Source organism: Rhamphochromis sp. 'chilingali' (genome assembly GCF_963969265.1).
Source record: "Rhamphochromis sp. 'chilingali' genome assembly, chromosome: 18".
Lineage (NCBI taxonomy): Eukaryota > Metazoa > Chordata > Actinopteri > Cichliformes > Cichlidae > Rhamphochromis > Rhamphochromis sp. 'chilingali'.
The window spans coordinates 15,952,018-16,024,106 of NC_137945.1; the positions used below are offsets into that span (position 1 = coordinate 15,952,018).

General features: G+C 41.7%; 3 protein-coding genes across 6 annotated transcripts; 1 reads left to right on the plus strand and 2 right to left on the minus strand.

Annotated features, from left to right (window-relative positions):
• Window positions 1-8,951: 8,951 nt before the first annotated feature.
• Window positions 8,952-15,122, minus strand: LOC308386128 (Golgi reassembly-stacking protein 1-like). Of its 4 annotated transcripts, none has more exons than XM_080865446.1 (9): window positions 14,908-15,122; window positions 14,286-14,366; window positions 13,320-13,523; window positions 12,470-12,556; window positions 12,227-12,357; window positions 12,013-12,127; window positions 11,518-11,629; window positions 11,304-11,426; window positions 8,952-9,936 (listed from the first exon to the last, which is right to left on the minus strand). In XM_080865446.1, exons 1-9 carry the CDS (start codon window positions 14,971-14,973, stop codon window positions 9,668-9,670), a joined length of 1,188 nt encoding a protein of 395 aa, XP_080721572.1. In that variant the 5' UTR covers window positions 14,974-15,122; the 3' UTR covers window positions 8,952-9,667. The 4 variants fall into 4 exon arrangements, with proteins under 4 accessions (XP_080721572.1, XP_080721575.1, XP_080721573.1 ...); XM_080865449.1 differs by having other exon boundaries at window positions 11,989-12,127; XM_080865447.1 differs by having other exon boundaries at window positions 8,952-9,900; window positions 11,983-12,127.
• Window positions 15,123-16,587: 1,465 nt separating this feature from the next.
• Window positions 16,588-18,188, plus strand: LOC308385369 (elastase-1-like; the record flags this gene model as incomplete). The annotated part of the gene is made up of 8 exons (XM_080864224.1): window positions 16,588-16,621; window positions 16,712-16,806; window positions 16,948-17,054; window positions 17,201-17,329; window positions 17,452-17,588; window positions 17,681-17,823; window positions 17,934-18,083; window positions 18,171-18,188. The coding sequence occupies 8 exons, from the start codon at window positions 16,588-16,590 to the stop codon at window positions 18,186-18,188; spliced, it is 813 nt and encodes a 270-aa protein (XP_080720350.1).
• A 4,152-nt stretch (window positions 18,189-22,340) lies between these two features.
• csrnp1b (cysteine-serine-rich nuclear protein 1b) lies at window positions 22,341-32,554 on the minus strand. Its single transcript, XM_080865402.1, has 5 exons — window positions 32,303-32,554; window positions 25,957-26,155; window positions 23,940-24,199; window positions 23,548-23,844; window positions 22,341-23,443 (listed from the first exon to the last, which is right to left on the minus strand). The coding sequence occupies exons 2-5, from the start codon at window positions 26,135-26,137 to the stop codon at window positions 22,451-22,453; spliced, it is 1,731 nt and encodes a 576-aa protein (XP_080721528.1). The 5' UTR covers window positions 26,138-26,155; window positions 32,303-32,554; the 3' UTR covers window positions 22,341-22,450.
• Between the last annotated feature and the right edge of the window lie 39,535 nt (window positions 32,555-72,089).

Sequence of the window (72,089 nt, forward strand, 5' to 3'; positions counted from 1 at the left end):
TGCTATGCTATAGAGAGGGCTTGTTACAGTGTTTTTGCACTGGGAAGCTCCACTTAATTCAAAATATTGAACTTATGCATGAACCATGCATTCTTTCTTTTATAAATTTTGAATAATTAAATCAGCTTGTCTGAGTTTCCTGGCTTTTAAAGACAGAAAGACTAATTAAGATGACAAAGAGTGATTAAGGTAATGCTAAGGTATTAATTAACCTTTTCACTATATATGATGGAGTCCTGTCTACTAAAGTGCACGCAGAGAACACAATGTACTAAGTAGATATTCACCTCTAAATCAATGTAACACTCCTGCCAGAGCTTTGTGTCTTCATCTTCATTTTTGTGAGACACATGCATCTCCAGGCAGGGCGAAAACACTAAAAAGACCACAGTCACATTGTCAAAGGACACTAGATAACCATTGTGCTAACTTGCCATCAGCACTTTCGAAACATCCCACCCACACATATGTGCACACAAGCAAACACAGATTCATGCGCATCCAGAAGCCACAAACATAAACGCAATGTTCCTTCCAGCTGATGGACTGGTGTTGACAGCCTGGGCTCCTGATGACTCACAACCAGATAAGTGATTGTCCAGCTGTTTTTGAGTCACCTGAGTGCACTGATCTCTATCTTCCACAGTAATTGCAGTCACAGGTGGAGGCAGCAACCTGAACCCACTGCCATTTCTGTTTGCATTTCACTGGGTAAATATAGCCTTTGGTGTATATGGGCCTCTTCCTGTCCCCCATGGACTCTGGAAAGCTGAATAATGCTATCTGCCAATGCAAAACCTACCCATTCATAGAGACTATTATTATGACAGATGGTTAATGTCATCAACTGATAGCTCTTCTAACAGCAGCTTAATGAGATGCATAACAAATGAAATTCATGGTTACATTAGTAACCCGAACAAACGTTTAATGGAAAAGCTCTTGAGAGAAGTCGGACCATTTAAACGCAGGAGGAAGATGGACGTAAAGCTTTCAGAGAGCGGGAGAAAAGCACATGCAGCATCGCCCTGCTCTGCAAAGTGATTACAAAAAAGGGAATCTCAAGGGGGTGCCGAGTGTTTGTGCAGCTCAGCTGCTATTGGGGAATGTGGCTCTGGCCTAACCTGATAACAGCACATTTTCACTTTAGTACACAGACACACACACACACACTCCCTCAAACGATTTTCCACTTTTTGCCATTGTTTTCAAATGCTCCTCTGCACGTCCCCTGTCAATTCTCACCCCCTCCCCGCTCTGTATGAATGTTATTACACCCTCTGTATCTGTGGACTCAGGTTTTGTGAAAATAATGTGGCACACAGAACCACAGCAAGCAAAACCCAGCATTACTGAACAACAGTTACTCCAAAAATAATCATAAAGCTTTGAAGGGATTTCTCAGATATTCTGCTGTTTGATCCTGTGCTACTGAACGAGCCAAGAGATCAGAGAACTCAAGACAGGTTTTTTTTTTTGGTTTTTTTATGTGTATTTATGACACATTCAACATAATGTATGTCTACCAGATTCCGAGCAATGTTCTTTTTTAACAGAATAAATGTGCTGAATGTTTCATATTTTATGTGCAAAGTGAATTATTTAAATTGGTTTATTTTCCAACATGAAAGATTTAGAATTGAAGAGGCAGATAGGCAGTTCTTCGCTTGCCCTCACTCAGCGTCACACCTCTGACAGAGCTACAGAATCATTTTTCCACATTTTTTAATCTGTATGCGTCACCATTCCCTCTAATCCCCCCACTCCCTGGCGTAGTAAGATGGTGCTTCTATTTTGCGACGAAAAGCTGACACACTTCATTCCTCTCTATCATACTGCCAGCTCTTCCCTGCAGGAACATACTTATTTTTCCCATACCCCATTTTATCAGGTAGATTGATGCTTTTATGTTTTTCACAAATGCTGCTGCTGTCATACTCAGGCTGTGGTGTTTTTACATGTGTGAACACACACATACATGCTGAGCAGGGCCAAAACGGATGTTTGCGTTAGAGGGTGATAAATCATGCTATTGAAGGTGTTATGTTTTACATAAATAGGAGATTTTAATATGTCTGTAGCTCTGCAGGCCACTTAGATAAAGGCTGTGTTGTGCCGTTGTGTCACACCCTTACCTAACAATACTATGATGATATATTATATTTTCTGAATGATAAAAACATTGTCCTATGTTTCTGACATTCCGGTTAATTCTCGGAAAATAGCTTTTCAGGCTATGCATGCATTTGTAAATGGTATGTTATACTGTGTGCATGTCCACGTTTATATACTGTGACTGAGGAGGCCAAAACTCTGCGTGCATTACCATGTGGGGTCATAGTTAACTATATAAATGAGCGTAACACTAAGAGACATCTCCCCATCGGGTCAAAACTAAGCCTGGGTGGTGGTGGGGATGTCACAGCAAATATGTCACAGGCACAGGAAAGCAGCAGGGAACGCGCTAAGGCGTGTTTCTTCATCTGATCATATTCAGAGTGAGAGGCTGAGCTAAACCTTTATCCCTCTGCCTCATCTGCTGCTCACCAGAACAAATGGGCTTCCTGATCAGTCAGACAAGAAAGGGAGAAAACCGGGAGCAAGAAAAGCTGCAGACTCTGAAATCTCTATTTTTATAAATATAAATGTTCTGGCATGATGAAAACAGATGCAGTAATTTTGAAGATGTGCCCCCAGAACGTTACATCATTACGACGTAATGAAAAATCAAAATTTGCATTTAAAAAAGAAATGGAATGAGCATCCGCTAGAGAACGACTTATGGCTTAACATCAAATTAGCTGGACTTTCAGTACGTTGAAAAACTAATTAATGCACCTGAGGGAGACATTTGGTAGTGATTTAAAAAGTCAAGCACTGAAAAATTGTCTTGTCTTTGATATTTACGCAGGACTAACAAAAACGGTGGCATCTCCTCTCCAGGTTCAGAGACGGGCACACTAGCAGATGGGTCTAGGCCTGGTATCAGCGGGGTCATCCTGGCGGAAGAACAACATGTGCTGTCTTGTGTGGCCAGCTCCTCACTCCTGCTGAGTGGCAATTAGAATGGAAATAAAGCAGGGCATCCTCACTTATCTTCCTAATGGCTGTGGCATCCTTTTTGCCTTATCTCTAGTTCTGCTGTCATCAGGAAAGCATTGGAAATTGTACAAGATTAAATATCTGTTTACTCCCAAAAGGACTGCTGCAGAATTTTATGGTGTCCAGAAGGTTTTTGATAAACACTCAGAAGGCCCCCAACTTTTCACTGGGCATCACTATGGAGTGGTATGATTGCATGTCATTTTATCATTCCCTCTCTAACCGAGAAGGGTTTTTTTAGTAGTGTTTTGTTTGTTAAAAAAGTTTTTTAAAAGAGGAGGTATAGCTGGTCATTTACAAATCGGAGAAGATCGGTTCGATCCCTGGCTGCTCCCAGCTCCATGCCAGTATTTTGCCCAAATATCCTTGGACCTAAGGATATTTCGGCAAGATCCTGAACACCAAGTTGCATTCATCATCATCACTGTGCATATTAGATGATTAAAAAAAAATGAAAGCAGTGCTTCAAGTGGAAAAGTCCTACATAGAAATAATCCATATAAGGCATGTAGGGAATGATATATGGAGAGGTTAAGTATCCTGTTACTTTAGACTTTGATAAAAAAAAAATTCATCTTTAAAATTATGCTTAAAAATTTACAATAGGAAATAAGAATGTTTCCTATACAGAACTTTAGACATATCTGCACATCATTAACAGACACAGCAGCGATTACTGGCTCATATTGAATATTGTATTACAAGTTGGTCCTATAAGAGCTTTGCTGCTATTGAGCCAATCGAGGTATGCTACAAAAGAGCATTGAAAATATTAGATAAGAAACCTTTTTCATATCACCATTGTCATATTTTCGATAAATACAAGTTTCTAAATTTTACTAATTTCAAATTATTTAAATCTGCCTGTCTAATATACAAAGTTATACATGGTCTGGCGCCTCCACCAATGAGTGATTTTGTTAAACAAAAGTCTAGCAGTGTTGCCGGGCCACTGTTAGAGGTGATTGTGAATTGGCATTTAGACAGACCACCTTTTCACAGAATGCTCTGTCATATCAGGGAGTGAGCTTCTGGAATAGTCTTCTACTGTCAATGAGGGAAAGTACAAGTCTCCCCATCTTTAAGAGTCACTTAAAAGGGTGGCTGAGGGGCACACAAACATGTGATCATATTTAATAATCATGCTTTATATTGAAGGTGAAAAAGAGTTAGTGTATTAAAAAAAGGGAAACAACTATTAGTATAATGGGTCAGTGCAATTTCAGGACAGTCAGGGCATGTGCAATACTAGGGTTTGTGCAATATAATTGATGTGTTTCTGTTATTGTCATCTATATTGTCTTGTGTGTCCACTCTTCTTGTCATTGTTTGCCTAGTTACTTAAAAATATACTGTGGTATAAAATTATTATGTAAAAAGCTTATTGTTATTCACAAATACATGCCTATTATCCATTTTGTGGTGTGAATTACAGTAACAGGTTATAACATGTATGTTTCTGAATAAGCTTTTTTTTGGGAAAACAAAACAAACTTTTTCAAAAAGTTTTTTTTTTTTTAATTAAGCATTTAAATGAACTGTACTAAACAATGAAAGGAATGCTACACACGTAGCATATCCATGTGTATAAATAATAATAATTATGTCGAGCATGTTAAAAACTGGTTTCAACAGGGAAAATTACACAAACCTGCATTTTTGCTTGTTTTTACTGCACTATCACCACCTCGAACTTCTAAAAACTACGTGTTACAATAACAAAGAAGAAAATGAATGAAAAATTAACATATACAGAGTTTTACAGTGAACTGTCTTGGAGGTTTGTGCTCTCGTAGTGCTTCTTGGCTATAATATTATAATCATTTCTAAGCTCATTTTTAAAATTTGCTTTCATTTTGCAGGAATGGTTAGCACTCTAATGCACTGAATGAAGATGGCGACCGTACTATTACACCTGCACTTTTGATTTGAGCTTCGTGCAGCCACACAGAGCTGTGAGCATGTCTGTGGAATTCAGCAGAAAAACAGTGAAACTGACAATTCTTTAAACAGCTATTTTATTTTTTTCTGACTAACAACTTCCTGTGTTCATGTGACCAATAACTGTCATTTCTCAGAAACAAGGTAGAAGTACGGGGCTGGTGGTAAAATTCCACAAAAGTTCTTAAAACCAAAAACATAGGGGATGTTATGAGTCATACATAAGGGATGTTAGGGTTTCTTATTGCTGACATGATTTTTCTCTCTAACACTCACTGTTTTCATTTTCACTAGCATTATATGCTGTAATATGCAACAATAAGTCAGTTGCTTTTGTCCTACTTTCCTTTGCTTGTGTTTCAGAGCAGCAAAGACTCATGTTGAGCTAAATCTAGTGCACATAAACTGGGAAAATATCACAAGTGAAATATTTTGACTTTTGGTGCAATATGGCAGCTTTTTTTAAATTTGCACACACATCTCTTTGTAATCACCCTGGTCTCATTCAAAAGGTGTGAAATGCTGCCGATTGTCAAAACCACCAGTGTCTCAAAATTATTCCACACGTGGTTTCCTGTGGCAATGGTGTTAGGACGAATTCTCACAGGTTTCTCACTCCCAGCTAAACCCCCCTCACATTTAAACCCCCTGGGTTAAAAAAAAACAAAAATAATCATCATCATTAAAAATAAATAAATCAATAAAATAATAAAAATAAAACTGTAAAAAGTATTTAAAAATAATATACAAAAATAAAATATATAATAAAAAAATACATTTTAAAAAGTATTTACAAAAATTGATATAAATAATTTTTAAAACTGGGTAAATGTTATTTTTCTATAGGCCAGATAATATTGTGTTCCTAAACCAATCTTGTAGTTTTCATTGCCCAGGCTTATCTAAATAGTGCCTACATCTAATTAGCGAGTGAAAGTGGAATACAAGTGAAAACAAACAGGGCACATATCACTGGTACCTGACCGAAAAACCTGTGACTTTCTCCAACAACCACCAACAAACAGTCTTTCTCCCTTTCCAATAAGAACGAGGGCTCCTCTACATCGCCTCATGTGCATCTCTGAGATACCAGTGGCAGCAGATAATGCCTTAGGATTCAGTTAAGTCCAATTCCCTTTTGTTTATACAGAGCCAAATCATAGCAACAGTCACCTGAAGTCACCCTACAATAACAGAGAGAAAAGGGATGGGAACATATCGTGGGACGATCAGCAGTTTTAAAGGGAAGAATTCAAGCTCACGTGCAGTTTAGCGTATATGGATGTCTTGTTTCCTTGAAGGAAAGAGCCACTGTGAATCAGTTTGAAGTTGTTACCCAGTGATGAAGCATTTCTGCCCTGAGGGGAGTGGTCTCTTCAATGGGTTGACTGAATGGTTCGATCAGAATGCAAATGGTGCGGCTAATATGGTACGGCTTTTGTAGCCCCGCAATTAAACACCTTTAAGAGAGTTTGGACCAATGTGATAGATGGCATTTTCCATCACCAGCATATAATGAGGGGATTGTGTAGAAGAAAGGTGTTTAACCCTTCTAGTAAAATTCCAGGGATTTGAAAAATCAATTCCAAAGTGCATTAAAGGAGATTTGGTGTGACATGACACCTAACTGGGGCAGTATACTGGATTTTCTTCTGCATGTAGTTATTGTACCTTGATTTAACCAAACTACTTTCCACTTCTCCCCAAAAAGTATTGCCTCTTAGTCAGTTTTCTACAGTACACATCAAAGACTGGTATATACACAGTGCAGACTAAAGAAATATAACCCACTTGTTTATAGAAGATTGCTTTCAGTCCAAAGGGCTAAAGTATGTGTGGAACAACAATTTACAAGCAAATCTACGGTAATGTTTACTGGAAGCAATTCTAATCTCCTGCTCAATTAGAAGCATAAAGCCAGTTGATAATGACGGCAAGAGGTGGAAACAACTTCCTAATGAATTCAAACCCCTCAGAGTGACAGTCCCCTTGCATGAATGAATGTAATTACAGCCTGTACATTGGTGGTCTGACACACAGGCACTTTCCAGGATTATTCCCAGGCTCTGAGAGAACACACTGTGAAGAACACCGCGTGATGCATGTATGCAAATACACCTCGCAGCACTTCCAAATATAGTCTCCATCCCGACAAAATATTTGTGATTAGGGTGGGAAGGTGCTGAAAGCAGAAAATAGAAGTTGACGAGCGTGTTCGTGGTGTGGATTTGTGACCACACGTGAACAGAAAAGCAGCAGTTTTTAGTATTTAATCTTTATTTTTTACATTAAGAAGTCACTATAACACTTTATTTTATATCCCTTGAACATCCACACATCCAAATCTGACCTACTTCATGTGACAGCGCCGCACATTAACCGAGCCACAGGAACAGCATTATGTGGAGACGTGTGACTAACGTGCATGCACCAATTGTATGTTCACTCTCTTCCCCCTTGTATTTATACCTTTTTCATCCTTTCCTTCCATCCATCCTTCCCTGTAGTTATTCTGTTTCACAATTTGTCATGCTGCAACGATAGGCTGAGGCAACGGGCACTATGCTGGTGCCTGTGAGCCGAGCCTCTTAGGGGTTGAGATAAAGTTAAGCTGACGTGTGGGTTCAGCTGCGTCACAGCGTCCTTTGAAACAGTCTCAGAGAGAAAAAAAAAAAAAAAAAAGGAAAAAAGGAAGGCAAGGCATGTTCCTCCAGAGGTGGCACCTCCTTACACTCCTCCTGGCATGCAGCTGCTAGCTTTTGCCTTGGGCTGCTTCATCTAACCTCACATAGAAGAGAAGAAATAGCATATCTCCCCCTCCTGAGTGAGACTTACAATGGACACCCGCAAACACCATCCAACCCTGCACTTAAAACGTGCTGATTTGACAAGCCTGACATTTCTGGGAGATGTCCACATTGCTGCTATTAAATCTCCAACAGCGAGTGGACCCAAAGCCACCAAGTTAATTCCTATTTATATAAGAAATACAACAGATTCACAGGTGTGCCAGAGGAAAGCTTCCTTAGGAACGCCATTCCAGCTCTCATTCTGGGGAGAAAAAAAAAAAAAAGACAAATCCATCTCCTTCTCGTCTTTCTTCCCCCCACGCACAGTCTTTTCTTTCCCTTCATGCCCATCCCCCTCTTCAGCGGAGGATTGGAGTGCCCTGGTAAATAATTGAGGCATATTCCCTGTCTGCTACTGTAGCTTCCCCCTAATGCTTATTTATTTACATTTTTTCTTTTGGCATACTTCCAAAGAATATTTGGTTGTCCTGATCTAGCAATAAAAAGTGATGAAAATAAATTGTGCTTTGTTTTCTGATCAATAGCTTCTGGAGCCCACGTATGATCACACACAGATTGCTGGATATAGGATCAGTTTAAAGAAATGTAAATAATGGACTACATAACCATTCAAGTTCCCATCAGTAAATTTCTATTGTTTAATATCTGAAACCTCAAACTATTTCTTTTCCAGCTAAATAGGTTCCTGAAACTGACCAAGTATTTGTTCATGGCAAGACTGGATTATCCAAAGTCAATAGGAAGAGGAAAGCAGCCGGATCAAACAACAAATATAAATAATTCCTGCATAATTTTAAGAATGAGATGTGATTTATTAAAATAAAAGTTCAGAAACATCTTATGACTCATTGAATATATGAAAATGTGCAATCTGATTGGACAGAATTTTAGGAGCTGCAAGGGGAGATAAACTGGCGCCAGCTCAGTGGAGAAGTATCGTGAGGTGTTTGCTGACATCTGCTGCCTCAAAATATGAACTCCGCTGGGTGGACATGACTCATATTAGACACAGGAAATATGTCTAATGACATTTTGATTTAACAACAGCATGGACCTACCCGCCCAAAAAAAGAAAGAACAGAAACCAAAACAGACTCATGGAGGTTCATCTTGAACATATATTTATAAATAGCTGTATATTTTTAATTCTTCCATACAAATCAGAGACATGATCTAACTAAAATCGATTAAAAGAGAAGAAACAGAAAACAATCAGAGAGCTGCGTCACACACGGCCCACTCATTCACATTAGACAGAAGATTTTGACCAAGATTAAAGGCAAAAAGGCTTAAATAGGAAACGCCTGCGATTAAATCCTTCTGTATGAGTAACCACGAGAAAGTAAAAACAAACTTTAATTAAAACCTCTTTTTTAAAAAAGGGAAAAGAAGTCCAGGTGTGACACTTAAGTCAAACATCATTAATCTACAGTGTGTGTACTGTGTTACAGTGGTTATTGTAAGAGCAACAAGGTAAGGGTAATTATTATTTTTTTACCTTGGGCTTTTAATGTGCACACCAGGATGGTTTTAAGCAGCATGACATCTTAACTAAGGCTTCATCTTGTTTGATGTTGAAACATACAGTACTCCTAAACTACAGAATACATTCATGTGTATTAACTGTATGCATTCCTAGAATTTCAAGTCAACATAAATGTGCAATTTAGCATGCAGCAGTGGCACTGGTATGCAAATGCAATTCTTTTACAAAAACAAACAAAAAAAACAGCCCCAGTGATAACAGCTTACAATCATTAACGGCAGCTTTTCTGTAACATGGTGTGCTCTTGAATATTCTTTATGAAAGTCAGCTAACTGCCTGGCCCAGCAGGCTCAAACATCTCTTCGCTCACAACCTCAACTGAGCTTAAGGGCTCAGAGTTAGCATCTGGTACCTTGGGGATTGTTGTGATACTCGGATTTTCGGTGGTAATTTTGAGGCCAGCCATGTCTTCAGCAGTCTCTCTGATAGGAGAAGTGCTGGCAGTCAGGTCTATACCGAGCTTCTGCTCAGGTTCCTGGATGTCTGGTTCTCCTTGCTTCTCTGGAAATGAAGGTCTTTGGTCAAAAGATGAATAATCTAATAATAAAAAAAAAGAAAGAATAATACAATATTGTTAAGGTTATGGATGGTGAAACCATGGGAAATTGCTCAACTTCCTTGGTCTGTAAGGAGATATTTAACAATAATTAAGATCAAATCTCCTGAGCATCCTTTTATGACTTTTGTACTTCAATAGATTACATAACCAAAGCTCAGACTGCTGCATTTCAGACCGTGACCACTGATGGAAAGGACTGACCTGCACCTACTGTTTAAAATGCTAACTGAGTTCTTGATAACTGATATCACATGGCACATGGAAATCAGTGCATGTAGACCCATAGACATGGTCAATATGCTCAAGTTCAAGCTCTGCATCAGAATGAAGAAGAAAGGTGATTTAAATGACTCTCTGTAAAAGGGAAAATACCCAGTGAGCATCACTTCTCTGGCTGAAAATGCCTTGTTGATGCCAGATGAGAATATTTAAAGTGCTTCATGGTGACAGGAAGGCAACAGCAACTCAAATAACAACTTGTTACAACCATCGTATGCAGAAGAGCATCTGTGAACGTACAACGTGTCAAACTTCGAAGGCCACTCTTGTCAGCTAAGAATGGGAAACTGAACCTACAATTCACACAGGCTCATCAAAACTGTACAATAGAGGTTTTGAAAAATATTGTCTGGTCTGATGAGTTTCCACTTCTGCTGTGACATTCGGCTGGTTGGGTCAGAATCTGGGGCAAACAACATGAAAGCTTGGATCCATTTTGCCTTGTTCATGCTGCTGGTGGTGGTGGTGTTGTGACGGTGGGGGAAATTTCTTGGCACGCTTTGGGCTCGTTAGTATCAGTACAGTACCCCGCCTTCTGATGGCTGCTTCTGAGACAATAACGCGCCATTCCAGTCATCTTAAACTCCCTTCTTGAACATGACAATAAGTTTATTTTACTGAAATGGCCTCCCCAGTCACCAGATCTTAGTCGAAGGGACTTCACAACTCTGCAACAACTGTGTGACGCTGTCATCTCAATATGGACCAAAACCTCTGACAAATGTTTCCATCTCCTTGTTGAATCTCTGCCATGAAGAATTAAAAATGTTCTCAAGGTAAAATGGGGTCCAATCCATTACCTAATGAAGTGTTCAGTATAGACCACTTTACCTGCTGTAAAACGTATATCTGTGAAAAAACACTTAACACATTTGGCTGGAGTAGTTTTATTCTGCAGTAAAATAGACTAATACAAAACCACTGCATTAAATGACTCCTTAACTGAGAGGCGTATCAACAATAGCTGGTTTTAATCGTGCTTATTTTTCTTCTCAATCGGGATGCCATCATAAACACGTAATTGCTCTATTTAGCCACACAATTTAATCACGTATGAAGTACTCACCCAAGCTACTCTGATCACCTGAGTCATCTCCATAATTAGCAAACATGGAGCTGCTGCCTTCCTCGTTAGTGGAAACAGTGGCTGATAAATCTGAAGTCGGTGCATCGAGTATGGTGAAAGCATCTGAAATAAGTACAAAGCAAATGCCCATTATTCCGTGTGAAAATGCATAATGTGTCAAATGGATGACAATGTCCTGAAGTGATCCTGTTACCTCGGTCTGGTGGCTGCTGAGTGGGTGAGATTAAAGACTGATCTTGCATGCTTTTCTCATTTTGATTCAATGCTGCTTCGGTAGATGGGCTACATTCATCGGTAGAAGGCACCTAAGGAGAGAAAACTGGAGGTCACAAATACCTCTAGCAAGTTACAGTTAAAGGAGCAGTTTGTGGGATACAGTGGCATCTAGTGGTGAGGTTGCAGATTACAACAAAGTCAATACACCTGGCCTCACCTTCCGCTTCTAAAAATGTAAGTGAATACTAGGTCGTCACCCCCGACTGAAAAAAAACTGAGCTAGTGTAGAAGGTGGATCCCTCCTGTAGTAGATATGTAGGTCTCATTTTAAGCCATAAAAAAGATTATTCTTTTTGTACTTCTCAACATGATCCCTTGCTACCAATAGATGCCATTACATCCTGCACAGCTTAATAAATAAGCAAGAATAAGATACAACAACCTTCACCTCAGTGTGCTCAGTTGCAGCTACCTCTTCACTGCTGCCAGTGAGCACTGGTTGAAGAACATTTTTATTCTGGGCGTTAGGCTGAACTGGACGAGTTGGAATTCTGTGCAAGTATCCATAGCCGATCCCACAGCCTAAGCTAAAAAATAGGGAAAAAAACCCACGGGTGTTGACATGGCAATATTTATCTACATGCTTTGATTTAAATAAAGATAAAAAAAAAAAAATCAATGCCAACCTTCCCTCGCCTCCCCACGCTCCGTTAGGAGTCACCACTACCTCTCGGCACTGATCCGTCTTAGTGTTGTACACCAAAAGCTTCAAAGGTTTCCCCTCGTTGGCTTCAATCAAAGAAAAGAAATCCTCGGACTGCAGACGTTTCACACAAAAATAACGTTTTTGTTATTTCTTTTAATAATGTCTGCTAGTTAAAACAATTATTTCTTATTTGGAATAAAAGTCAAAAGACAAGAAATCTTACATCTTGTAACACTTGGTCAGCTCCAACTATGAAGTCATTGTATGCATCCAGGCCTGCGAGAGCGGCGGGAGAATTTGGTTCCACTTCCTAAAAGTTTTTTTAAAAATTCTAAAATCTACCAAAATTATTAACATTTGCGATTTTAAGGCCTTTGAACACAGAATGCAATGATTTTTCAGACTCACTTATTCTTAAGGCAACTGTTCAATTCAAATTTGCAGGATTTATTTTTTTTATAGTTCAGATCAAGCTCGATTTTTCATATTTTTCCACATAGGAATAAACAGATCTGACCAATCAGACCACTACATTTGGCAACAAGTGTGCTCATTGCTCAGCGTATGCACCAGTACTGAATGTGCAATGATATGGAAATAGTAAAAATAATACTATTTTACCTCAGACAGACAGCCAGACACTGCTCCGGCTAAATCAGCTCTCTAAAATTATTTCTGTACGTCCTCAGATGTGGTTGCAATTTTGCCAAAAAGAGAAAGCAGTCGAGATACAGCTTCAACTCCTGGATCAAACCAAGAAATTTTCCCTGCTGCTGTCCTCGCCTGAGAATTGGATGAACCCGGATTCTCACTTTCTTCTTTTTCTTGTTTAGAAACATCAGAATCATCTCATCATTTCTTTCAACTTCATTTTTTCACACAAAGCAAGACTTTTGTTGTGTTTATCTGTTATACGGCAGGTTTGGATCCAAAACAGGCTTTTTTTTTTAGAAAAAATGGCTAAAATCAGAATTTTAGCCATTTTTCCGCATACATTCGGTGTGCAAAGGCCTTTAACCTACAGTAACCAGCAAAGGGTGAAACCTGAGCGAAGACAGGTAGATTTAACTTACCAAGACATGCCACACATTCTCATTGGCTCCTTCAAAGCTGCAGAAGCGGACACTAGCCCCCAGCAAACCCTGACCGCCCCACATGTTACTGGGTGTCACCTCCAGCTCCCTCACACGCTGGGTTTTGGAGTTATACACTTCAAGTTTGACTGCTTTTTCCACATTTGCCTTCAGAAGATCCTTCAGCAGGTCGTTTTCCTTATTCTGGAGAAACAAAAGGAAAAGTATTTAGTATTTAGTATTTATTTATTTATTGTCATTGTCAAGAACAATGAAATTGCGTTTGGGGCTTCCATACAACCCAAAAAAAAGAAGAAAATAATAAATACCCCTTAAAACCCAAGTGTACATATTTAACCCAGTGTGACTCCAATGCAATAAGACAATCCTTAGCAATAATGTTCGTAGAAATTCAGAAAAAGGGCTACTCCAGCTGCAACTGTGCAGATGCGTTTTCTTTCATGAAAAAGAACATGAAATGTAATTACTGCCACTCTTCCAAATGAGGTTATTAATAAAGCACTGAAAAACACTGGATTATCTCATAAAGGCAGTACCTCAAAATTATGGAAATCGGTGTTTGCCTGCTGTGTCCTACCTGCCGAGTACTTTGCTTTATATACAGAAAAATGGGTCTTGAAGATGGTTTCAAAACAGACTACAACTTGCTTTTGTCCTATTAAGTTGATTGAGATCTATAAATATGTTATTCAGCTTCATAACGCCTTTTAAAATAAGTTTAGAATTTAAAAATGTTTTAGTTTTTAGCATACTTTCAAATACAATTGAATATATGCCACATTCACAGCTACGTTGCAGGGCTTTTTTGGCATTTTCATTTTGTCCTCAACTCGTCATTTTCAATTACAATTCATACCTGAAATGTCATAAAGATAGAAGAAGTCAATATTTGACACCTAGTTACTCATTTTAACCAGGAGTGTAGTGACACAGGAGTCTACTCACAAGTCGGGCATTTCCTATAGAGAGAATGAAGTCAAAGAAAGGCTCCAGACCAGCCTTCAGAGCAGGAGAGTCCTCTTGAACCTGAGAATAAAAGAAAATTACTTAAATAATTAAAAATATTAATAATAATTTAAAACACAGAACAGAAAACTTGACATTTGGTTTGACTGACAAACAGCACAGTGATATTATCGCCCCCCGTGTGTCAACCTAAGATATTGCAGTGTCCAAAATTTGGGACTTCTCAATGAGACGAGGTACCCGCTTTCTCGCGCGGTTAATATGTTATATGCAACTTTGAAACGTGCCATAACTAAAGAAAGTTTCTATAGTGACTGTTAAACTATTCCATTTCCCAACAAAGGCACGCGGGTTGGAAGTGTGCCAAATGCCACCTCATCTTCAACATCATCATGGGCGGACACCATTCAAGCTGAGCTCACGAGTAACTACAGTTACACGATAACCTGTCAATTACAGTCAGGCTCTGCGTAGATAGATAAAGCAGCAATTATGGTTCAAAGCACAGTTAACAAGTCACTAAGCAAAAAATGTATGAAAAGTGAGCTATAGGGACTAACAAACCGCGTGACGTGTAACCTTGCACTACTTTCTAACGTACCCCGTGGACATGATATCCACAATTAGCTCCTCCGTCCGACAGTAACGAGCTCTGCGGTAGCCCCATTGCCTTCAGCAGTTACGTTTTACTAGTTCTGACTAAATGTCACTAAAGCAGACTTATTTCAGGAGTCATTACTGGTACATACACTCCGCATACAAGCTAGCTAGCCAGCAGCTGAGATAGGTTGACAGCAGGCGCTGGAGAGCCAGACAAAGCTTATAAATAATGATGACAGAAAAATCGAGTTTCTTCTTCCCGATTTTCATATCAGCAGCAAACAAGCTGAGTTCGATTAGCCGTCCTTTACAGGGTGTTCTACGCGGTTGCTTAGCAAAACATAACGCCATGCTCATTCATAAAAAAATGCCACTTCCTGTTAAGTATTTAGATATTTTAGGCAATAAAAAAAAAAAACAATAAATTACCGAATATATAAATAAATAAATATTACATAGATTTGACAGTTTGTTGCCTTACTGCGCATGTCTGTGGGAAAAGTAATTAAAGATGACAACATTTATGAAAACGAAATACTATTCTTATTCATATTCCTCTCGCCCCTCGTCTGTCCTTCAAGTTCGGGTCCTGGGAGCTTCAATACACACACACACACACACACGTGTGTGTGTGTGTGTGTGTGTGTGTGTGAGAGAGAGAGAGAGAGAGAGAGAGAGAGAGAGAGAGAGAGAGAGAGTATTTTATTTAAGTCTAAAACAAAGAAAAAAACATTTTTACAGTGAACCTCATGAACGATGCAATTAACTTTGTATGGCATCTTTCCTTTGAAGATGGAGAAGCCATTTATATATTTATTCTATCTTTAAATAAAAACATCGTGATGGTCAACATTGTTATCTCACAGCAAGAAGGTCATGTGAGGTTGCATGCTTGTGGGCACTCTGGCTTCATAGTCCAAATACATGTGTGAATGTGTTAGATCCATAGATGTGAATGTGACTGTTAATGGACGTCTGTATCTCTGTGATAGACTGACCCATTTAGGGTGTACTGTGCCTTTTGCTCCATAACAAGTGGGATAGGCTCTAATTCCCCTATGACCGAGAATTAGATAAGCAGAAGAAAAAGAACTCATGTATACACTTTTGTATACGGTAGTTATACTGTACATTTTTTATTATAATGAATACACGTGTGTATTTTTATTGAATTATGATTTAACTTTTCATTGAATATTCTGCTTTTGTCTGTTTTGTGTTGAGTGTACAGTGTACAGACAGAAGGCAGCGGAACATTTTCTTCTTTACCTTGGCCGTCGATCATTTCAGACTTTTATCTGCTGTAATATTTGTCTTGAATGCACACCTTTCACAGATGGTTTGGTCGACTCTGCCATCACTAGACAGCACCTGTTCTTTTCCCACCATGATAAAATAAATAAATAAATAAATAAATTAATAAAGTTCTCTTGTCCTTAAAGTTTTCTGAGTTGAATGAAATGCAAATGTACATAAGTCTGTATTTGTAAGAGTTTCACACAGTGGTGGATTGCCACACAAAGTCTCACACTTCTCAAACTTTCAGCTTTTCATAGCAGTACATTTAATGTGAATTGATCCACATGGACTATTGATACTGGCTGGTAACTTAACATCTGCCCGGTTTCCCAATCTCAAATGGGTATAAAAGCAAACTGCAGCTTGTCATCAGTGCTCCAACATGATGCGGCTTGTGCTTCTTCTGTCCTGTATTGGTAAGCCCACCTGACTTAAATAATTTTCTGTGCCTATATTTTCTGAACGTTAAAACTATATTACCACATCTGTCCATGTGTGTGCTGAAGGGCTGATTTGTGCCAAAGAACCTCTCAACTACAAAGTTGACAATGAGAGGGTGATAGGCGGCAATAATGCTCAACCAAACACATGGAAATGGCAGGTAAATCCTCTGAACACTAATGATATTTTTATTTTTCTATCTTTTGATGCAAATAGGTTTTGTACTGTAGTTTTAAAATACTAGATTTAGAAAAAAAACTCCATCTCCACCATATTTTCATATATCTTTAATATTTCACAGGTTTCTGTGCAGTATGATCAATTCTATGATGGCTCATTCTACCACATGTGCGGAGGATCTGTTGTTGATAGCTTCCACATCATGACTGCAGCTCACTGCATCCTCAGGTTTGGGCTCTGACCATGATTATTCTTAATGACACCATTTCCTTTGTGCATTTTGTAATATTTTAAAGTCGATCTTGGTGTCTCCTGGGCTGAACAAAAGAGTGTAAGTAAGCACTGTACTTATGTTTTTTCCATGTCCTTCTCAGCCCAGATGCTAGTCAGTACCGTGTAGTGGTGGGTGAGTATGACCTGTATAAGTTAGAAGGCAGTGAGCAGTTCATCCATGTGGAAAAAATTACAGTCCACCCTGGCTGGAATGGTGATCTTCGTTATGGGTAAGTGGCAGCATGTCAGATCACCTCTCTCAATTAAGCCTCATTTAAATATGAAATGTTAACCTCAGCAAACAAGCAACTATTAAAATTATACAACTCTATCTTTGGTTATTTTTTCTTAGAAATGACATTGCTCTCTTGAGACTCGCTGGTCCCATCTATGACAGTAGTTACGTGGCTATAGCTAATCTCCCCTACCCGGACCAGACACTGCCTCATGGCTTCACCTGTTACATCACCGGCTGGGGATTAGTAGACTGTGAGTACACCTGGGTGCTAAATGTACACATATACACACCCTATATGTGGATGTAATAAAAAGGTTCCTGCATTCTTTCTCCACTGAATCAGATGGAGGTAGCCCTGCCATCCTACAGGTGGCTCCCATCAATGTGGTGGAGCACTCGGTCTGCTCCCAGCCCGAGTGGTGGGGCAGCATTGCTCTAGAAACCATGGTGTGTGCCGGAGGGGATGGGATCATAGCAGGCTGCCAGGTAGAGGAGGTTTCGCCTCATGCTGCAACTATCATATTGTTAACAACAATACTGTGTTAAGACATTCTCACAGTCATTGCACGCTATGTTCTTATTGTTATCTGTCCCAGGGCGACTCTGGAGGTCCTCTGAACTGCTTTACTGATGGAGCCTGGAGAGTCCACGGTGTTGTCAGTTACGGCCCATCTGGTATGTGCAACCAAGTGTTCAAACCCACGGTCTTCACCAGAGTCTCTTCCTTTGAAGACTGGATGTTTTCAGTGAGTCTCTTGATGCCTCTGTGCTTTTGTTTGGCGACTATAATCTTATAAAGCGTGACTCATTATTTTATCTATTTGTTTTTTCAGGTTATGGGTCTTGCTTAAATGGCACCGCATTCCTTACAATTCTCAAATGCAACCTGCAAAATAAAATTGATGTGCATCTCATTCATGTTCTGCGCAGCAGATATTTGCCTGTAGTTCTTGAATTTGCCAAAGGGTGGCAAAACCACCTCATGTTCTGACCAAACAACGTCCTGCTTTTCTCTCAGAATCAGATCCTTTTAATGGCATTCCGGTACTTTCCCACAATTTCAGAAACACATTTTCTACTGAATGCATTTGCTGTTGGTGTACTCCTTTTGCGACCAGTCCATACATGTGCCACAGTTTTTGTTTGAATACCAACACAGCGGCTACGGTTGTGACCTCCTGACCTCCCGAACCACAGTTTTAGTTGATGGAAAATTTCTAAGGATGTTTCAAACTGAGAACCTCTTTTTAAAAAAAACAGGCTTAAGTAGCAGTGAATTACAAGGACAACTGGAATATTCTTGCATGGTGTACCTGAACACCCTGTCCCAACAAGCAGAAAACCTTTTTTTCCCTCTCTTTTTAATTGTGGCCAAATGCTATATGTAGTCATAGGCTCAACATTTCCTTCTTGTCTGGAATTTCTGGCCATATGTTTGTGGTAGTAGTCAGGAGACTTCTGCATGACATCATATAAAGTGTTTTTCTCCTCACCATGGAGACCAAAAACCACAGATACATTCCAGTGGTTTACATTAGAACCTAACAGGAATGTTGTTTCAATAGATTTAAGGAGAAATGTCAATTTTCTTTAATACAGTAGAAGAAAATGGTCTTAATGGTTTCCCAAATAGAAGCTAAACTAATATAAAAAAAAAGTTTAGTAAGCAATTAGATCCCTCTGAATTTTTCATTCAGTTCAAGTTTATTCATTTGGCAACATAACAAGGCCTCAAGGTTCTTTTTACTCTAACGTAAAGACCCGAAAACCCCAATTGTCATATGATTCTCTATGAACAAGCACTACATGACGCCAGGAAGGAAAAACTCCCTTTTAAGAGGACAAAAATCTCCAGCACAACCAGGCTCAGGGAAGAGCAGCTGTATTGGGAAAGAGGAAGACAGGAAAAAACACAAACTATGGGAGAGAGATGACACAATGTAAAGGCATGCAGCCGTGGCATATAAGCACCTGTGGGAAGTCCCCCAGCAGTTTGAGCTTGCTTCAGCATAACCAAGGGATACTTCAGGATCACAGTCCTTTCAGATTTAGCTTTAAGTCTAATCTTAAAAGTAAAGATGGCGTCTGTCCCCTGAACTTTCGCACAGAAGCATTTTACTAAACGTTACGGTCGTCCCAGGGTTTACACATTTGTGTAAAACACCAAATACGTCCTGTTTGACAGATCTAGTAACAAATTGTCAATTGTAATGTAATCGTTGTTCTTTTCTAATGAACTAGATTAACTTGGATCCTGTGTTTTTATTGTAATGAGTGGTAAAAACTGCAGTATGGAGAGCACAATTAGTTTTTTTCCTTTGCTAGAGGTTTCACCACCACTGGTGTAAAGTAGCAGTGTACTGTAGATTACCTGAGCTACACATAATTTGAAAGTACATTAGTGTGCTTATTTTACTTTTGCTACTTTTAGCTTCACATGTTTAATGCAAAACCTGACCCCAGGAAGGGTTTGTGTCTCTGGCTGGAATTGAACCAGAAACCCTTTGCTTGGCAAACAGATGTGCAAACCGCTACACTTCTTGCAATTATTTGCTGGTCTAGAAAGGGTTAAACCAATTATAACACATATTTTTGGCTTATTCGCTAAAATATATTATTAATATATCAAGTATACCCCCTCCCACCAAAGAAAGCTAGAAATAATACCCCTAGGAGTTTTTGTCCATGCTTTTTCCCCCAACAATGCAAAAAGTTTACTTTTCAGCATTTTACAAAGACAAAAAACAGTCAAAGATTTAGAAAACATTTTTTTTATTATTATTATTATTATTTGGAGGGACAGGCTGTCAAAATGGCGTAGATGAAAGACACTGTTTCTGAACAGCAGGTTAATGTGTGAGTATGTAAAAAAAAAAAAAAAAAAAAAAAAAAAATTAAAGCAGCTTTGTTTGCTCTGCAGGACCATTCAAGCAGAAATATGTACAACACAAAAGGCAAAAAAAGTAAGACAATTTCTTTGAAAACAATATAAATTGTACTGTAATACATTACATTGAACACTCACTGTTGCCATTTCTTCATGAGATTTGATGTTTTATACAAGAGAATCAAATGCCTGCTTGCAAAAAAAAAAAAAAAATGAGTGCCCTCTTCATGGCATAAGAACATATATTGGATGGACTTCAAAGTAATCAAAAAAGGCAAAAAAGCGAATAATACAGTTCCAAAATGTGCACTCGGCACTTTTTCAAAGTATACAATTAATCAGAACAAGTTTTAACAAACAGGACCTGCATGCATAATTTCTAAAGGGTCCAGAAAGGCTGTTGAAACAGCTGTAGAAAGGGTGAGATATGTACATTGACTCTCTAGTGTCCCTCGGCTCTTCACACAGGTGACAGCACAATCACCTTTGAAAGGTCTCGTTCAATAATTAATGAGGCAACTCTTCAATTTTCAGGGTTTGCGCGTGCGATAAAAATTGTATAATATATGCAGTTTTTATGCACAAAAACCCTTTACATGTGTAAGTCATAACATATCGTAAGCCAAGTCACAGACTTCCAAAGAAATTCAGAGTACAATCAAATTGATCTTCGCAATTTACTTAGTTTTAGTGGCATGTCTCTAAGATATTGAACCATAAGGCTGCCTATGAAAAATACTTCAGAATGCTGGAGAGCAATAACCTTCATAAGTATACATTTCTCTATAATTCATATATTACAAAGGTCGACCCAGATTGAAAATTACTCGCTTTTGCTTAATAAAATATTCAATTTGTCAGTGATTAGAATTCTTTTGTCATTCTACATAAATTAGTTAGAAAATATTAGTGTAATTTTCTATGTTTACATTATAGGCAGCAATACAACAGAACCATAATTTAGTTTCAGTGATTAGGGAGATTCCACAGTTTTCAGTCCCAAAGCTTAAATGGAAGCGCTGTGCACACTCTATTAGCATGCATGGCTCCCCCCGATAAGCAGGCACATCCAGTAAACTTTACAACACCCCATTTTATTGCCAGGCGTCTTAAATTAAATAACTAGTGAAATAATGACATAATAAGTTATCCAAAAAAAAGAAAAAAAAAAGAAAATAGTTAAACTGTAAAAGAGAATAGATATTAAATACTTGCTGATGGACTTGTGATCCCATTTCCCATAACAATGCCTAAATGTGATATGGACAAGGAAAACAAAACAAAAAAAAAACAAAAAAAAACAGGAAGGAAGATTGCACTTTCAGGTGAAATATCAAACCACAGTGCTGCTTGAGTGAAAGTAGGCTTCATCAGAAATAAATAAAAGGAATTCATAAAAGGAAATAATTTAAAACAAAAGTAAAAAGACAATACAGCTACAGCTTTTAAATGGCATGAGCATTATATCTAGTTACCCTGCTCATAAATATGAAACTCCGTCATGTTAGCGTTTAACTGTTGAATCGATCCCGTTCGACCAAAACAATGCCTATTCATACATAACTATTTTTTTTCACAGATAAAGTGCTGATCAAGGAGATTTTAGAGGGATTTTATTTGTACCATAAAAGACCCTTGGGAGAGATCTTGAGGAGAAAGAGTCCACTAGCTTTAGGATTTAACACGAGGAGGACCCCTTCTACTCAAGTCGTCCGGGTGTTAGCCTAAAATCTAGGGCGCGAACAGGTTACCATTTGACTCTGGTTTTCATATGAAGGCCATCACAGCAAAGGTACATTGCCTCCAAAAGCTAGAAAAAAATCCCTGAGGTGCACATTCAGCTGTGTTGAGATTCCCAACCTGGCCCCAGAGGGTTCATTCCCATTTAGCGTATGGTTGGTGATCTTGGTTTGGTTAAACAAGCTTTCTTAGGAATTGAGAGCCACCACATCTTTTTTATTATTATTTTTAATATGCCTGATCAAATTGATATACGTTTAGTATCTCTTTCAACACTAGCTGCCGTCTCACACAGCAATCATTCCAAACTGCTTTGCTTACAATTTTGAAGGCAAGTCTGGAATTTTGAACGTTTATTAGGCGAGAGGGGAAAAAAAAAAAAAAATCAAACGCAATCACAGCTTCCTCCAACACTTTGACATCTTATGTGCATTTTCAAACCTGCGTTTTTCTTGCACTGTCCACAAATTTTTCGCCTTGCGTGGGTCAAACTTTCACAGACTCCATCACAGACAATTTCATGGCTTCCTCCAACAGCTGATTGTCTGTAAAAGTGGCGGGGGGTTCTGGGACGGACTCTGAAAGGCCAATCAGCGACTCCAGGAGGCAGGTCCCTGGGTCACTGGCTGCAGGGAAACTGGGATAACTAGGCAACTGAAACTGAAAAAAGTTGTCCATGTGCTCGTACTCCTTGAGGGAGTTGTAGAGGGAGGTGGGCCCCAAACAGGGGAAGCCATCGAAAAACTCCAGGTCTGACTCAGACGAGAGGCTCAGCTCCATGTCGTAGCTAGCTGAGCGATCGACTGTGGGAGAGGGCGTGTGTGGAACACTACAGCTATGGAAGAGAGCGTTTCCCTGGTTGGCATTCTCATCCAAAAGTTCTGAAATGGCTGTTGCTCGATTGTCTGTTTGATCGTCCGAAGAGTCCAGCAGTGCAGCGTCTATATTGTCATTCTCATCTGCAAAGTCCACCATACTAAAGCTACTAAACGCCTCCGTAGATGGCTGCTGTTGCTCTTGCTGCTGCTCTGGGCAACAAGTGTCTTTGTCGCTCTTATCGCCGCTGTCCTTGCTACTTCTCGAACAGTTTTCTGTGTCACTGAAACACAGTATGCGGCTCAGGCCTTTCTCATCAACATCCAGCTGGGCGCTGGGCTCACACGGACCTTCGCCTGCCTCCGAGTCCTCACTCTGAGAGTCCGACAAGTCTGTCATATCGCTGCTGCAGCTGTTCTCCCCAGCTGCTGTCATCTCTGAGCTGAAGGGGAAGGAGGGCACTGCTGGTAAGGGGGTGGCACCGGTTGTGTTCTCCTCATCCTCTTCTGTGCTGGACTGCTCCTCCAGCCTCTTCTCCAGCTCCAGCTTCATTATAGTGTGGATATAATGCGTCTGTACCCTGGTGGAGTTGAACTCAATGCGGCCCTCCATGTTTCCGCATCCATCCTTGGTACATCCGCATGGAAAAGAGGAGTGGTCCATCTGCAAGAAGTAAAGAAAAGTTCTTAAATCATGCAACAGAAACTCCTAAGTTGCTGTGTCTTGCCCGGGTGCTCTTGATAGCATGAAATTGTTGGGGCTCTTACCTGACATTTGATGCCAGCCAGGCTGCAGCTGCAAGTCTCAGGTTCGCAGAACCCCTGACAGTCGCAACCACAGTTCTCCCTGGAGAGCCTCAGCTCGTGCAGCTGCCTCTTTTCCTCCTTGTCGATCTTCTTCACACCAGCCGCTTTGAGCAGCGCATAGCGGTGCTTGGACGTGTAAGGCTGGAGAAAAGAGCCCTCGTCGACGTTGGCTCCACTGATGTCAATATCCTGCTCTGGGATGTCATCCACTGTAAGTTTTTCGGCCTCCTCGCTCTCCTGGGTTCCATTTTTTGTCAGCTGAACACAACAAAAGGAACAAAGTTTATTTGTCATGTTGAACAGGCACAGTTTCATAGATCCCTTAACCACTGCATTTCTTTTATGGTGCACACCTTCAGTTTGAGAGCTTCCAGTTTCTCTTCCCTGAGTCTGTTGAGGAGTTTTTCCCGACGCAGGAGCCGCTGCTCCACGGCAAACTCTGCGAGCGAATATGTGCGGAGTGCACTGTGGCGTTGCATCATGCCCAGAGTGCATCCTCCTCGGCTGGGAACACTGGTGAAGCCCTGGCACCGAGGGAAGAAGAACACCGTCACCTGGTCAAACGTCACATTGCCCCGCCGCGCTCGTTTGGATTTCTTAAGGATGGACGTTGCTATGGATGGAAAAAAAAAAAAAAAAGAGGCAGGATTAGAATACATGATGCACAAGTAAGAGAGGATGCTCTAAAGAGGGGGGATTCTTACTTTCGTGCCACTAGATGGCATAATTCCCCAGCACTTGTACTTGAGAGGTGTATAAATGCTGCTGAACAGACTGTAAAAGGACACCCCTCTGATTCATTGCTCCCGCCTTATCATGTACCCAATTAAAAGACACTGCTAACAGGACTCTAACACGCTTACATCCTGTAAAGTGAAACCTACACTAACCCAAGAATCCATTTAGCTTTGTAACTTGCCCTACTGTGCGACAAAAAAAACAAAAAAACAAAACACCCAACCCAGGAATTTCCCTTTGTTGGCCAGGAAAGTGGAGGAAACAGAGCCGCCAGGATCACAAAAGTGGGGAGTAAATGCTTGAGGCTTCCAGATGGGGGTGAAGGGTGGAAGTGTAGCCCTAAGGGCAAGAATAAAACCTGCCCACCCGGGTCTCGCTGCTAGCTGACAATCCCCACAAATGGCCCAGTAACTGAAACGGGTCAAAGGTTCTCTCGCTGTTAAAAAGTGCTCACGATCTTTCTATACCCAGACAAATACAATAAAACCATATGGGAGCCAAAGTAGAACCATATGTGGGAAAAAAGCCCAATTATTCAAGTTTTATTATATATTCCACTTCCTCCACCCAGGAATATTCAACAAAACTTTAGAGACTCTTTTAGAGACAAGCAACTTTTTCCCTTCTGCCTGAGTCACCAGAACTTTTCGAATCTACAAGCCACATGTGTCGGACATTACAATTATTATTTGGTGGGGAGATCCTTGTAGACTTCTAGTTCGCCCTGAACTGGCCTTAAAAGACACAGAAAGCTGGTGTGATACCTGAAGCTTGGAAAAGTAACCTTTTACCTTAATAGAGGTAAGCGGCACACAATAGTTCTACTATGTGGTCTGATCTGCTGCTTGGGGTAATACACATAAAAATAAACTACCAAGGTACAGCTTCACATCCATCATCTTCTCTGCTGTGTCTAGCAGTCACTTCACAATTTCTGTGTAAACACTGGATTATAATGATCCAGCCAATCTGCTCCTTCAGATGTGTCTGCACGCCTTTTTTTCTTGATTGTCCTACCCCCCCCCCCCCCCCCCTTTTTTTTTTTTGTATCCCTTCACCCACTCACTTTCAGCACCTGTGCTGGGTGCACGCCCGGGCTTCAGACAAGGCTCTGTGTGTTCCCAGCCTTGGCAACCTGCCATGCTTCTCTTCCTGGCTGCCTGCCCCACCATCCTGGAAACCTCACAACTGTTTGCCCTTCTCCCGTACACTGCAATCCCTTTCCAAGCCGGTCCGTCCCCTAAAGCTCAGCAGACGCACCCAGGTCGAGACACAAAACGGCCCAAGGCCGCGCGACCCACATCATGCAAGAAAAGGTGAGGCTGTGCCTGCATGCGGGGCTTTGAGAAGAAGGTGGCGACACAGCCAAGGTGAGCAGCCAGTGCATAATGTGATTAGCCATTTTGCAGCTTTAGGGCATGAAATCAAAAGAGGTATTCATTGCAGAAGTCTGAAATCATTTCTGTGAAGTGTTTCATGGCCTTCCAGCTGCCTAAATTCCTTAACCTCTCCCCCATTTATCTAAGTTTGTTATCAGAGTCTCAGCGGATGTTAAAGGCAAGAGAATGCATTATAAAAACATGTGCCATCAGCTCTTTCTGTGATTTATTATCGCTGGAGAGAGATACTCACTGTTGAAATTTGTTGCCGGGGAGCTGGGGTTGCTGGGGGTGGAATCCAGGGTGTCCGAGAAGCAGCTCTCCGCCTCCGAGTCCCAGCCTGAGCAGGCAGAGGAAAGGGAAGAGGGCGACGGTGAGGAGTAGCATGGGTCCTCATCCACCTCCTCAAACTTCCTCTTGAGAAGCCCACTCATGGCGTTAGCGCAAAAGATCTGCAGCAAGGAGGAGAGAAAGAGACGAATTAGCAAATTACTAACAGTTATTTTAACAAATCATCACCGGATCTTTATTTTATTAACCCAATAAATTATCAACTGTACATTGTCAGGCTTTTATTTAAACAAAATCAATGGTACAAGTGAGTCATGTATGCATACCAGTCTCCTGCTACTCTCAGTTGAGAACAATGGCACAGGAAGCAATCAATCAGTTCCATTTGCCTAAGTCAACAATTAGCGAACCCTTCACCCTCTTCTAAATCTCATCGGCTCAGCAAACGCATAAATTAAGAGAGACGACCAAACAGAGGTGACCTGACATTTTATTTTCTAATCAGTCACTTTAAGCAGCCCTTGCAATCAAATATGCAGTCCGAAGGAAAGCAAGGGCAATTTGCCACTGGTCATAAGTAACGTGTCCACATAGAAGTCATTGAATACATGCGCAGCTACGCATAGGCAGAATGTTTTGTTGTCCACATATCCAGAGCTGAGTAAAAGATAGAAAAGTAAAAAAATAATGCTTTCAGTGGGAGGGAGTGCTGTCTGCCCTCTAATCTTTAAAAATATTGCCTAATATCACCTTTCCAAGTATAAGATTTGTCGATGTGTTTAATGTTTTTTTTTGTCGGGCAGCAACACTTTCAAAGCTCGACTAAATCCCCGTCTTTTTCCAGGCAAAATTTCAAAAAGAGCAACCGCTGACATGACAAATGAGCAGATTTGATGAAAAGCAAGGTTGCTGCTTTTGTGTTTTATGGTTAAGGGATACAAATGTGTCTCGTGACCTTAGCAAACACCAAACAATCTAATCTTCCCAACTTTTGAGAAGTTGGGAAGATTAGCAGGCGATGCTTGCTGCTAGACGGCACAGTTTATCATCACTGCGAGGACGAGCCCCTGCTATCTTAACCAGGGAGGGAGGGAGAGGGTGGAGGGAGGGAGGAAGGAAGTGAAGGGAGAGGTAGGACACAACCGTGCCGTGCTCCAGCACAGACACTCCCTCAGATGATGATGTGGAATGGGAAAAGGAGGCTTTACCTCGTTTCACCGTCAAACTGCTTACAAATCTTTCAACATTGCAGCTGAATCACTTTGATTTTCGTCATTTTTTTAAAACATACTCTTACTAAACACAGTACTGCACACACGTAAAACACCCAAACATCCTTCCAACAGCTTAAAATGTGACCATTGCTCTTTAGCACACAGCCAATTTGTCAGAAATGCTCCAGTGACTTTATAGGAACTTTGAATCCATCTGCGATCTGCATGTCTTGCTTGTCTCATCGGGATGTCATTACTCAAAGAACAGAAGAAAAAGAAGAAGATCTGGAAGCTGGTGTACAAGGAAAAGAGCCATTTTCTGCATGCAACAGAGAGCAGTTATGAAAAAAAAAATCCTTATGACAAGGACAAAGGCAAAGTCAAGGGCAAGAGGCTGACACCTTCGTATAGGCAGTGGGTGCATCTTTGCAGATGTACAGGGAGGGGGTTATTGTTATTGCTGCGGTCAGATATTGTTGTCCCCAGTGCACGCTTGATGAATGAATCACCTTGCAATAGGTCAAGCCAACTCACACTGTCGCTGCAACAAACAAAAAAGCTCCCTTCCACACTGTAGCCTTCACATTACACAGACAATAAGAGTGGAGGAAAAAAAAAAGGAGGGGGGCACTGAATCCCCCCCATCCTATCCTTCAGCTTACTCGTGCAAAAAAAATAATCTCAAAATGCCTTGTACACGTATAACTAATATTATGACATGATGATGGGATTTGTCTTGAAACCATTTAGAAACACCTGGGTGCCGCATCTGTTGCTTTGTGTGTTCCCTTATCAGACAACATGTGTGTTCTGAAAAACACCACAAAGCTCACGTCTCTGTGCACGCAGAGCACGCGAGGGTTCACCTTACAATTCTGCCACCATTCCCAGCTCCAGTTCCCAGAAAAAAAAAACCCCACAAAAAAAAAAAACAAAGCTGTGAAGCATCCTCCAGGGAGTGCATAGCGCCAGCTAAGCAAAGTCTTTTTAATTAAAAGCTGCAGTGAGGCAGAAGGGGGAGGGGGGGGGGGGGGGGGTGCAGGAGAGGGAGAGAGAGAGAGAAAGAGAGAGAGGTGGTGGTGGTGGTGGTGGGGGGGGGGGGGGGGGGGGCAGTGGTGTCAGAACTGGGTCATTGTCTCTTGACTGCAGTCTACCTGACACATTGATTTGTTAATCCTGTTCAACGGGCAGAAACAATGGCGAGAGGTTAATCCTGGCAAGGGGACGGCTTGTAGTCAATCTGGAGCTTCTCAGCCTGCTCAGCCGCTGCACCCACTGAACAAGGCCAAGAGAGCACAGACAGCGGATGGAACAAGGGACCCGGGGTGAAAAAAAAAAAAAAGAAAAGAAGAAAGGAAAAAAAAAAAAAAGAAAAGACATTGCGTAGTGACTCATTTGCAAAAGGGTGGGACAAAGATAAAAAGAGAGGAATTCGGCGCTGGCTCGTCAAGAAAGCGGTGCCTGTGGATGTCTGCTCTAAATGGAGAATGGATGTGATCGGACAGCCGAGCCAGAGAAGGAGCGCAGCATGTTTTCAGCGTGCGCTAAATTATGCATCACTGTCATTCCATCAACCGCACACAGGCAGGCAGATAAAGGACGCATCCACCGAGGTGCTCCCCAGCCAGTTGTCACAGACTTGGAAAGATAAATCTCTGGCGAGGAGATTTGTCACCAGAAGCACTACACAGCTCAAGTCAGATGCATAACTATGTCAGTTGAATAAGATTATCTTGATACATCCAGCTACGGGGCTGTTTGTACGACTTTAGAATTTCAATTCATTTTGATTTTAAATCTGCAGACAGCCCCTCAAACCCTTTTATAAAAGAGTATTCAATTATTTGAGAAGGATGTAAAAGAGTTTGAATTACTTTTAAAAGGCAAAATGCCACGGTAAATCTTATCAAACTAACTTATCGGAAAGCTTTAGTTTAATCAGAATCACAAAAAAAGAACCAAATCATAAAAGCTTTCTTATACACATCTTTGGTTTTGCACAGATATCAACTTTCACCCTGTTTGAACTGCTCCCGTCTGCCCCTCAGCCATCAGGACAAGTCACAGTTGACTTTGCCCCCTCGCACCGCCTGTCCAGCCCTTTTGCAGCTGATAACCGTGTGGGTGGGAGCGACAAGTTGCACTAATCTTAGCCAGCCGGGAGCATTTACATGGCACACTGACAGCCTTGTGCAGTGTCTGAATGACTGACTGAGTGCTCATAAAATGTGATAATGATAAGCTTGGGAGCCTTCCCGTGTGTGTAGAACCGTGGCTGGGCAGGACAGCCCCTGCAGGCTTTCAAGGTACTGCACCTCTCACTTCCAGTTCTGACACCGAGAGGACGGGAGATAATTGATCAAAGCCGTCAAGGTGACGGATGGGCTGGATTCCAGCTCCTGCACAGCTGGGGGAAACACTGGCTCATTTCTTATGAAGTCAGCTGTTAGTCAGAAGCGCTCCACCTGCTGGAACAATGCAGGGAGCGCTCCCGCTTTCTCCTCTATAAGCCTGTTGTTCTCACCGAAGCCGCAAAGCTTGCTGTGACTGTGCCACAGAAACATTCTGTTCCTCTGCCTTGACCCGTGCACAGCGCGATTCCAAAAAGGAGAGGTAGTGGGAAGAAGGAGGGAGGACTGTACAAAACAAATAAATAATGTCATGTTTCCAAGCCACAGGAATTCCATTCTGGCAGCACTGCTCCCGCAGTAATAGTGGAAGAAGAACACAGGCTCTATCTAACCCAGATGTGTTTTCTACTGCTAACCACTGGAAAGTCCTACTCCCACTAGACACTTGAGCCAGCCACCTTTCCTAGCCACACCTGACAGGGTATTAGCTTGCACGTGGACTTCACACGCCCCAGGCTGCCATTAATCTGTTATGCAGAGCAAACCTAAATGTCCAGGTGATGCTTGCAGAGGACTATTTACCCACTGTTTGGGTTGCTTTACTCCTGCTTTAAAGGGAAGGCTAAAACTGTTTTTTCCACTCTTTACCTCGAATGGCATTCACTGTGCAGACAAAATGACATGCAGCTTTGATTTTTCTGTAACACGCTTGCAAATAACAGAAACTGTGCCAAGTGCACAGCAGCAAACTTTGAGAAAACCTCTTTAGAATAGCAGTCCACAAGCAGAAAACACACAGCTTTTGGGTGTGTGTTTGGGTGGAGGGAGGGGGAGTGGCTTCGGGTTCAGGGGTCATGCTCCAGTCTGGGACACTTGCTGTATGGAATGCTGAGAGAGGACAAAGCAGATGGGAGCTCTCGGCTGCTGTGTTGGAGGCTGTCAGCAGGCTCCGTGTTACCCCCTCCACCCACCCACACACACACACACACACACAACTCCACCCTCGTCTCCAGGCACAAAAGCGTGGGGCCATCCTGCGTGACCAAAATGAAGCAGGCACAGAGAACCTTGTCTGAACCCAGCATGCGGCTGCTGCCTCTCCCAGCTGGGGAGACAGATACTAAAAGTGTGCATGAGCTTCCTGAGGTTGTGAAACATGCACTGCAGTGCACAGGAAGTGGCCATCCAGATTATCTGTGCTGTGTCTGACAGCTGCAGGCACCACAAGGCAAACTGAATGCAGGATCACACGATGGAGATGAGGCAGTTAGGATGTGGGGATGTTATTCGCTGTGCTGCGAATTCCTTCAAATCATTTGAGAGGATTTGGGAGTGCATTGGCAGTTTTAATAAGGAGGCAGCAAACAGGTCAATTGTTATTTTAAAGAGGGACGTGGGTGCAAAATGTGTGCTATAAATGGAAAATGATGTTAAATAAGCAGAGACAATGACTTATTTAACACATCTGAAACCTCCTTGGACATTAAATGCACAGCACCGAGTGCTGTATTCCTTCTCAGTAAACAAAGGATCATTCAGCTCTCTGTAGCCTAATTCCAAAAAACATGATTCCAAAAATGATCCGGGTGAGGTCGCGCTAGAGACGATTAAATCGACTCAGGCGCTTTATCGAAAACAGACACTGTCCAGAGATTAAATAAATAAATAAAAGCCCCAGAGGGCAGTGTTATACCTGGAAAAAATAATAACATTAATAAATCAAGACCTTTGGATGAGAATAACAATAAAAATAAACCACATTGACATCATTTTCTCTTTATAGTACTTAAATGAATTAGAAACTTCAGTCATTTACGCATTTTAAAAGAAAGAAGAGAAAGGTCCACATGCCGTGATGGAAAACTGATCAAACAATGAAGGAGCTCCGCATTCCTTGTCCACACCTGGCTCAAAGACTGAACTGTTACCTGCATGTGGCAAATCGCTAAAATCCCCCCCAAAATTAAAAACCTATAATTATATCGGGTCGAATAGGCACGTCGTACGAGTCCAGCCGGCTCTCTCCCCCAGCTGACCCGATCATGCCTCATGATTAATGCTAATTCTAATGACAGCAGCCCTGTCAGCTGTGTGCTCAGATGTAGTGCCTTCAGGAGTCGCTCTAGTTACAAGAGGCGCACCAGCGCCGCCGAGGTGAACAAGAACAACTCCGCACGGGCTGAATACACAAAGCCGACCTCATCAACAGTTCAGATCACCTAAATGAATCCGCAGCCGAAAACCCACAGCGGTGGGAAGCACGGCTTTCCCGGCGTGAGCCGTGAAGTTTGTAAAACGCTGATTAATCAGCGATCGATCTAAAAACAAATAAATCAATCAATCACCAAGTGAATGAAGCGGGTCGTGGAATCTCGCGTTTAAAAAGAAAATCAGTTAAATGACTTTAATTCTTTCCAGTTACCGTGAATACCAGCACCCGTGTGCTGCCACCAGAAAACAATTCATTAAAACTCAACTTTAACTAGCGGGGGCCACCACAGCCGCGTCCATTTCCAATAAAGCGTCAGGCAAAGTGTTCAAAAAGAAATCAAGCGAATAAAACCCTACCAGAGATGACACGCATAGACACAAACCGCACAGGGCATTTAAACGACTCCTGACACACGAGAATAAACAGTCAAACTATCTGGCTTCCCCCCTGCTTCCCTCCGCTGAGGTTGAACGCGTAAATTACGGTGTTCAATAACCCAGCAGCGAAACTCCCGATTCTGTTTGTACTCACCACCAGTTCAAGTATCCGATCACCATCAGTCACCGAATAGTCACGCTGGGTAAAACAGCCGACGGGTGTTAACGGTGGAAGTAATCCAAATGGCACGAATAAACGTAGCGCTTATCCCCCGCGTACACACAGCCTTTTTTTTATTCTCTCCTATTGTCTGTGCCTCTCTGCCGCACGGGGTCCGTACCAGCTGAAGCGCTTCCCTTGTCTGTAGCAGACTGCCGAGAAGCGCAGGCTTTTTCGTCAGTGGAAAACTCCCTCCTGGCGTCTAGTCTGACGCAGGCGGTGACACAAGGAGGCTGCCCACGCCGCTTCCTGCCCGTCCTTCTGTGTTTGGTTTGAGCCCTTACTACCTGCGTGAGAAAACTCAATTGGTCACTAATAATAATAATAATGATAATGATAATAATAATAATAGCCTGGGAGTAGTAGTAATAGATTGATGAAATAAACACAATAAAATACGTTTTTCTTCTTCTTTTTATCACCCTTTTTAAATACATACTCACTATTATACACTCTAAAGGCAGTTATAGGAATCCCCAGGTTCCTCTCTATATTAGCAGCTGATGAGCAGTCACAAACTGTGTGATCACCAGGCAGATAAAAGTCCTGCTATTGTAACGTGGGTGGTGCCTAAATGTTGTATACGCTGTGGCTTATTTCCAGTTAAAGGAAAACACTGAGTAAGCTGCATGAAATTCTGACTCAGTTTCTTTTTACATGGAACGCAAAAGTGAAGTAGGCTTTAGAGGAAACGCCACCTCTTATCATAACCAAGCAATCACAACTACTGTCCTGGAATGATTTCTCTTCTTTCTTTCTTTTTTCTTTTCTTTTTTAAATTACATGGTGAAAACAGTTTAGTTAACTAAGTTGGTTAACAAAGTAACTTGAGTGGCTTGATGTTTATTTAGGGCAATGAGATGAGTTTGAAAGCCCCAGAAACTGCATGCCCATCTTGTGTAATGGATGTACACACCTATTTCTTTGAAAAGAAATAGGTGTTTTTATTATTACATTTTCATGGCTGTAGTTTCCTCATAATTTCCATATTGTTTTCCTTTCTTCTTCCCTCAAGTCTTTTTCAGTGCAATAGTTTCCTCTAAACTTCATTTGTACTTTCCTTCCTTCTTTCATTTGTTTACTTTTTAGGACCATAGTTTTCTCTGAATTTTGTTTTCTTTCTCTCAGTTAAATAAAACAAACTCTATAACAGCAGAAAGGCCCCACTTAAATACATTTAACTTCATTTGCTGACCTTGTCTTTTGTCCCCAGGGATCAAGACTGTATCATCAACTCTTTTACATCATCTCTTTTAGTTGTTGGATTACAACACAACTCTATGTGTCGTAATCACTGATGGGATTCATTTGCAACCCTTTTCTCATGAAGTAGCAGCGTCACGAACCCTCCCCACCCCAGTTGATAAAGTCCTCTCAGGTATTTGTGAGTCTAGCTGCCCACGGCGAGCGCGCTGTGGTGGTTTGCTTTCATTCCTAGCTGGACCTGAATCCTGAGACAAAGTGTTCTGCCAATGTCAATACAGGTGCTCGACTCAGATATTTGGGGAGAGGTCTCCGAAAGCTGTGTACATAGACCTATGCAAATTGTGTCCTCCTTAAAGAAGACCCCTTTCTCACTACCTACTGTGCCCAAGGGCCTCCCTTAGAGCCCCACCCTGAAAGCCAAAAACAGGCACTTCAAGCCGAATGGCAGCAGAAACAGTCCCTCCGCAGCTCTCGCTGAAAACACAGAGTTTCTCTATTCAAATTAGAATAAGTGGTGCTAAAATAACACCCAACAAATGCAAACACGTAGATTTACTTGACGTCGTTTGCTTTGGAGGCAGCAGTTTCACCGGAGCCGTAAATTAGCGCTGGATCAGGACTGAATGGCTTTGTGATAATAAACATGGTAAAAACCACGGATAACTGCTCATCACGAAGCTTGTTTGTAAAAACAAACAAAAAAAGGCATGCGCAGTTACAATAAAAGTGAATAAATATCAGAAAGAAATATCAGGCACCTTTAACTTACATCTTTCTAAAGCACAAGGTTAAGTAACTGAGGATGTAAATAAACATTTAATAGTGCCATCTGTGCAGAGAGTCTCTGTTGTTATCGCTGATTGGATTGCATGCTTTATAGTAATGATTGTTTTTTGTTTTCACACGTCAAAGGTGTATAATCGAGTAAGGTGAGTGTGTCTGTGTGCGTGTGTGGCACAGCGACGCTCCAGTAGAGAGCCTGGGAGTCAGTATGTCCAGACATGCTCCACCCAATTAGTTTCCCTGTCGCCCTGCAGCTCTTTAAGACACAACAATGAACTGTCCACAGACCAGAGGGAGAAACTGATAGTCACATGAGCAGAAGCAGCAGTCACCATTACCGAGGAATTCTGCTTTCTTTCTTTATAAAATAGCTAATAATTACCAACATTCACAATTAGCCCTCTGTTTGACAAGGCTCGGAGAGCTTGGAGACATGCTTGCTCAGCCACTTCTATGGTTTGGTTTAGCCTAATTATAGTAGCAGTTCTGGCAAACTTCAGATAACTGACACAGGTTCAACAATGTTGTTCCGACAGACAAGCATTATGCAACAGGCAAATCTGGGTCACATAAAAAGTTTTAGTGTGCAACTGTTGGGTCCTTCTGCTCTTTGATCAAGTGTCCTTCACAAAGTTCTCCTGAGGTAAACTGAATTTTTTAATGTCCCCCTTTGAAGTCCCCTGTCAGGCTCATCAATTCCCTTTTCGATAAACAAGAAAAAGTTCCAAGGAACAGTGCGACTCACACATGTTTACTCTCTCTTTTAAGAAAAAGAGTTGTGTGTGTGTGTGTGTGTAGGCTGGGGGGATGGTAGCGGTAGTGCCAAAGCCACTGTGAATCAGGCCTGAATACATTAAGGCCACTCTCTTTAAAAGTGTGCCAAAGAGTTCATGGTGGAAGACGCCCCTCCAAGAACACAATAATGGGCTTCAATGCTTTCCATCTGCAGAGGGAGAAAGGACTGTGACTGCACGTGCTGTGTGGAGTGGGCTCAACAATGTATCAATTTATGACCATCAGAGGCATCATAAAACTAGCTGTTAGATGAAGGGCAAGTTCATGGGAGCCAAATGCCAAACTCATCAATGAGTACTCAAACCAAAAACCAACACCAGAGACAGTGAGAGATTTGCACAGCTTGTCCTGAAAGCCTGGAAACAAGCATGAATTCGCAACTACGTGGAAGTTGAGAAGTGCTCCCCGGAGGAGCGAAAGAGCAGATGAGATGAGTCTGACGGTGCTGCTGTGGTGGTCAGACCGGGCAGACGGGCACAATGGGGCTCGGGGAGGGTGGGGTTGGAGGGGGTGAGCTGATTGATGGCTCCAGCTGTCCCAGAGGAGAGGAATACAAGCAGACAGCTGGTCACCTGTAGCCCCAGACATGAGTGTGATAGAGGCACATGGCATTGTGTTTCACTGCAGAGGGCAACCAGTGCAAGAGTTCAGGGCGCCGTTCATCACAGCTATGAAAACAAGCGGCAGGGCTACAGGGGATGAGACTTAAGTAGTGAAAGGAACTCTCGAGGAAGCAGACTTTGCCAACAAAAGCCTGCAAGAGGCAAACTTATTGGATTTCAAGCAGAAGGCGCAATTTGCCACCTAAGTGTTTAGTTAATAAGATTACTTTAAAAACCTGAGCAGAAAGCACACCTCATCATCTTCTAGGGACAATACAGCCCTCTAAATCATCCAGTTTTGTACACTTGGACATGACTGCATTAAGAATAATTGTTGAGGTTACATGAGAGACAGCAAAACGAAGTGGAGAGATGAGCTCACTCTGGCAAAGGGATTAATCCAGAAGCAGGAAGAAGAAGAAGGGGAAGAAAACCACCCTCCCCCTCTCAAAGCCAGTCAGCCAATCAGCAAGTAGAAGAGCTGGTTTACTTGGAGACCAAAGAATCTGTGTAGTGATATGACATCATCAGCTGCCCATTAAAGGAGTGGTCACTATTTCTTTCTTCCTTTTCCCTCCACCTTTAATGACGATGAGTGTGGAGATGCAATAAAGACAACTCCAAGTGTGTGTTGGCTTTTTTTGCTTCTTTTTTTTTAACCCACTGATGTTAATTGTTTACATAAAATGAGTTTGCGTAGTATTATATTTCTTTTATACCTTGCAGGGCCATGTGAACTGAATAGTAACGCAATATTCATGAGATTCAGTTGTTCAGCTCTGAGACAGACACAATTCATTAATTCAGCAACTTGCCTCTCCCGTCTTCCTTTGTCACCACTGCACTGTGACAAGAAATGTTCGCCGTTCAATGCCTCCATTCATTCCCCAACAAACAAGCACTATGTTTGGAATTCCCTCAGTGCATACAGTATACGCGTGTGCTCTTATGCTGTTTGTGTACTATGTGTCTTTAGCTTTAGGGCAAGAAACAAAAACCTGCCAGTTTGTGTTTTGTTTACTTGGCAACGTCACAGCGCTGTCTGACTAATGCACCCTGGATTGTCTCTCCCTGATGTTCGGTCTATGTTTTATTCATCTGTGTGATGTGCTATAGACTCCCTCCTGACATAATAATATTGATTGCCTAATAGGCTATCAGAAGAATGGCTGCACTGAGCTGATTAAATCAGCCACTTCAAGAGTCGAGAGTGCCTTTATTATTTGTAGATACCTGATTAGGAAAAACAACAGGGAAGCGCCAAATGGTGATTATCCTTAGCTGTTATTCTGTAGCTTAATTTTCTTAATCATTTGACTAATTGTTTAGGCTTCCCATCCATCCATCCATCCATCCATCCATCCATCCGTTTTCTGCTATGGGGAAACTAAATTTAGGTTAGTGTGTTTTGAAAATGTCCTGTTGTTTAAAAAGAATGCCCTGAATGTTTGAGCTCTAGTAATGAATATTTACGCACAACACAGATAAACTTTACGTAGCAAGAAGAGCCGCAGCAGAGGCAGTAATCATGCAGGTGTAAACAGTTTTTTAAAGTGACGAAGCAAAAATTAAAACAGGTTCACGTTTTTTTTAAAAATGGATTTCAAGTACATGCATTCATGTTTGGAGCTTTCCAGTATGATAAGCTTAAACATGCTGTTGTGATTAGTCGTGTGAATGGCTGTGGGATTTTTTAAAGTAATTTGTTTTGGTTGGAGAAAGTGTTAATACACAAAAAGAAAATCGGGAAAATGAGGCATGGGAAACAGGTGCTGAAAGAGTTAAGAATGACTGACACTGGTAGAAATGAAGGGTCTCCTGCTTTGAACAAGAGTCCATTTAAATCACATCACTCAGCAGTAGTCAGAGGTCAACATTCACACACCTGTGCCGAACCACACTTCCACACGGGGCTCCCTCAATTGGCCACTTCATCACAAAGACGTCGTGATCATTGCAGACCTCTGAGCTGCCGTTGCGCTCCCCTCGATTGCTGTGAAAACTACTCAGACAGCGGTGTTGTCGGGACACATGTCTCCCAGAATTTACAGCTCTGGATGATTCTCCTCCTCCTCTGCTTCACCCAGAAATCAATACATGGCAACTTGTGCTTTATGGCTTACACGCAACAGCTCCAGAAGATGTAGTGTGGGAGTGCACGCACAGATATTAGCTCAACTGAGTGCCCAGACAACAAAACCGAAACCCCTCATCAGCTTATTTTCCTTTGACTGCAGTACTTCCTCATTGAAATGTTTACATGCAGCACACGTGCTTTCAAAGAAAAAGACAGAGGCTTCTAAAGCACAGGAAGCGCTCGGCTGCCAGTGACTCGTCTGATACTGATGCAGAGCTGATAGCAATTGTTAGAATTTGCGGTTGTGGTTTCCGAGATTAACGTAAAATCATTTTAAAATTCCACTCTTTGGAATTTTTTTTATTTATCATTATGATTGTTCTTACACTCTACTTCTGCTATTTTACAGCAGTTGCATGCTTTATAGAAACCGTTTGGCTTTGAATGAGTTAAAAATTTGCTGTTTCTCAATAACAGAAGGTTACACACGGGCAGAACGCAATGGAAGTCTCTCGTCACGTCAAACTCTCGCTCATACAAGGAAATCACACTCTGCTGTGTTTCCCATCACAAACGGAACACTTCCTCTATTTTTTTTCTTCAGTTCTCATTGTCTGCGTAGCAATGTCAGAGTGCACTGTTTTTTATGAAGTCATCAGTGCCAGGAAGTAAAAAAAAAAACGAGCGAGCCCACTGAAAAAAAAACACAAAAAAAAGGCTGAGTGTGTTGTGTGTGTGTTTTGAGCAGTGCAGCTCGCTTGCTTTCGTTGTGAGAGTTACTTAACTAGATCCCATCCTTGGTTGTCGTCAAACAAAAATCACCACACAACTCCTAACGAGTGGCAGTTTTTTCACTCGAGGCGACGGAGCACAATGTGGTGCTGGTAATGGGGGAACGGCAGGGGAGGAGCAGGTGGGGGGGGGGGGTACTCGGGGTGGGGGGTATGTGCAAGTCGCTGAAGCTTGGAGAATCAGCATCACAGCGCGTTGTTGTTACCAGGGCTACAGTGACATGCAGGCCAACTGCAGGTGCCAGGCCGACAACAGTGAGGCCCAATTAGAGACCCTGGGAGAGGAGAGATAATGAAATCCAGCCGCACACTGACGTGGGTTAACTAAATAAGTCCAGAGTCATTTAGTGTTAACAAAAAGATGACTAGGTGGATCTCGGGGCAGGAAAATTGGTTACAGACCCCTTGATGGTCATTCAGATTTATTGACTGCCAAATTAAGGAGCCTGCTGGACTTGGTGGAGTCTTGTATATGAATTTTAGATTAAATTTAGGACTTGTATGTGATTAATTTTAGACACACACACACACACACACACACACACACACATACACAGAAACAAACAAGTAAAGCTTCTTGTCAATCTGTGAATTTCTGCTTTCCCCTTTCCCACTCTGACACTTACGCACAGACACACACAACCTCCGGGCTAGCCGGCACTGAATGGTTTCAGAATGTGAGAAAGGGACAAGTAGCAGTGTTTACCAAGCACTACTGTCCACACATCCGCTCCCACAATGGCCCCATTGAGGGTGGGCCCAGGTTAAAGCCTATTTAAAAGACTTGTTTAACACTGAGAAGAGGGGCCACATACTCAAAACCACAGGGAAGGGGAGGTTGGATAGAGGGAGAGGGATTCACAGCAGGCTCCTCACCCTCCACCTCAGCGTCGTCTTCAAAAGCCAATGTTTCACTTTATCTCTTTCTCTCTCCCCCTCACTGCCCCCCCTCCCCCCTTTTAAAAATGTTTGTCTTTTAAAAATGTTTTCCACATCATGCGTATATGCACGTGTGAGAACTCATGTTAACGTGCACACAGGGTGAGCTAAACCCAGGACGGGGTCCAGCGGAAAGGAGGAAGAGGTAGGAAAGGCGGGAGTGGGTGGTTAAAGTGGTTAGTTTTAGGGAGGAGGGGGAAGAAAAAAGGAGGATGGATGGGCAGAAGGAAGGAAAGAGAGAGTAAAGGACAACGAGGGAAAAAAAATTTCCCCTCCACCCTCCCTCCTTCCTCCTTCCCGCCTTTCTCTTCTCTCATGTGAAGGACAAGCCTGGCGGGGCTGCGGTCTGGCCTAGCGATTGTGTACGGCGCCTTGCGGTGCCTCACACAGGAACCCCATTAATCACTGGAGCAGGTCTCTCACTCCTGGACACAAAGACCCCACACGCCGACTCCACTGCATACACTTGCACATGAAAACATGCAAACACAATGAATGCTTGCATATCTGTCTTGTGCATGTGAGGAAAAAGAATATAGAGAAAGCAAGAAGGAAAGAGTGAGAGAGAGAGAAAGCGAATCCTAGGAGTATTCACAGAAGTACATGTAATTATTTCTAAAATGTTTGGCAGAGCTCAGCAGAGAAAACTGAGAAAGGAATGCCAAATAGTTTGGAGTCACACCAAGAGAGCAGTCTTGAATTGGTTTAGCATTTAGTCATGGAGTGAATTTGTTCCTACAACGCTGCACAGTCCTGATATTTAAGACATTAAAGCTCCCCTGATCTTGTGATGCCGACAATTCTCATTTCATATTATTCCTTAAAAAAACAACACGATCAGATTTAATTAAGCAAGAAATCTTGCAAAGATGACTCCAGAGATATTAAGAGCCCATCGCAAAGTCGTAAAGGAAGTACGTATATTTTATTTCCCCGCAAGTCAAACAGGCTTTTCCAGGTCATTTGGTGGAGAAATCCCTGCAGCAATTCTATTTCCATCAGCTGCCTTGAGCTCGAGTCCATGTGTGTACAGTCGGTCTATAGTAGGAACTGAGAAGAGGACACTGCTGAGGTCATCCCCTATATTAACACCACAGGCTCCTCTTACCACAAACATGCACTGCAGAGGCAAATATAAATATAGCCACAATAACAAGTTGCTTATCTTCACATGCAGCTTTAAAAAAAAAAAAGTCAACTATGATATTTGTTGAGGTAGTTGCACTTGTTTCAGAAATGTGCATGTGAAAAAAGTAAAATTTTCCCTTAAGAAAAGCAAAAAACAAATTCCCTCATACTTGCAGAATCTTTTTTAGCAATACATTACCTTCTTTTCAATTTTAACAAACTGTAGTCTCTTCAAAGTACACACAGCTTCATTCTCCACCACGTTTATTATCTGAGCAGATGCACAAAACAAAAGTCTTTTTTTCGCCACTAAAGTAAACATAAAAGTAAAAACAGGAAACTGGAATGATTGATAGCACAATCTGCAGGTGGCAGGGAGGGAGGAGCAGTAAAAAAATGTGGAGTTGTCTGGCATACGAAAAGACAATCATCTGTGTGTGGATATGTGTGTGTGCTGCTTTTCCACCTTGCCTCGCAGACAGCCCCCCTCTCGTACTTAATCCCAGCCCAGCCGCTGTAATTTACTGCCCCATTGGTAACTAGCCATCGACAGTGAGGAGATGAGGAAGAGAGAAGGAAAGGCAGGAGCCAGAGGCAGGCTGAGGGTCAATGGCTATATCGAGCACATAAACCTCCGTGTAATGAGCAATATTTGTGTACCAGGAGGAAGGTCGTCAGGGTGAAATGGAGAGGGAGTTGCACATCACATGCAGACGCAGGACTCCATTTATCAAGAGCTACCGAGCTCCTGTGTAATGTGTTTTTGTTTGCGCGAGCGACCACACGAAAACTGTAATTTTTATTGTTGCTGTTGTTGTTTTAGTATGTATTGGTTACTGTTTTCTTGCATGGGAAAAGCTTCAGTCGATCTAAGATCTCGATGAGACTAATCAAGATAAGGCGAGATGAAACGGAAAACAAAACGGGCATTTTTTGCCCTCTAAGCGCAGGCGTTAATGGTCAACGGTGGCAGAGTAAATCATCATCCCAATTATGTCGTTACATAATCAATGGGCACGTCGTTATGAAGTGGATTAATCTTAATCTGAAGCCCTGCGTGTGCTGAGGTTTATAATGCAAATCGAGGTCGGCACGTTGGACCTAACTGCCCATCGATTTTGTAAACACTCGTGTCTGTAGCTCTAGATTGAAAAACACACAACAAAGTGAATCCAATCAGCAGCGAGCAGCTGACCTCAGCTTGTGTAAACACATTTTGTGTTTTTTTATTTATTTTTTTTGTAGAAGGAGCCCGGGGTCTTTGTTGATGGAGGATTAAGGCACCAGATCTCATGATGTGTTTGAGAGTCGATGTTTATTGCGGCTACTTTAATCATTTCAGCCCCAACATGACATCACACACTACCAGCGTTCTCTGCATACGTATCGCCTTCGGGCCCCCCACTTAAGCCCCTCTCCAACTAACAGGAGCACAGGAAGGGGAGGGGGAGTAACAGCGTGTGTTTCGTGATGATTAAAGACTGAGCGAAGATCCCACCAGTGACTAGGCATCCTACCCCAGGTACTGTTAATCATCTAAACAATATGATGCTCCCACCTCTCACACAATGGATCCATAAGCACAGGCAATCAGCCATGAATGCATCAGCCCTGGTATCAGCAGTGCGGGGCCCATTTATGATAGCAATTGTGATATTGCTGATGAAAAGTGTTTGCTCAGTGAGAATAGGTGTAATGATAGGCACACTGACAACCAGCTGATCAACATCGCTGTGCTAATGGTGCCCTGATACTCTAATTAACCCTCTTGGGTCATTCCAGTCAGAGGGGAAAAAAAACAATCATTAGATACATTTATTAATATGTCTGTAACTGATTTGGATAGGGAGTTGCTTCAATTAAACCAAGGGAAGGAGGGCTTACCACTTACAGGTGTGATTAGAGAGCGCCGTGTATTTTGATCACCTCCGCGCTGTTAAACTTTCACAAGCAAATACGTGTCAGATCAGCGCACAGGGTCTGCTGCTGACAGGATGGCAGAGGCAGTGAATTTAATAAGACTCCTTTAAGATGGAGCGAGCTTTTAAATCTTTTATAATCTAACAACAAAGCTGTTTGGAAATCCTTTGCAAATCATTTATATATCTATAAATGTATGTACATATAGTTTTCAATCAAAGTGCTGTTATAAATGCGATCAGCTTGTGTAAACTGCGCTGGGAAAGTGTGAAATGTTGTTGTTGCTGTTGTTTCTGGAATAAAGAAACGCGTGACCCTTATCCATGCCGCAAAATTCAACAACAGTGGCTTCAGATAAGAGGAGGCATTACAGAATAACATGTTTCCTTTCTGTCTGATTAATGCATCAGCGGCAGATGCTGAGGGGATTACGTCTAGATTAGTATCCTTTCCACCAACTCTGTTTCCCTCTATTTGCCACACTGCCTTTCCAACGGTCATTTTTAAGAAACAAACAGGATCAGCTTCCCCTGTTTTGTTTTTTTTAATTTATACTCATACATTATTGTTTTTTTTCCTGCTGTTGTTTTTCTGTCAAATACACCTTCTCAACTAGATTACGCTTCAGTTCCACTTTCACAAATTGACTTCTGGACCTCGCCTGTGTGCTGTTGAATGCGAAACAGCCCAGTCAGCTGCTGTCAACGAAAAAGAAAATGAAATAAATAAACTTTTCCCGCATAGCGTTTTACTTCACTGCTCCAGATTCTTGTTTTCAAGCATGACTAATCATTTCACCTTTCCACAAACCTGACTCATCAGTTTTGCCCACCATATCGCGGCAGGATACAGGAAGTGATATTTTTTTTCTGCTGAGGCTGGCAGTGAGACAGGCAGGTTCTGGCGTCTGTTTTGCCACTCGGAGATAAAACTATCAACGACTGGGGCCGTTCTCCATTGTTGAGAAGAACAGCCAAACCCAATGAAGTGCATATTAGTGGTATAAAGAGACCAGGGTGTGTCTCTTCCCCTCCAACCTAAGTAACACCAGTTTTCTCAGTGTTCCTTTAAAATGCATTCACAAGCAGATGTCTGCTGGCAGGGCCTGCCAGATAATGACAAAGGATTAAATCGCCTGATTCCCACACTGCCAGCCCACTGTGTTTGTCTACCCTCTTTAGCCACAATTTATGGGCTCTGCAGAGCTGAGATAGATTGACTATTGGAGTATAAGCCTCAGAGGAATAAAGAGGGGAGCTAATCCGCGAGGAATAATTCCAATTCAAGGCAGCGATTAGGGATTAATAAAATTGCAAATTTTACTCAGATGTGATGGAATGATTTCTCTGTTGATGATCTCTCGATCTTGTGACAAAGATATGTCCCGTTCGGCGGTACAGCCCCTGCCATTTCGTCATTCACCGCCACATTACTTGTTTAATAAGAGCAAAACGCAGTCAGAAAAACATGACACCTTTTTCATGTAGGATAGAACTTTAAAAATGGCAGACGCCTCATTAGCTTAGCTTGGTCTAAAGCAACCAGGTGTCACAGCAGTTCATTCTGAAATATGAGGAAAAAGCTGGCCCAACCTGTTTTCATTCCTAAGCTGTCAAATACTCCTATTATGTCAAAGCCACAGTCATCCGGGGATACGCACAAAGTGTTGTTTGCCATGCTGTGACGTGGTGGCTTCATGACACTCCCTGCTTTTCAAATGTGGAAGCTCGAGACCCTTGGCGTTACATTTAATTCTGTGTTACTACACAACACCAACTCCGATTTTGCTATCCAAGATGGAAAACAGTTGTAGGAACTTGTGGTTCCCATATAAGGCACACACAGAAAACCAACCGGCCTTCAGTTGTAAATGCCGTGCAGTGGTGTTTTTACGCTACCTTGGAATTGGTTGTCAGAGCTGAAAGTGACGTTGTTCCTGAGCTGACTGCATTCCAGGAGTGTTTGTCGGAAATGCATGGAAAAACAGACTTTGCATTGCTCCCAAGCTGATGTAGCCATTCATCCCCTCTTAGCAATACAACGCGATGTCTGTAACTTGAAAGTGTCACTGCAACACATTCATGGATAGAACCTGGTCCGCGCCTTGTGTGCGGCTAATTTAGTGACTCACAAATACACAGCAGTAGCCTAGCTTACAATTTTAGCACTGCTTATGTGCGCTGAAATCAGGGGTTAGTGGAGCTTGTCTGATTTTTCAAGAAGGAAATCTGGAGTTCAGTTCAATCCCACTCGAAACTTGGGTATTTCCCAATGTTCAGCTTTAAATGTTGTACTCTAGGTATTAGTAGAGATCTTTAAATGGGTCTACCTTGCGAACAAAGCCTGTTTTTTCAGCTACCAATACTGAAATAACAAGCAGTGGTAGCGGATAGATGACAGCTCAGTTGCAGTGTCACTCCCACCTCTGAAATTTGACTTGAAAGTTAAAAGGAATGCAGCATGAATGTTAATTCAACCCACAACATTTTTCTGAATCTTACTAAGCAGAAAAGGAAAGTAAAAGCAGTTACAACACAACAGACTAGTTAGTTAAAACAAAGCAAAGCAAAATACAAAAAACATAAAGTGATAGAGGGTCATGAGAATCCATTGGCTAACTTTGGTTTTCCCCAGAGTTGCTGAATGGAAGATTCGTGTCATCTCACTCTAATGGACCATTGGTTTACAGTAATGGCAGATCACAGAGCCTCGCTATAGTTCCAGAAGTTAGCAACATATGCTAGCCACCCCATAGTGATATAATGGCACAGAAGATTAAGCTGTTATTTTTTAAGGCAAGATGTTTAAAAATTAAACTCTATGCTTTCAGTACACACAGATAAAATTAACTTTTGATAAGAACCATAATAAAAATTGTTACAAAAGTTTTACCTGTGTTTTTGCTGTGGAGCTGAAGTTAACATTGGATAAATACATTGACTTCAATACATTCCATTCAACAGCTGCGGGTAACAGTAACTGTTCAGGTAAATCCTTTCATACTTTACAGCTAATAAGCCTATAGACTGATGTAACAACATACACAATTGTATATGGTATGCAAATATTGTAAATCAATTACAATATCTGCTAGAACAATTTGAAGTCTCACCTTCTGAACCTCTGCTGCACACTGACTTAGTCAAGGGTGCTCGATTTGCCTTAATGCTCCATAAGAACAATGGATCTAAAAGCTGACATTTCTTGATAATGAAGTAAAGTTAATTGTATTTATTTAATGTGTCTTCTGTCTGACATGAAAATATTTAACCTAAACACATTTCTTAAAAAAACCCCAGTTAAAATATTTCAAAGCAGAAACATGAAACTAGTTGTTTGCGTGACTTATGCCAATTTCTTCCAGGTGAAAGGGGTTCAGAACTGTGCAAGCTTTCGCTGATGACGCAGAAGCAACTGGATATTTTGGTTGTCATGTTTGTCAGTCAAATGAGGAAGGGACTTCCCCTTCTCCCATTGTAATTTCCATTCTCCTAAACGAGTAGAACCTACTGTCATATAAAAACAAAGTGACCGCTCTCCCAGGAAACGTTTTTTTCAGCTGAAAACGACACGTTTTGGATGTTTGTTTGTTTTTTTGCTCCACCTGATCGTATTAGAGAGCAAAGCTTTCTGCAAACAAAACTTCACAAACATTTGATCGGAGAGGATCAGAGTGATGCTCACGACTGCTCCGGTTAAAAATAAATGAGCTTGATTTTTTTTTTCTCAAAAACAAACACAGAAGGGACTAAAATAAACAGAGCGAAACCCTATCACACATGATAGCCTACAATTTAGAATCAAAGCATAGATTTTTTTCAGTTGTATTTGTAAAATGAAGGCACTTTTGTCTCAACACAAGGATACTTTGGACGCACACTGCTTATTTCTACTGGATGATTTGTGTACCAAACCTGGCAGACTATCATTTGTCTGTGTTTTACTGGAGAGTCCTACTGACTCCTGCAGTTTTGCGGACTGCCCGAAATAACACTGTGTGTTTGTCATTTAGGGATAATGTAGCTGGCTGGCAAAGGCGAGCAGAGCAGCAAAGCAACAATTAGAGAACTGTTCTCTCCGGCTTGTGGACAGGAGGTCACTGTTTTCATTTGGTCAGGTTAGCTTGGCTGCAGTGTAATAATCGACTGTCTTACAGTAAAAGAACACTCACCAAAGAGTTGAAATTAGGACTCATATTTATGTACATGTTATCCATTTAAAACCTTGATGTAAAGCTGGAAGATGTAGTCCAGGTGCTTAGAGTCCTGAATTTGCTGATTTACGTTTCTATTTATAGCATCAATAACATTACACACGCACAGAGAAGAGGCAACAATTTCCACCACAGCGTATAGGTGATGCGGAAGATATCCTGACAATCCCTTTCTTTGTTTTCGGTAATCTACAGCGCTCACCTGTGACTGCGGCGCAATTGGCTGCTATCCAGATGTGTGCGCGAGCGTCTGTGCTTGTGTGACTAAGTGTACAAAAGACACAGAGAGTGGGCCAGCCAGGCGCCTGTGCGTTGGTTTGCCTGTTTCCACACAGTCTGGGCCCCAGAGGAGGATTTGCAGGCCAGATAGGATTAGGCTCCCTCTCTTTACACAACAGTGATGGGGATAAGGAGTCTGCGGAGCTCAGGAGCACTCCAAAGCCCCATTAATACACACCAGCAGAAACCGCACAGATGAGTACCTTAAACAGCTGAGCTTACTCTCTTCATGTTTGATTGTCAATGCCTGTGTGCCACTGGTCAATAATGCTCAGAACCAGGAATGCCCTATGGAAAATACACCAAACGCCCCAGTTATCAAGGAGGGATTTAATGGCACAGATAAGTGGCAACTGAGCTCATTTGTGAGATAAAATCCTTTTGTAAATCATCTACTTTGCTACTTCAGGCTGTTATATTTAATAACAAAATCATGAAGGCATCATTGTTGAGCTCTTAATAAAAGTGGGACCGTTAATATTTGAGTCAATTGGTTTGCGTGTGGCAATCTTCACCACCCACACTATCACCTGAGGAAGGGAGAAAGGTTACACAAGTGTGTGTGTGTGTGTGTGTGTGTGTGTGTGTGTGTGTGTGTGTGTGTGTGTGTGTGTGTGTGTGTGTGGGAGGGGGGGGGGGTCTTGCAAGGGTTCAAAGAGCTCTAATCACATTAAGACAAGCCACTTACTGCTGAGTTCAATGTAACGACAAACTGAGCTTAGATCAGGCCACCCGAGCCATTCAGTGAAGGCAGCTGCAGCACTCCTTCATCAGAGTCTTTTTGCTTCACTTTGATCCACTGGTATCACTTCTAGCACATCCTTATGGTAGCAGTCATACAACACATCGCTCACATTAGCTCTGCACACACTGATTCAGAAGCGGTCTGCCATCAAGTCATCCACTCAGCTGAAATTTCTTCCCATTTCCTATTATCCCAGTCTTCTGAGGCTTTAACCTCATCCGTCCCATCTTATCCTAAAGTGTTTTTTTGCTTATCTCCTTCATTTGCAACCTCCCGCAGAGCGCCTAGATCACCCACAATCTGCCAGCTACATCTCAGCCAGCATCTGCTAGGCATACTGTACAGGACTGAAGGATCACTGAGGACAAATATTGTTGCTCTGGATTGAACAAACCCACATATATGTATTTTTTTGACTGTGCAGTCACCAAACAGTAGTGGTAGATAGTAAAACACAGGTTGGGTAGTAAGGTCAACAGCTACTACTATCACTTCATAATCTGGGCTGAACATGCGCCGTATCTCTAGATAAGATAATGCAAAACCTGGGATTAATTTTAGATGACTGCATGTGATATTAAAGAGATCATTCATATTAACACACACAGCATTAACTCAGTGGCCCCCCTCTCTGCTCTGCGTGTCGTTTTAGTATATTTCAGCTTGTTGTTTAGGTTTTATGCCCTGCATTTTAATTATTTTGGTTGAGTCTGACTGCACACATCAGCATAATTTCCAGGCACAGCAGGCAGTTGTTTTCAGGGAAAAGGCTCTAAATTGTCACTGTATGCTACCTGCCCACCACTAAACGGTATACAAACACATGGGGTTTTTCCTAGCCATAGAAAGGCGTAGTTTTTTTGAGGAGCACATTAAGCTGAATGAATTTAAAAAGGCCATTCAGGCCACATAACAGCATAAATGTAAAACCCGCAGTGAGATTTCCAACAGGCAGACATCCTAGCAACAAGATTAATCTGACAATCAACAATCAGTTAAATGTTTGTGACTGGTCTATAACCGACTCTCAAATTCTGTAGGATGCCAGTTTCAACAAGCCAAACAGCCTTTACTGTACAAACGTTCACGGACCTGCCTTCTCCTGGAGATTTTATTACTGGTACTGAAACACTTTTATCGCTGAATAAAACCTCTGTCCACATCACAGCGGCTACAGTAGAAGCACAGTCATTTCCTTTAAACGGTAAAGCCACATTGGCCTACATTACACACAGGTTAACCCAAAGACTGCCTAAAAGAAAAGGCTCGAACAGTGACTCAGAACGTACCTAGAGATTAAAGTTATCTTTTTTTCCCCTTGACTCAAAAAAAGACAAACACCAGAAGCAAAGATGCTAACAAGGGTTCATTATACAAAAAAACAAAACGAAACAAAAGGCTGTTATGTTCTTGATCAGATTTTTCTCCGATTTTTGAGCATATTTTAAACATAAAGGATAAATGGCCACTAACAAAGACACTGAACAATAAAAGTATCTGAATATGCTTATTCATAGAAAAAAGAGCTTATGTGCTTGTGAATGGTTAAATGAGGCTTGTAGTACAAGTTTATTTTTTTTCGTTATTTTCTCTGAAGGTTTAGTTAGGAAAGTAAAATTTCGAGCTAATAACCAGCAAATTTGGATATCTTTTTCGTTCCTTCTTTTCCCAGCATCTGAAACAAGCTTCCATACCTTTGTCCTCAACGCATAGTTTGAAGCCAACTTTCTGAAAACCTGTTTGTATGCATTCATCTAGTGATCACACCTGTTGAAGTTAATGCTAATGTTGCTCATTATCTGCTGGGCGTGTCAATGAGAAACTGTTAGCCACTCACTAACAACTTGTTAGATCAGCCTGGAGGAGGGGGAGGCAATTGACTTTCCCAGGGGGCCATCTTTAGGGCATAACTGTAACATTTACCCTTACCAGGAGCAGTTTACAGAGAAATAAAAATAATATTGAGCAGAACTGAGCTTATTGGTGTGGCCCTCCACAACAGTTCCAGTTTCTCCTGTGGCTCTGTGGGAAAATGAATTGCCCACTCAGTGTTTTATTACTAGATTTCTCTGCTTTCATTGAGCAGTCAAAAACCTTTCTTAAGATCTGATTTAAAATCAGAAGAGGTTATTGTTATGGTTTAAACTGGAGTTAAACTGGATTTAGTGCCCTACATGAAATTTACACACCCTTTCTTTCCACCACTTTCTTTGATGGTCATACTTCTTCCTGAGGCAGTAAAGATTGCTGTTAAAGGTAAATCATCCAAAAAGGATATAAATCATAGGGATACCTCTGGGATTAAATTAAACAATTTACGGTGTAGGTTTGGTGTAAATGCCGTGAATGCTCCATAATTATTGCTAACAGGTCCCTCGACTGCCTGAAATCTCCCAGAAAAAAGTTTCATTTGTCTGACACTAAATCCAGAATGTCATGCCTCTAAATTACTTGCTGGCTGCAGAGTGCTGATGCACAGTATTCTCTTTTATTCACCCAGAGCTGAAGAGATTGACATGCAGCTAGCTAGACAGCACTCTGCTGAGATAACAGCTACTCTTCCAGTCTGTTCCGGTGCTTAAGATTAGAAAAATGTTCTAGTGTGGACAGAGACAACATTATTAACCAAGGTGTTGGTACAGAGATGTACTTAGGGCTTCATTTTTGCAGCGCCTATGTCTTTAGCAGTATGTTAAAAGCTGATTAGCAGGCCCTGCACAGAATCCAAAAAGGCAAAGGGTGTAACTCTAATGCAAACCATGAAAAAAGAGGAAGGTCGTAAAGAATCCTGTTTCCGAAACCATAGACCCTGTCTGCCTTTTTACAGGGTCTCTGGCACAAAGGGTCAGAGGGTCTCTACCGGAGCTGTGTCTGTGTGATTACCGAGTGGGGTCAGATCGCGGTCATGTGCGTTAACACGCAGAAATACATCATCTCAAAAACAATGAGGTGCAAGAAATCCTAAAACTGAGAGCTCATTACAAGCTACAGCTGTTGGGTAGATGGGGGATGGCAAATTAGCAGGATGGGCAAATGGGAGGCTACTTTCACTGCGTGTTCTCTGTGTGTGCAGACCTGTAGATCGGAGGGGATGGGTGGGGTGGGGTGGGGGGTGGCTGTATTTAGCAGGAGAAGCTTCCTGTGCGTGGGCCTCATGGCGCCGTGCGGGGGAAGGGATCCACAATCCAACTTGCTGTCTCCACAAAACACCCTTTGCTACAAAACACACACACCCTCTGGCACCGATTCTGCTCTCAATTTCCTGCCTGTAATTCTGGCTGCTGGTCAGAGAAAAGCGACTTCCTAACAGTGGAAGAGCCCGGACAACGTTTCACTGTTGAGATCATGTGTAAATAATCATGCATAATGGTTCAAGAGAGATGTTACGTAAGCGCACAGGAAGGGGGTGAGAGGGAAATCTGATTAGAACAGTTAGTGACATTGAGGAAAGGTGAACGAAAGAGTTTTCTCAAATTTTAGAAAAGTGCAGTTAAAGAAACATTCAAAGGGACATATCACACACAAAAAGATTTCAAACATGCCATTTTTAAAAATGATAAATAAGTGACGGTTTTTTTACGAGTCCACAGATCACAATCGGTTTTTTATTTTATTGTAGAAAGGTGAGGGGTTTCAGTTTTACTGTTAAATCTTTTGTTACAGAGAGTCAGAAAGTGCTGAGCTCTGTTATAGTTTCTTCTTCTTTCAGCTCCTCTCTTTAGGGGTCACCACAGCGGATCATCTACCTCTGTCTCACCCCATCACCAGCATCTTCTTCTGTATCTTATTCCTCCTTCACTACATCCACGAATCCTCTCTATGGTCTTCTTTTTTTCCTCCTACCTGGTAGGAGGAGGTAGGAAAAGGTAGTAAAGGTCTGTTAACCAAAGCTGAAAGTATCCCTCCATCTTCACCCGTTTCTTCACTTCAGGGTCGTAGGGGAGGCTGGAGCCTCTCCCAGTTGTCATTAGCCAAGAGACGGGGTACACCCTGACAGGTCGTCAGTCTATTGTCAGAAAGAAAAAAAGCTGTTCAGACTCACGTTCACACCTACAGCCAGTTTAGAATAACCAGTTAACCTAACATGCATGTCTTTGGACAGTGGGGGGAAACCCAGAGTGCCCAGAGGGAGCCTAGGCAGACCCGGGAGGAGGATGCAAACTCAGAAAGGCCTCAGTCAGCAAATGGATTCAAACCCAGGACCTCCCTGCTGTGAGGCAATAGTGCTAACCACTAGTGCACCGTGTCACCCATCAGAAATATAATTTTCATTTCGACTTCACAGTGTTTTTCTCTTTAAATACAGTTAGCGTTTGTTGAAATGTTTCTGTTTTGAACTAGCATAACTGTCGTAATCTCTCTATTAGCTCATTAGTTTGACACCACTCCACCACCACCGGCCTGCTCCCCAATAGTCTCACCCCCGTGTTTAACATGTATTCCATCTCAGTTTATCACCTTACCCGGCTCACGCTTGCTAATTAGCGCTAAACCTTGAGCACAGGTGAGGCTGATGGGGAATAGCACTTTGCAGTAATTTTGCATACAAATCAAAACCCAAAATTCAGACGTGATGATAACACGGCAGGAAAAGTCAGAGGATTAAGTTGTTCCAGCTGTTCTTGACAACTCTGATTGCAGTCCTTCAAGTAACATTTTATTCACAACTATAAAAGCTAACTTCACTGAGGAACTGGATCGGGTTCATTGTCCTATTTGGATAGTTGCTTTTTTATTGCTTCATTAAAAGAGTTGCTAAGTGACACTTTAATACAGACTGAGTAAAACAACAGCGCTTCTGACGTTTCTATTTATTTACTTTTTCTAACAGCTAGCATTCATTCAAGACAGGCTCAAGGTGTCAAACTTCTATTTAGTCTCAACCTTAGATCTTCCAGATGATAAATGCTTTTGAAAACAGCCTTGTAATTTAAAATCCGCACAGAACAAAGGTTTATTTATACATTTCTACAGTGTCTCCAACCTCATGGACCACTGCTGACCATCTCCTCAAAGAACAATTCCTAATTCATGGACATTACAGGACCCGGAGGATGTTCCTAATTACAGGGCGCGTGCAAACCAAACCAAGCTGGAGGGCTAAGAACACAGAAACATCAGGCTGGAGCCGATTTTACTGCTGTTGCCAAGGCAGAGAAGAGCATGGAGGAAGTCCTAAATCAATCCCACTCAGTGAGGGCTCACAGTAGGAAGGAGGCTGTCATCATCAGGAGGTGGATCTGTCACGATCAATTACAAAGCCACAGGGAATACCCCTAATGAATTCGGATTCAAGCCTTTGTCTTTCTGTTTTAATTTTAGACCTTTTCTGCACTGATGAATTCCTAACAGTTAGATTATACATTTAAAGCCTCATAAATCCTTTTCCCCCCCACAAAATCTAAGATTTTGTGATTATGTCATCAAAAGTCTTTTGCTTGTCTGAATATCGACACGTACAACGCTACATTTATGTAAATCCCTTTACCCAAACAGATTAGACACCTCATTACTATGTAAATGTGTTAATAAAATTTATTTTACTTATGTAATTGAACCCTTTTTTTGTACAGATGAATAAAGTGTACAGTGCAAAAGTTCAGCAGCCATTTAAAGACTAAATTGCGATCTAAATAAATAATGAAAAGCATTAAACATTTGCAGTATGAATGCAGAACGGCTATATTTGCCACTCTGTTCCTTTTGTCTGCGATCAGTGCTGTTTGCAGACACCATCTCTGAGGATCACAGAGGGTTTAAGCCGAAACAAAGTTAGGGACAAAAACTGACCACATGAAAATGAGTGAAACACTTGGGGGGGAAAGATTCCTTTCAAAGCATAAACACGCCAAAAAGAAAACTCAAGGCTTCAATCAAATCGACTGTGTCATGAATAGCAGCTGATACAGCCACACAAAGAGGACAAAAGGGAAAGTCTCTGTTAACCCAAACAAATCTTAAAATCAAAATTATTTCTTTATTTTTAAAAAAATTAAAAGCTGTATGAGAAAAAGGTTTTAAAATCAAACACTTCCTGTTTTTTTTCAGCTGGCCAACAGGTTGGTAACAAACACCATGTGGTCATAGCAACACAGTAAATTAATCAAAGTTATTAGCCTCACACAAAAATAACAACAACAAAATGAATTGCATTCAGACAGACAATCCCGCTGTGCAGTGCAAGGACATTGGGGTGTATCGATTCCTGCAAAGCTTTACCAATGTTCTCCTCGAATGTAGGTCAATAAGGCTGCAGACTCGTTCAAGTGCAGCTTCAGTCAGATATTTAGGTCACACCCCAATTACAGCACGGCAGAGAGATGAGCTTTGCAGAAGAAATATCTTTACAGAATACAGGCATTTCTTTGAATATTATTTTGTAGTTATTTTGAGACCCAGCCATGACAGGGGCTCACAGCAACAAGCGGCGGTAGCTGATAGATGACAGCTCGGGTGACTGGGTTTGAAAGTGGACCTGTCTAGCCTCTATGCTAATGCTCTGGCTCCTAGACGGTCTTCTGCTGGCAATACTCTCTGTCAAGCACCGAGCCCTTTCTTGTAGATGACAACGGCATTAATAGAGGCAGGTTGACATCACTGGGAGAGTATGCAACATCAAAGCGGACTTGTCAATGTAGACCTCAGGCTGGTTTTGTTTGTACTTTTGTTGTAGGCAATTTTCAAAATTCGCATCCCAAAACATATCCATGCATCCATCCTGCATGCCGAAACTCACTGTGAGGTTTTGGAAGGGGCAAAATAACGCTGCAGACCCTATTTTACCTCTCCAAGGGAAGTCCTGGGAGAGTAAGCAGAGTGAATGAGAAGTCAATGCCGTCATGCACAAGCTCTGCGTGTGGTCTGCATCAGACCAGCCCTGGGAGCGACTCTCAGCAAGAGATTGGATGGATGGAAGGACTCATTGAAATCCTTGGAATACACAAAAGAATTGAAGCAGATACGCTGAAGTCTGTAGTGAAAACAACAAATATACTGAGGCAGGTGCTGGGAATAAAACAGACTTTTCTTCTTTTTATTTCAAAGAAGAGATCAAATGATACAGACAGACAGTTGTCAGGCAGCAAAAGAGGCAGGCAAACAAGCGTGCCTAATTTACAAGATTGTGATTAGCGTGACAGATTTAGTTCACGGTGACAAGAGGGCCTTGAACTCTAATTGGGGGTTTTCAGCTCTGTATGTTATTTTAAACTAGCTTATGGTGATTATGGCAAAGTGACACTGACTCAACTCCCACATACCCTGCTGGCAGGATTCTGCTGGATGAAGAAATAGTTACTCTTGGTTCAATACAAAACTTAACTTACATCATATGTTCTGAAAAACAAAAAGCAATTTCATGCATCCTTGTTTTTGGGGTGAAATGTATCTTCAAAATAGTGTCATCCACCCACCAAAAAAGCCAAAAAAGAGTAAGAACAGATACCGTATTAAAAGAAAATCTAGCGTTTTTCAATGAGCACAAGGCAGATGTGCTGACAACGGCTCATAAAGAACTTCTTCTTCTTGTGGGAATGAGCGTTTGTGGGTTTATTGTGGGTTTTCCAGTTGCTTCATTGCCACCTGGCAGTCAGCATCGCATAAACTGGGCCCAGCTGCAGGGTCAGGCCCTTTACCAGAAATCCCCTGTGTGGGGATGTGCAGAAGTAAATAAAAAAAATGATAACAACCTATAACAATGAGACACTTCAATGGGATGACTCTATTTCCATAAGCTAAAGAGAAGAAACATAAAAATTTTGGTGGAAAGCTCAAACATCATTTACTGGTTTCAAAAACAAGACTGAGGAAAGTCCCTGGGTTTTAATAACATTACAAAGCTTCCTCTCAGCTGGCTCTGTGGTCAGTTTGGTTTAAAAAAACAACAAAAAAAATCTGTCAATGATAGTGTCACGGTCCTGGGTCTCCTGACCTAGCGTTTTTAGTTCTTTGTGATTTTTGTATTATTGTACTTGTGTGTGATTTATTCTATGGCTTCTAGTTTTGATCCCTTGCCCTTCATGTCTCTCTGTGTTCCGTCTGTTCTGTGTAATTGTGTCTTTGCATGTTTGAGTTTCTTGTTTTCTGTCACTCTGCATTGTGCATTATGTTCTCATGGTTGGTTTTTTGTTACTCTCTCTAGTCTAGTCTCTTGTGTTCCCAGCTGAGTATTTCCCTGTGTATTTTGGTTCTTAGACCTCTGCCTTATGGTTTATGTCTCTGTATTTCTTAGTTGCTGTCTCCACTGTGTCTAGTTCGCGTCTCTGTGTGATACTTCCTGTTTTACTTTGATGGTCCGTGTCTCATGTGAATGCGTCCTGCTTTGCTTGTCTCGTCAGTCCTGATTTCTCCCATCTGTGCCCTCCTTCTGTGTCTCATTCCCCTCGTTACTTCCCAGTGTATTTAAACCCTGTGTTTCTCTGAGTCAGTGTCGCGTCGTCCCTCATGCTGTGTGTGGATCTCCCTGTGTCTCGCTGTAAGTTCTTAGTTTGTGGCTTCCCAGTTTAGTTTGTATGTTTGTTCTACCGGCAAATAAAGCTGTGTTTTGAGTTCATTCCCTCGAGTCTGTGAGTCCTGCATTTTGGGTCCAACTCCCGCCTGCCGCACAGCGATTCATGACAGATAGTGTATCAGTGTCATTATTTACTATTAGTATTAGTGGTATTTACACAATATTACAGTGTGGACTTGTTCATCGAATAAGTGGTGTATTGATGGGTTACCTTTGGACTGGACTGTTGTCCTGATTGCTGATTGCCAAGACATTTGTGCATATTCAAGACCTCCTTTGAGCATGAAATAAAAGGTCTGATCACAAAGTTACAATATGTTTCTAAAAATTAAAAAGAAAAAAAAACCCTAATATTAATTTTGACTAAAAAAATAGAAGCCCCACTGTAAGCACCGCAGAGCTGTCCACGGAGACGACCTCCAAGGGGTGTTCAGCCAAATTTAAGTCGTGTATGGTGTTTGTTTGGTTTTTGGGTGCGTTGCAGAACTTTATGACCTCTTTTCTTCACATCACAGCATCTCTTAGAAAGACATCTTGTAAGTAAGGTGCAAAGACTAACTGTTACACAAGTTACACTACAAATTACTGCACATTACCACTTCACACGTGTAAAGTAATCTCAAGGCCAGCGAGATCCTTTCACTGTGATCATGTCTGAATAAGGCACAGACAGTAGAGTGCTGCTAACTGCTCACTCTAGAACAAAACTATGATAGCAGCCTCTTTGCAACTAGGATAAATTGGTGGTTGCCTGGTGAATTGGTACATTGGTACTTGTTATTAATCTCTGGCTCTCTTCCACAGCATGTCTTTTGTCCTGTCTTCATCCACTCAACCCCAAACGGTCATGGCAGATTGCCACTCCCTGAACCTGAGGTTTCTCAGACCTGTCTGAGGTTTCTTCCTGTTAAAAGGGAGTTTTTCCTTCTCACTGTTGTCAAAGTGCTTGCTCATATGGGGTCATATGATTGTTGGGTTTTTCCTCTGTATGCATTATTGTAGGGTCTACCTAACAATATAAAGCGCCTTGAGGCGACTGTTGTTGTGATTTGACGCTGTATGAATAAAATTGAATTTAATTGAATTTAATGCAAACTTTTTGCAAGCTCAACGTCTGGGCGACCACTTTTGATTACAAGGTGATTAAATAGGTTGTCTGGTGGGAGGCAACCTGTCTCCAACCAGTTGTGGTCTGACTCGGTGTTGTAGAGACCCACCTTTTAGCACATCCCAGCACACCCACTCACTTCACCAGATGCACCTTGTTTAGTTCTCTCACCTTTGATTGGGTGTGGTGCTTGTCCTTGATTGCACTCACCTGTCACACATTATATGTCACACAGTATATAAGGACTGCATTCACTTTTGGCTCACTCTTTCCTCACTTCCACACGGGGCGGCAGCTGAGGTGAGGTTCTGTTTGGGTTTTTATTTTATGTATTGTTTAAGGTAATGAGTAACTTAAATCTGTTTTCTTTCAGCATTGGCAGTCCATGTGTGTCTTTCTACCCTTCCTTCTTTGCCTTATTGATTTAAGAATAAAAGGCGAACCCTGTGAATAATTCTGAATTAGATGACTGCTTATTCTTATTCTAACCGGATGAGCCCATGATGCTGATTGCTTAAGCCCTGAACCTTCCTTCCTTCAAAACACTCGGACTGACTGCAATTGCTCTCAGTTAGGTTGGTGAAGGTTTGCAAATAACTGCAGACTAAATGCAGGGTGCACCGATAACTGCACCTCATCTCCGGCTTGTCTCTTTGCATTAGATAACAACTCAGCTGATTGCCAACTGGTTATGTTCTTATATAAAAGCAAGGTTGATAGGTGCCTACATCACTTTGTAATTAAGCACAATGTCATTACTATTTGTCACCACTATTCGTGGCCCCCAACTTCAAAGCAACCATTTCAAAAGCAACAAGTGAGTCCACAACATCCAAGTGGAGTATGGAGTAGGAAGTCTATACAAAACATGATTTAGTTTTATCATCTGATTTAAAGACAAACACGATGTCCAATGGAAATGCATGAAGGAAAAACACCAAATCTGTAACAGATTCAGCACAGGCGGCCCGGCAAAGCGCTTTAAAAAGCTCAATTACATCATGTTGATCTAACAACTGATGAGTCCTGGCTTTCTAACAACCCAGACCTGAGACTCCTTCTTGACAAAGTGTGTGTCACTGGCACATAATTGCAAGGTTTACATCACCCACACACATGCACAAGCAAGAACGTCTGCTTCAGGAGGTGATTCTTACAAATGGAATGCACGACGTCAGTGTGTAAACTGAGGGTAAAAACCATAGACAGGAAAATACGAGACCAAGCCCTTAAAATTAGCGAGAAGTTAACGTGACAAGGAGGGTGGTGTTTTCCAGCGCACACTCCCACGGTAATGTTTTTTTAAACAATCTTGCTGATGCCGGGGAATTTTCAAAGAAGTCAGAAACCGAGGAGAGGGAAAAGGGATCTGTTTTGTTTTTCCCACTGCCTGCTACCTGGTAACTTGGAGGACATCCAGGGAAAGGAAGCCAGCAATGCGGGAGGCAACACCTCGTCAACAACCACTGACGTCCTGATCTATATCGTCTGACATCAGCGGCGAGGCTGTAGGCAATCAGGATTATAGATCAAATGTCTAAGCAGTGAAACCATACAAACAGCATCAATTATGTGTCTGTGTATGGTGAAGACTGTTTGTGCTCACTGCTCCTCACTTTAGATTCCAAAATATGTCAGAATCAGTGAAAAGATTTAGTAACATTTTATTAAAACAAAAGCTCAGTATCCTCAATCCTTTTATGATCCTGGAGGACTTTTTATCAAGTAAATCACAAGCAAAACGTGATTTCATCACTTTTCTTTTGTTCATTTACACACAAGAAAATGACACTTTATTAAAATGTAAATGAACTATCTACCTTTGCCATCTTAAATCCACGTGTGACAACATGATAGGAATTTCATCTTGGCAAGTTTCTAAAAAATACAAGCGCACACATGAAAAACAGTCATTTGGTGTACAGTTGTGGTAAGTTTACATAGACTCACCGTGGTCATGAATGCATTGGTAAATTTGGGCTTTTCGGGATTTCTTTCTTTACAGAACATCTTTAATGACTTAAAAAAAATTGGGTGCATAACTTAGAAAACATTTAGGATTTTCTTTAGTCAATGCAGGATTACACAGAGACTTAAAAGTGTACATACTGGGTCAAAGGTATACCAATACCCCCGCAAATTTGGGGATAAATACCTTAAAAAGTTGCACCTTGATCAGACACTTTTGGTAGCCATCAACAAGCTTTGGGCATAATTCTGGATGGATATTTGACCAGTTTTCATAGCAATGAAAAGACAGTTGGTAGAGCTCATGAAAATTAGTTATTTTCCTCACAAAGAACCAGCTTTTAAGCATAATCCACAAATATTTTCTTCATATAGTTTAATAGGGCTAAAGTCTGGGCTCCACAAGCTTTAGGGAACCCTTTTTAAACAACTGCAGATTCCAGGATTGTACATAAATTCAGGTTATTCTGATGTGTCACAGCTTTGCTGACTGTCACACTCAGATGATGTTCGGGAACAACCCAGGAACCAACAAGACTCAAGCCTGCCATAAACTGGAAACGAATAGAACACCAGCATCACTGTCCATGGTGAAGCAATGTTGACACTTTCAAGGTTCACTAGAATTTGCAGCTGCCCACAAGGACAAGCCAAGTGCCTTTCAGAGACAAAATTTGAGCTATTTTGACCACAATGACAAGAGGTTTGATTGGAGGAGTAAAGGTGAGGCTTTTAAACTCAAGAATACCGTACCAGCTGTCAAGCATGGTGGTGGTAACATTACGTTCTGGGGCTGTTATGCTGCCAGTGGTACTGGTGCACTAAACAAAGTTGACAGAATAATAAACAAGGATGAGTACCACCAAATTCTTTCACTTCACCTCAAATCAACAGCTAGAAAGTTGAAACTTAGACACAACGTGGTATTCCAGCGGCAAACCAACCACAGAAGAGTGTCCCAAAATCCAGCCAGAGTTGTGCCAGAAGCTAGACACCAGAATTGTGTGGTTGAGGTGCAATTTGCTAAGGGAGCTTTAAACAAGTATTAACGGGGTGTATGTATATATTTTAGCCTGTATGAATGCTTTTGAAAATTCAAATTCATTTCAAACCTGTGCACCCAATTCTTGTCTTTTAAAGTCATTCTAGATGTGTGATGTACAGCATTCAAAGAAATCCTTAAAAGCCTCAAATTACTATGACATGCATGGCCCTGATAAGTGTATGAAAACTTTTAACCACAACTGTGTGATGAGTACATTTGCATACCTTTATTTTAAGGGGTTGAAATTTCAACTTTCCCAAGCGAGGAGGCCACGGACAGCTGCGCACAAGCTATAAAAAAAGGATAAAAACGTATTTTATTCCATGCATCACACATACTGTGAGGTTTGATATATATTTTTTTTTTTTTTTAAAGTGAGACTCATATGATACCAGTTTTTAATTTGGTATTTGTCCTGCAAAACATTTTTGTAAAAATATCATTATTTCTATAACAAATTTAAAGAACGTGTCCACACTTCACATTATCCTTATTTTCCGACACATAGCAAAAAGTCAGTAGCTTTTTCGTGAGCAACCTCCTTTGTAAAAGCAGCGACTATTCTCTCCACCCAATGAGCAGTAAGCTGCAGTTTTCATATTCTAAGAACAGGATTAATTGTTTACATTGCAAAGAAAAGCAAAGCTGGGAGTGAGTAGTGCTGCGGGGAAAAAAAAATCCCTGCATCTATAAATCATAGTAGCCAATTTTGCTCCTGCACTCCCCACATTTACTCGTGTGATATAACATCCAGCACGCTCTACTGTAAATGCCCTCAAATGAGGTTTTGTGTAGGTCTTCAAGTGCCTTAACAGCGAGGGAAGATGACACGACCTGCCATTTTATATGTAAATACGACATTGGAAGCACTCTCAATTGCAAATGGGAATGTCTTGGCTCGCTCGCAGCCACATTGTGCAATGAAAACAGACAGCCTTGCTCCATTATATCCTTTGCCAACACCCTGACCGTGTGGCAATAACATAGTGTGACATTTAAGAAAAGTCGTAGGGACTACCTTTATGATAGCAGCCAGTGATTATTGAAGTGTTAGTGCGGCAATTTATGCAGAGGGCACATCCATCAATCTGCAGCACTACTACGTGTTAAACAATTTCCTTGTGATGAGATTTCTCCCCAGTCATTATGCACACCGACACAGTGCACCCTGTTTCCTTTGATGCCTTTCTATTCACACAGATCAAAGTGAGAAGGGCCCTGAACATTCATGCATTACAGGGGGCAAACAAGCTTATCTACAGACTAAATGAATGCATCGCCAGGTTATTTATTTTAATGAACTCTTCAGTACCATTACCTTTCACCTGCTTTCAATATCGCACTCGATCAAAAGAGGTTATGATCTACTGAGCTGCCGCACTCACGATTCACCCTTTCAAGTCAACTGACTTGAAAATTCTGAGGTTTTGGCTGAAACGCGACACAAAGCCAACAAAAGAAGCAGAGCAAAGCACGGCGACGTGTTAATCTTTTCTCTACGCTATCTGTGTCAGGGTCTTATCTCTCTGCCAGTCATGACAGCTGATTGCACCTGCAGAGGAAAAGCAGTCTGTTAAAGACCACAGGAAAGACGTGCCTCAAACGGTGAGTCGGCAGCTTGCAGGCAGGTGCTCTGGGAGTCCAAAGGACACAGGCAGCCAAAGGTCACTGAACCACACAGCTTAAATTACATAATCAAAGTTGGTTTAATACTGCTAGCAGTGACGTTTTTGCACTAGTGTTACAGATTCACACACAATCCCAGGTTACACCTGTGTTTAAGCAGACGTAAGCACAGCCACGTTCCTTCACACAGCTGCACTTCTGAGCTCGCACTTGGCATTGCAGTGGCAGGGCTGGTAATTTTGGGTGTTCCCGTTTTCCCTTCCATGTCTCCATATAATGTCTTACACTTGCGCGACATTCCTCGCTGAGGTTATGTCCTTTCTCAGTGCTGTTTGGGACATTTTGAGAATTTTTATTATTCTGCTTTTTCGACAGCAGGGAGTCATAAAAAGCAATGCATGAATCATTAAAGGGTCGATTCACAGAAACGAAAAGAGCACATATTTTTCTTCTGATCCATAAAAAAACCCAAGTTGGCTCGACATGCGGAAGTTTAAAGAGCACTCAATGACATTCACGTGGTGCAAAATATTTCAGACTTACTGTTACCTCCTCAGTGTTGCTTCTTTGCAAAGAAGGTCAACCTGAAGATGGGAAATTTTAACTTGAGATCAAGTTTCATTTAGACTGTTCAATACATGTAGATGTCTTAATGTCTGTGATAAAGCGAGTTACTCAAAAGGCAGTTTCAAAATTAAGAAACTTCTTCCACTGTTAAACAGAAATAAGATGTCAAGCCCCGGCTCAACTTCAGCTTTTTCAAAAAGGGGCCTCAAAAGGCAGGAACTTCTGCATACAATAAATGTCTACTGTTGTTGATACACACTTCCGGACTTTCTTAGTCTTTTATAGTTTTCACATTCTTAGCAGAGCAGATGTGGTCGTTTGTCTGTTTGGCAAAGACGTGTTTGTTCAGCTTCTCATCTGATGCCAGTGGCTGCAAGCCCCTCGAGGAGAGTAAAAAAACACATTTTGAAAAAAATGTATAGAGTGGGGCCTGAAATTCCTGACACCCTTCATGCTTTTCATATTTGAAAGGGACAATTTTTCATTGTTTAAAAGAGTCTTTACACTCATTGGCACTCCTGACCATCCTCCCTTTGTCTTTCTGGCTCTGCAGGCTTTTGGCGCCAAGCGCACAGTGCGAGGGCAAGAGGAGCCCCACTTGGCACACGGGAAGGACGATTCCCTAGCAGCCTGTCGACTTCACTCCCTAATGCTTTTCCGCCTGCCCCACTGACTGAGTTTTTAATAAATGATGAGATGTGGTATAAATAAACCACAAGGCAGTGCAACTGCCAAAAGGCAAAGAGAGATACCAAGGTAACACACAAGAGGTGATAAATAAGTCAACAAAGACTCATTTGCACTACTTGGTTTCTATCACTGTAATTGCAGTAATACATAAAATGATATGTGAAAGGTAGCAAGCACCGTATGTCGCTGTCTATGCATAAATTCCTTTTGGAACAAAAGCAACCAAGTTGTGCATCACTTTTATAGGATCGCTAAATATAACTCTAATGGGAACAGCTTTAGCTTCTTGATATTTATATGGTTTCACAGAATTCTGCTGAATAGCAATTTCAGCTACTCTCAGTGGCTTTATTATTTTTTCCCCCTTTATTCCATTTTAATGAGATTTCATCACAATAATACAAAGCTTGAGTATTGTATTATTTCAAGGTAAGAGAAAAACCTGATTAAAAAAAAGACTGAAAATAATGTATTAACGATTAAAAGTTTAATTGGATATGAATAAATATGAGACTTTGGACTCTGTTTGGTAACAAAGTGAATGAAACAACAACCATATAACAAATCATGTCTACCGACTAGTCGCAGCATTTAAATCAAATCAAATCAAATCACTTTTTATTGTCACATCACATGTGCAGGCACACTGGCACAGCACATGTGAGTGAAATTCTTGTGTGCGAGCCCCACAAGCAACAGAGATGTGCAAACACAACAACACAAACGAGCAAAATACAAGAATGGCCAACCTGAAACTAATAAATATATGTACAATATATAATAGTGTATGCATTTCTGGATGTGTAAACCACTGAAAGGTGAGGTGAGTAACACCGATTGTCTTGTTGGGAAGCAGAGTTCTGGGAAAGTCTTGAGTCGTGAGATTCACGTGGATTCCACTTTGACACACACCTCTCTCACCAAAAAAACAAACAAACAAAAAAAATGCTGATCAAAAATCTCCAGAACACAATCACATCTTGCATCTGTGGGATGTATCAAAACAAGATAGATCCAGGGACCCCCACAACCCACCAGACCCAGAGGATCCCCTGCTGACAACACAGTGGGAGAATCATCACAATAAATAACCTAAATAAGCTCCTATTTTCCCTTCTTTAACATTTACTATGGTGTAAAATATAGACACACAAACCATGCCATGATGACAAAATGGTTAATTTAAAAAAAAGAAGCGACTCACAAGAGACTTTTTTCAGATGTTCATTCAAATTATTTATGCATATAAAAGAACAACAATGCTCTTTATAGTTAACCACCATCAGCTTTAGTCAAAATGATTGCCTTACCTAACAGCTGATAAGTATATTTTTCAACTGGCAGATGAGGAGAAATTGTAACAACAGTGTTGAACTCTGAGAAAACAGCAGTATTTTGCAACAGAACAGCTAATATTCCAACTCTGTCACTGCCACTTTTGCTCCACTTCTGCTCTGCAGATAAAGACAAACCTTGTCCTAGATTCTGCAAGAGCTCAAGCTGGTACAAAGTGGACTTTAAAAGTAGGTGAATTTATTCTTGACTGTCACTTTTTCACAGGACAGTGAACTGGACAGAAGTTAATACTACAAACCCGAGGCTGCCATTATGTGATCCAGTTTGCACAATTTGCATGAGACTCAAACGCCACCAATTTATCAAGCAAAACAAATCTCTTCTTTCATTTCCAGCAGCCACATTTCTGTGGATTTTAAGGGTGTTTTTTTCAGGGGGTAAACAAATTAAAATCTACTTTCCGTGAATTCCGTTTGTTGAGTATTGCATGTAACAAATTTCCAGGAAAAAACAATATGCATAGATTTTGAAAAGGCAGACAAAGCCAAAGACAGAGATGAATCGAGATGGAGTTAGGAATGGCTGTAAGGTTGTAAATTACATAGCATATCATGATCCAGCATTAGTCAATGGAGCTGGTATGATGAAAAGAATGATGAAAGGCAGGGGTGAAAAGCTGAAATGTGGAGGGGGGGCTGTTCAAAATGTCCTCCATTTCATCAAAGTGATTATTGGGGGTACTTAGCAGCTTTCATATTAAAATGATTAAAGTCTCTTTGAAAAACTAAGAGCTGGTGTGGCTGTAGTCGGTGGGAGGCCTGGAATAAAAGGCTCTTGTGGCAAGAGAAGAATGAGGCTTAAATACCTTACAGGGAGCGGGCAACGTGGCGGGTCTTAGTCTCCCGGTGCTGCTTCTGCTCTCTTTCAGGTAGCTAGTGTTTCTGTAATGACAACAATGAAACATCACGCAAAAGGCATACTCGATCGTGCCGTTATTTGCTTCAAATTGATGTTTGCCTGAGGCTCAGACACTCTTTAGCAGTGTGCGATGTACAGAAAGCAAACAGGTGATGGTTGTTTGTTCTGGCCCGCTCTCCTCACGTCGTCAGGAGCACGTGCAGCTCACTTTATCTCTGACTGGAAACAGTTCTTCACCTTACATGGCTGAACCTTTACATGAAACAAATGAGCCATCACTACTTTCTGCATCAGTGTCAGACATTTGAGGACAAACTGCCTATAGTTTTTAAAAAAGAAAAAAAAGTAGTCGGCTACATTATAAATTGTTAGACTTGCTTCGCAGTAATTCCAACAGGGGTGCAAATATTAATCAATTGATTAGCGTTTGAATGTGACTTTGCTCGGTTGAATGATAATGGTTGAATAGATGCCGAGAGAGGCACTGGCACAAAAATGAAAGGAAAAAAAATGTTTTGTCTGGATTAAAGACCTGTGCAAATTCATTGATTGAAGTGGACAGGAAAGCGGTCATGTCCTCTACAGGGGACAGTCTAGTTTGCACTTAAAACTGAGGCTGGACAAGAGAGAAAAAAAAGGTCAGACTCTTTCCCAGTACAATTGTTAAAAGATCATGCTGCCTTAAAGATCAAACCAAGTGCTGAGCTCACTCCAGAAAACATGACAGAATATTCTTTGCTAACAAGAGAAGGATTAGAGGGACAACTAAAAAGTTCATTTTAAGATAAGGTTTGGAGTTTTACGTGGGTGTAATTTAAACACCTAAAGCCAACTCCCAGCTCGTGCTGGTGGGCAGCCAAAAATCTTCAACTTTACTGTTTAATATCGGTTTGATCCATTCATTCATATATTAAATATGAATTAAATGATGTGATATTTTTTCTCCTGTTGAAATAGCTTCATATGACTCCTGTTTATTATGTGCTACTATTTTTTAACCCTGTTTATAAGTTCCTTATTACATCCCCAATGCCTTAATCACCTTTAATGCAGCATTTCAAATTGCCATGTGCAAAACACAAATGTCATCAAGCGTTCACATCTCAGGTCTGCTGTAGCTATCCACTGAAGGTGGAAAATCTTTAATTTGTGTAATTGTTTCATAATCTAAGTTGTGACAGGAAAAAGATATTATCTGTGCTTCCGTACTTTAGAGTTTGCAGTGGTTATGCCATGATTGTCCAGGGCTGGGTTAGAAAAGGTCACTGGCAGGAAAGAAATAAAAACCTGTCACCACTGGTTAAAGCTCACCAACGTTTGTGAGGATGAATCATCCCATCCCAGCCCTGACATCGATACTGTCTCGTGCAGCAATTCTGCAACTTCACTAACAATTTCCAAAGTGATAGCTTAGTTACCAAGCACCACCACAGACACTATTGTCAAAGGGTAGATTATACATTTTCCACCCAGCTGACAGATCGCTGGAAGCGGGGCTGTGGCTGCCCTAAGATGAGGAGCAATACGCAGCGTGTTATATAGCCCTGGGAACCAGAGGGCTGTGCCTCATCCTCACTTCATACAGACACTCACATACACCCTCCCAAGGGAGAAAGAGACAGTCAATCACTGATAGCAACTAGGGCATCTTATCCCCAGCTCACTCTCGCTGCTTGGACGTTGGCTCATCTGGCTTTGGATCACAGGACTGGAAACATGGGAGGGGTCCTGTCCCCAAATCACACTGACTGAAGGTAACACTGGGGCACAGAAAGAAAGATTTTCTCTATCTCTGAAATGCTTTGAGCCACTAAAGAGCTGTTGACTTCACTATAATTCCCTAATGTTGTCAGCTAAAAGCTAATTATTTAATTTGTCTTATCCTCTTTTTCTCCTGTATTTAATAATAATAAGAAGAAGAAGAAAAAGCCGTTTTTAATGTGTAATGGCACTCCGATTTAATCCTCAATTTAACCCCGGAACCCTTTCCTTTATAACATGACCCATGCTACGCTGCTCCCCAAATCTCATCAATAAATCAGACGTTCGCTTCAGAATTTCAAGATGAATCTGAGACAGAAATGAATTTCCAGCTAAAATAGGACCGTGCACGCCTCCACCAGAAATCAATTCATTTTCTTCGTTCAGTGGGATGGCAGAGAAAGAAATAAGAGGGAAAAAAAACTCTTAACATCTCATCTCTGCTGCTTTTCCACAGAGAGCCTCGGCATTGTCTAGAGACAGTGTAGAGATCTTCTACCAAGGCTTATTAATTCTCTACTCTCATCTCCCCGAGCTGGCTATCATTACAGCCCTATATATAGAGCCGCACAGGGAATAGTGAGGGATGCACACACACATTAACATTAATGACTTTAGGCTCTGCTCATGAGCTTTGTGTGCTCACAGACACACTCACACATGAAACTGTGAGAAAAGAAAGAAAGACAGAACCGGCTGCTCAAATGCCATGAAATAAACATTGTTTACAAACATAAGAAAGAATGGTTTCCTTTTCACAACCACGTCAACTTCATACTGATGTCGCTTTTTTTTTTCTCTCTTAATTTTATTTCACCAGTGAATGTGCATCAGATTAGGCTGCAGGCAGGAGCACAGTTCAGGATCTTTAGGAGATTGGTCTACTGCTAGCTCCTACTGAGTTTGCTAATGAACAATCATCACTGACTCCCCCAGCGGCTGTTGTAAAGGACCAGCGCATGGCCATATTGTGAAAGCGGGATTACATCGCGTTGGCCCTTCCTTAGTAATTCTATCCTGATCTCAGCAGGAGTCTACACAGCCCATTTCATTTTCCACATTGTGTTAATCAGGATCTAATGTCCAATATTGCAGCTGCACACTCTGGGTTGTCTGCACAGATCTCAGCGCATCTTTTTGAGTAAAATCCTGCAGGATACACGTGAAGCAGAGAGGGAGAGAGAGAGGGAGAGAGCCAGTGCCGAGGCTACTTTAAGTCCTTCCTCCCCTGCAGCACCCCCAGCTGCTCCTCCTCGGGCCCCATCCTGGGTGGCTCAGTAGTGGGTTAGCAGATGGTGTATTCGGGGGGGTGGAGGGTGGGGGGAGAAGCATGCATGCACACATACTCCTGTCCCCCTGCCTGAGCCTTGGGGGTGTTTGCGGCACGGCAGGGGCTTCCACCCAACAGCGGCAGAATGTGACCCCACTCTCTCACTCTCTCGCACTGCCCTTAGGCCTGAACATGGTCATCCACGCATAAACCAAAGATAAGACCAATGCCTTTCTCGTCCTCAGCACTCTCTCACACACATGCAGACAAACATGCAACTCCCCCCTCCCCATATACACAAACACAAGGGCAGCAAGAATGGGTCAATCCGCATCCTACATCCATTAGGTGTCTTGTGCACGCATGTTGTTCACATGTTACAGAGGGATGAATGATTTATTCAGGGGGGCTTTCCAATTGTCAGAGATGGATGGCACCAATAGGGCTTTTGTCCTTGTTAATGAATCAGGTGATTTGCCACTTTAAACAAATGTATCCACAAACACAAGCACACCCGCAGGAATCAGGGACCTCCTCTGTTTAGAAGCCCTAACAATTAAAAAAAAAAAAAAAAAACGAAGGGAGAAAATAGGTGGAAAAAAAGGAAACTGTTAAGCAGGCTAGACTCGAAGCACACTGCAGCGTTATATACCTTAAGCCCTGTGGCTGCTCCCCTTCAGTCTCTTTGATATCTTTATGCAAATATGAGGCAGGCGGTTTGAGAGTATGCAGGATTAAAGGCTCACTCTGAAGGCAGTGAAACACAGCAGCAGAGGACAGTGGGTCAAGGCCCTGAGCATCAGCTGCCCGTCTCCAGATAGGAATGCAAGGGGAAAACTGCGAGTAGCCTGACACCTGGATACAAACAATGTCCTCATGTTTTACATATATTTACTTAAAAAATATTATCTGTCTATTATAACTGCTATCTCTGTTATCCTAAAGCTATCCGCTCAGCACATACGTCCCCCTCTGGAATTACAAATTTGCCTGGAAGCGTTATACTTATTTAAATAAGCACACATTCAGATTATTTATCTATGGGAATACTAAAAAAATACACAATGGTACACAATTAATGAGGAGATAAACTACCAATTAATCAAAATGAACAAAGGGGGAGGGAAGTGGTGCATCACTTGAGGAGTAATATGATTTAAGCATGGCAGGTTATGATTTAATCTATTATTCTACAGTGACTGCTGCATATTAGACAGAGGGATATGAGTGCTCTGAAAGAGGCTGAGCTTGTGCTTTCCTGGAGGCATGCTGCATGCTCTCGTGTCAGTCTTGCTCACTGCCGGCAATGACCAAATCCATCATGACATGTGGACAACAAAGAGCTACAAGAATGCCCGCTTTAGCGTGCACACGCACCACACGGCGTCTTAGAAGGCTGCGCACAGTGCACTATCTCCCCAGAACACAAGCCTATCCCCATGCACGGGGAGCATTACATGTCACAGAACACAGTGAAATCTTTAAGCACCATATCCAAACGAAAAAGCCCCATCAAATAGCTCTACTCGACATGAAATACCAAAGAGCGGCTGATGGTGCCAGAGCGGAACTAGTCGGCGCAGGGAATTTTCCAGATAACGCTTTCTGGTATAAAATTGGGAGAGTCCAGTCATCAGTATGTTCCAGGCAATTCTTTAAATTAGCACGAGATTAGGGAGTGCATGGTGATTAAGCTCATTTGGAGTATTGAGGATCCGTCTGGGCATTGGCAAAAGCCACACTTTAATTAATCTGGTAATGGATGAGAAAAATAAGCACTCCAACGCACATATCAGCATTTTGCTGAACAGGAGGAAGTAGAGAAAGAAGAGGGGGTTACAGAGGAGTGGTGTGGGGTGTAAGGGAGGGTGCCTTTTTTAAAGGCAGACACAGAGTGAAATGGAGCATGTTGCCTACAGGGAAATTAGAACTGAGCATAGCCTAAAGAATGCACCATTGTATCTATGGTATAATAAATAAAAAGGACATGAAGTGAAGTTTTTTTTGTAGGTTGTTTGTTTTGCATTTCATCATTCTCTTGTCTTTGTCTGAGAGTTTTCCCTGGAAACAAGGGATGCGTGAGGATTTATGATTATGCAGAGAAGGGTAACAGCACCACGGTAACAGTGATTGTTCAACTATAAAATAAACAGGTTTTGTTCTTTCACCATGATTGACCCCGAGGCACAGATATAAGCTCATGCATTACAGTTGCGGATTCAATTGCTCATTTAACCCTGCGACAACTAGTTTGAAGCTGCTACATATTGGTGACAAGCGCTCGTTGAGTCTCGTACTCTAAATGACTTGACAAAATAGCTGTGTGTGCATAAGTATGCGCCGCAGCAGACTGCAACAAAAGCAACATTTAGTCACACGGTCCCTGAACCAAGCTGGTGCTTGTTAAATAATTGAACCCTGGGAAAAGAGTCCTGGAAGAGGTTAAGAGAGGCTGAGTTACACAGGAGCCATAGCGTTCGTGCATGGTGGTCGGGAGTCTGCCAGCATGAGGGCTTCTCAACCAGGATTGCCTCAGGAGTGGACTTCTTCGCCTAATTAGGCTTACGCCCCTTTAACATTTAATAACGGCCAGCTGGATATTCAGTTGAATACTTAATCAAAGTCGATACTGAGGGATTTCACTAAGATTATCAGGATTAGGAGACAAAAGAGTGTCCCTTCCTGTTTGAAATTCCCCCACATATTTTACAGATATGTGCATGACAAATATAGACAGCACCCCCACCCACACCACCACCACTGTTAGCTGATGGAAAGAGAAATAGAAACTACAGTCATCTTTTTCAATATTCCTTTATTATACTATAGGTTCTCCGACATCAGTGAACAACAGATGCATGCACTGCCTCATGCAGCCAGCCGAATCTGTGCCAGTGCCTATCACTCTAATACACACAGAGCCGTGGACAGTATAATAAGCAGCAAATGAGAAATCTTCTGAAAAGCCTGTGCTAAAAAGCCTAATCACATATGGGGAGGTCAGTGGACCATCTGCTACCTGATTGTTATCCTGGACAGCTCTCACCGTACCTGAACATCAGCGTACTGAAGACATCCCCCTATGCACTAATACAAAAATAAACCCACTCTGAAAACAGGAAAAATAAAAGGCTGATAAAGATGTAACACTGCTCAGAATTTTAAAGAATACAACCAAATATAAACCACGAAGGACTAGTAAATATAAATGCAACCAGAATATACTAGCTAACACTGTTTGTGTACATGACAACTTTGCATGTAGGGAGTCTTTATTTCGGCTCTGTGTAAATTAAGTCACTGTCTATTTACCACCTCTGACATCCCCCTCTGCACATACAGCCCTTGTCAGCTTTGCTCTGAACCATTGCATGGAAAACAGATAATGCTAGTATGGCCTACTTATTTTCCACTGCCTTTCTCTGTGTGTGTAATAAGTTGTGATGGCATGTCCTCTTAAGGAAATGCAACTCTGAGTGTGAGGA

Bases quoted from the DNA above. Each gene is read 5' to 3' on its own strand.
- LOC308386128 (XM_080865448.1), bottom strand. From the start codon at position 14,973: ATGGGGCTACCGCAGAGCTCGTTACTGTCGGACGGAGGAGCTAATTGT. The intron at 12,557-13,319 runs GTAAGTTAAATC...AAAAACTTTTAG, and splicing joins AGAATGTGTGGCATGTCTTG to GAAGTGGAACCAAATTCTCC. The intron at 11,630-11,982 runs GTTGTTGTATCT...TTCTCTCCTTAG, and splicing joins CTGAGCACACTGAGGTGAAG to GTGCCTTCTACCGATGAATG.
- csrnp1b (XM_080865402.1), bottom strand. From the start codon at position 26,137: ATGAGTGGGCTTCTCAAGAGGAAGTTTGAGGAGGTGGATGAGGACCCA. The intron at 24,200-25,956 runs GTGAGTATCTCT...TTCCATCCATAG, and splicing joins CCCGGCAACAAATTTCAACA to CAACGTCCATCCTTAAGAAA. The intron at 23,845-23,939 runs GTGTGCACCATA...TGTTGTGTTCAG, and splicing joins TGGAAGCTCTCAAACTGAAG to CTGACAAAAAATGGAACCCA.